Below are 69,525 nucleotides of genomic sequence, written 5' to 3' on the forward strand. Positions count from 1 at the left end.
TCATTTTTTTTAAAAAAGCAGCATAATTGTCTTTTTCACCAAGGAAAAGAGTTCCTTAATTTTGTAAGTTAGAATTAATCATTTGTTTCTGAGTAAATGGCACACAGCTGCTAACATATTCTTTAATGCCCTTAAATGTATGTGACAAAAGACTCCACTTTTCAATGGGAAGATACTAAGGAAATTATGAATTCAAAAAACAATATGCCATTTCATATTATGTATAAAAACAAGGAAACTAAATGAAGTGTTGTGACAAATGACAAATGCCATTGCAGAAAATTACACTTCTAATTATAATCATTCATGCTCTTGGTTTCAATAATCATGTTAGGTGCAGCTCTATATATTTATAGACAGAAGGCAAAAACATTTAGGGCCTTCTAAATATTATAGGTTTTTCCATCAATTAGAACTTCATGGCAACTTCCAGAAGTCAAAGAGAAGCAGAGAAAGCTGGAGGACCTCAGTGACTGGCACCGAAGTTCACAGGATTTTGAATGTATGGGTAGTATTATAATGCATGTAGAAAAGAAGTGGATCATACAGGTAGCCCTTGAATTAGAACTCCAATTAGAACATTAACTCCATTGCTAAGCAAGACGGTTGTTAAGTGAGTAGCACTCAATTTTATGGCTTTTGCCAGTTATAATTAGCAAATCATTGTAGTTATTAAGTGAATCATGCAATTATTAAGTGAATCCAACTGTAACATTGCTGGTTGGACAGCAAGCTGGGAAAGTTGCAAATGGCAATCACATGATCCTGGGACACTGCAAGAGCATAAACAGACACCAATTGCCAAGCGCCCAAATTTGGATCATATGACATGGGGATGCCGCAGTGAGGACCAGTCGTAAGTCACTCTTTCACTGCCACTGTAACTTTGAACAGATGCTGAACGAATAGTTGTAAGTTGAGAACTTTACGTTGATTGCATTGCAGCACTATAATGCTTCTTTAGTCAGTCTGATCCCCTTGTGGTCACTCTTGTGGATGATGCTGGAGATAGAACAGCAATCTAGCCCCGTTCCCTAGAAATAAGAACATCAAATGTGCCCCTTTGTTTCAGGACAAAGATCAATATAATTGCATACTTTACAGTTTGTTCCAGAAAGGTACTTTCATACAGTGTTCCCCAACCTCAACACTTTTAAGATGTGTGGACTTCAATTCCCAGAGCTCCCCAGCTAAAAGTTGCTGAGGTTGAGAAATGCTGCTTTATATTATATTTATATTTATTATATTTTTATACCACCCTTCTCCCGAAGGACTCAGGGCGGTGTACAGGGCAATAAATATAAAAATGGAATGCAAAAGTTAAAAAATGATTAAATATTATGCCCAAGTTTAAAACAGTAATTAAAAACATATTAAAACCCCAACCCTAACCCATCAAACCAGGTCAGATTGCTCGAATAAATAAGTTTTTAGATCGCGCCGGAAGGAGCGAAGGTCGGGGGCCATCCGGAGCTCAACCGGCAAGTGGTTCTACAGGTCTGGCGCGCCCACAGAGAACGCCCTCCCCCTAGGGGCCACCAATCGACATTCTTTGATCGGAGGCACCCTGAGGAGGCCCTCTCTGTGGGAGCGCACTGGACGGAGGGAAGTTGACGCCGGCCGCAGGTGTTGCCGTAGGTAATCCGGACCCATGCCATGTAGGGCTTTGTAAGTCATTACCAACACCTTGAATCTCACCCGGAGGACAACCGGCAGCCAATGCAGCTCGCGGAGCAAAGGTATAACATGGGAGTATCGGGAGACTCCCAGCACAACTCGTGCGGCTGCATTCTGCACCAGTTGGAGCCTCCGAGTGGACTTCAAGGGCAGCCCCATGTAGAGAGCATTACAGTAGTCTAGACGAGAGGTCACGAGCGCATGAGTGACTGAACGCAAGGCATCCCGGTCCAGATAGGGTCGCAACTGGCGCACCAGGCGAACCTGGGCAAAGGCTTTAGTGCGTGCAAAATGTGCAAACACCTGGCACCAGTTCTAAGCAGCCATGTCCTTTTCCAAGATCATACGGCAGCTACTGGGTATCCTGCCAGCTGAACCCAAGAAATGATACTTTAAAGATGAAATTGCTTTAAAGGGGTTAAAGGTACATGCTACATTTACATCCCCGTGGAATCAAAGCTTTCCCCCCCCCCGAATTAATTCCAAAGCACTTTACAGCCTTGCCATTTAAGCCAATGTCTTATGTTACATAGCAGCTGACCAAATGAAATGTAGAATTTTAAAACAGGAAGAGTGTTTTCTTCCTTGCGTTATTTTATATACTTCTATCACATCCATCTTGTTACTTCTTTGAAAAAGCCATAAACAAAGGACCTTTTCCTCTTATGGGAACTCCTCCAGTCTCCCAAGAATTATAGCTATTGTTCCATACATTTCCATATATTGGACATGTCATCATCAATTATTTTGCCTAACGATTTCTAGCATGAAAATTGCCCCTTTCCCCCCACCCCTTGTGCTACAATTGGTTGTTTTTAATGAGTTTTCAGAATCCCTTTCCTAGTCTGTGAATGACGATTAGCGTGTGTGGATTTCACATGTTGCTTTGTTATCTTCTGAATTCAACCTAAACCCAGCAGAGGGAAATGCTTTGCAGACAAAGCAGGCAGCTGATGCAGCCTTCAGTCAGATACAGCTTTTGAATCTGATGAGCTGTGCATTCAGACTGGGACGATTAGTTGCCTTTGAAAAGAGAAGGACAGGGACAATTTACACCTAGGTGCTGTTCTCAGATTATGTCACTTCATTATGAATTATTTGGTAACTTCATTATATCTCGGTATCTTCCCCTTTGATCACCAAAGGTGGCCTCCATTTGATCCCTCGAGGGAAGGGGCTTTATTATGCCATCCCTTCCTGTACCAGAAACTACAGTGAATATATTTTCTGCCTTAAGTCAAGCAGTGCCCCTCTTGCCACCTACTGTACTGTCTTGCAAGTCCTCTGGTCCGAAGGGAGACAAGCAGCATATACATTTAGCAAAGTAAATAATAAAATAAAATAAAATGTAAATTGTTTACATTTTTTAATCCCTTTATTACTTTTACTCAAGGCAGCGAACATATCTAATACTGCTTACTGCTCCAATTTTCCCCACAACCACCACCCGCAATATTTAATTTTCTGATCCTGTTGCCTTTCTCCAGGCCTTTGGCAGTTTTACTGCTGCTAAGACCTTACATATTGGGGTCCTGGGAATGAGTAAGCTGTTGAATGCTGGCTAGAAAAGTAAATGATGATGGGACGAAGTGTTAGAAGAGGAACCGGACGCTCTCCATATTATGCTGCCTCTACAAACTGCACCCTAAACCTTCTATCTCAATCCTTCGTCATGTAAACGAAAGTGCTTTGCTAAATCATTTCTTTCAGAGCAAAGCAACATAGAGAGCCTCAGTACTTCAGAAAACTTAACGTAAAACATTTCCTGAACCTGTAAAATAAGATAAAGCAAGAAGTTTATTAAAATATAATACTCATATCTATTTTTCTATCAAAACATAACTGAATGCTGCAATTTAGAGTATGCATCCGGGTGTGTCTGGATGTACTTTATACTATTCATAAAATTAGCTAAGAACAATGGACATTTGCATAGCATATACATTATCATTTTTGTAAACATACCTGAGATGAAATATTGTGTAAAGTGGTTTATATTTATTACTACATGATTACTCAAGCCAATAGCAAGTTGCAAGTCCCAGTCACTACAAGCTTTTCTGTAGGCAGTTTGCAAGCAGGCCAGCCAGGTGATTGCTATAGAGTGCAGTGGGTGGGGGATGGGTAGTATGGCTAGGTACAAATGTAGGAAGGTGGGTGCTACGGTGCAGTATAAATAGGGGTTGTTGCAACACAGTACAAATGCAGGCAGCATGGTGTGGGTACAGGGGTTGCTGTAGCACAAGTGTAGACTGCGGGCGAATGTTGCAACATGGCACCAGTGCTGCATGGCATAAGTGGGGACGGACCATGGATGGGATCTCATCTGCTGCCCAAAGGTTCCTTGGGAGAAAAAGCAATAGTGGGAGCATCTTACTGGAGCAAGTTTTGGCCTCCTACTGGCTTCCCCATTGATTTCACTCATGGGAGCCATCAGGGCAGAGAAGGTTGCAAATGACGATCCCCTGACCACGGGACACTGCAACCATTGTTAAGTGTGAGGCAGTTACCTAGCACCTGGATCACAATCACGTCATTGTGGGGATACTGCAGTGACTGCAAGTTCAAGACTCCCTGATTTAGACCACTGCAACTTTTAACAGGGTTTTTTGCACCTTGGCATATAGTCATGCCAGCCACACGATCATGGAAGCGTCTTTGGACAATGCTTGCTCCCTCGGCTAAGAAATGGAAATGAGCACCTCCCTAGAGTCAGACACAACTAACTGGTCAGGGGAAACCTTTACCTTTAAAAAAAAAACACCTTTCAACAGTCGCTGAACAAGTGGTCGTAACCCAAGGACTACCTATAAAATACTTAATCATGCCTGTCAATTTTGTCTACCATATCAAATGATTTCTGACTACTTTACAGTGGATATTATACAGATTTGTAAATAAAGCATGGTTTGTTTATGACTGTGATCATTTTGAAGGATAAATTCGTGGGACCTTCATTACATAAGCCACTTTACTACAGTTAATAATTTAGATTTTAAACGTTTTAAATATCATTTTTAGTTGTATGTACACTGAGAGCTTATGGACCAGAGACAAATTTCTTCTGTGTCCAATCACACTTGACCAATATTCTATTCTATTCTATTCTATTCTGTTGTTGTTCTGTTCTACTCTCTACTCTACTCTACTCTACTCTACTCTACTCTACTCTACTCTACTTCTATTCTGTTCTATTCTATTCTAGTCCACTAAACTCCGCTCTCCACTGCACTGCACTGAACTCCCTCTCCCATTCCCATTCTATTCTGTTTCCCTTTTTTGATGGCAGATAGTATATTTCAAAGCAAAATCAAATTTATATTTAATTGTAGTTTTAGGGCACTGATATCATAGCAATAGTAACAACTGATCCAAATAAATATCTTAATATATGAGGAACCTAAAAAGTTGATACAAACAGAAAACTAACACTATGATTTTTAAATAACAATGTGTTTAAAATAATTCATTTTTCCATCATCCCCACTTTGAGCATGGATACACGCTATCAGTAGAAGCATTGGTAACATAAACTTTATTAAAATTTACTAGATTGAAGTAATATAGTCCTGTTCACACCATGTAAAATCAATTATGAAGTCCAACGCCACCAAGCCACCTTCATCCTATCCCACACAGCAGTCAAGGAATCAAAAGCAGGACGAACATCCAAAATGGTAAACTGATAGTTGTTATCTACTTTTCCTCCATCGTAATAATCAATGACATATCGGACTTGTGTTCCACAGCGGTCAACAATCCAATCGTGTCTGTCAAAAGGCAGTTCATAACTGGAAGGAAAAACAATTTGTAATTATGCGCTCTCTGATAGGCAGACAGACAGACAGAGACAGACACACAGACATAGACAGACAGGAGATATATAGATATAGATAGATATAGATATAGATATATAGATATAATATGTAAGTCACATTTGCAATTCTAATTGTAGAAAGTACCATATTACCAATACTCAGTCTTCTGCTGAAAACAAAAAAAATTAATTTTAAGATTTCTCTCCTTTTAAATAGAAAACAAAAATCAACATACCCCATCCAGGATCGTATTCTAGCTCTCGGAGAATATTCCTTAGCTTTACCTCCAAATTGAACAAGGGTTGGTCCACATGGACAGTCCCTGAAAAATAATTTTAGAAATACATAATGAAAAGCAATGCAGAAAAACAAATTGAACATATCCAACTAGGGCACAAATTTCAGCCCTAAACAGCCATAACAAGGGCTTAAAAACATAAAAGCTCCAAGTTCAGAGAATAAAATATTGTGTCTTACAGAACATTCATAAGAAATATCAATTAAAAGCAATTCTCTAGAGTTAATATGGGGATGAGACAGCATACAGGGCAGAGGTACAAAAACTATCCATATGGCGTTGTAACAACAACTGCACCTGAACATCGACAAAAGAGATGGTGCTAGACTTCCGGAGGAAAAAGGAGGAACCTGCCCCACTTTACATCAGGGAGGACTGTGTGGAGAGAGTTTCCTCCTTTAAATTTCTGGGAGTCTACCTCTGCAAAGATCTGACCTGGAAAGTTAATACAACCCAGGTGGCCAGAAAGGCCCAACAGAGACTTCACTTTCTCAGGGTCTTGCGGAAGAACAGGGTAGAACAACGGCTTATGACCCTCTTTTACCGGTCTACTATAGAGAGCGTCCTCTCGTATGGTATTGTGTTTTGGTATGCTGGTCTGAAAGCCACGGATAGGAAAGCATTACAGAGGGTGGTGTTCTGTACCAGCCTGCTACCGGCCCTGCAGAAAAGGCAGGGACAACCCCTTTTACAAGAAGGCAAGAGGCTGGAACTAAGCCTGCCAAATTTATGGATACAAAAGCAAACAGAACAAGACACGAACCATGAAACAGGAGCTATTCAAGCGGTTGCCTTCAGCAAACCAGCCCTCCCACACATTCCCCTTTTATACAGTTCAGGGCGTGGCTTCTCTCTGCCTCCTTCCGAGGTGCCCCATTGCCTTCCTCTGTTTACTCCTGATTGACTGCCTCCTGCGTCGGGCGTCCTTGAACAGGGCCAGCTGTGGGTCATCTTCATCCACGCTGTCAGGCTCACACAGCTGGGTCTGCGTCGTGACCAGGTGGGAGGGGCCTGGCTGAGGGCTCTCATCAGCAAGCTCTCCAACCCCCTCAGCAAGCTCTTCAACACCCCCCTCCTCCTCTGAGTCGTCCGACCCAACTGCCGAACCCACAGGCTGACCCTGAATCACAACAGGTTGTGAGCACAGCACAAGACATTGTGGGCTGTCCCCTGACACCACGGGATGACATCGCCAGGGCTCGCTGCCTTGGAAGAGTGAGGAAAATTGTCAGGGAGGACTCACACCCTGGACGGTATCTCTTTACTCTCCTACCATTGGGTAGGAGATATAAGAGTATAGCCAGCTGCACCAACAGGCTGAAAAACAGCTTTTATCCATGGGCTGTTAGGCTTTTGAACGGGAAATAATTTTTATAAACTTTATGCATAATTGACTTGCGAGGCCGGTGTGTTGTGCAATTAGTTCACATGGTGTAATAAGATGGAGGGTTTGTGACACTAAGTTGGAGGGTGGGGGCACGAAGGGAGGCTCAGCCAATCTCAATGTATACATGGTTGTACTTTGACAATAAAGGTTCATTCATTCATAATATGCAGTACATTCAGAAAGTATTCAGACCCCCTTTACTTTTGTCAGTTTTGTTATGCTGCAGCCTGATTCTACAGTTGTTGAAATACATTTCCCCCCCATTAATCTACACTCAGTACCCCATAATGACAAAGTGAAAACAGAATTTTAGAAACGTCTAAAATGAACAGTGCCTGGTTTTCTCCAGACAGAACGTTTAGAATTGAGGCCAAATAGTTCAATCTTGTTCCTCATAGTTTGAGTGTCCTTCAGGTGCTTTTCTGCAAACTCCAAGCGGACTTTCATGTGTTTTGCACTGAGGAGAGGCTTCCGTTAGCCACTCTGCCATAAAGCCCAGATGAGTAAAAGGCTGCAGTGATGGTTGACCTTCTGAAACTGTGTCCCATCTGAACACCGGATCTCTGGAGCTCAGTCAAGAGTGACCATTGGGTTCTTGGTCACCTCTTACTCAGGGCCTTCTCCCCCAATTGCTCAGTTTGACCTGCCAACCAGCTGTTGGAAGAGTCCTGGTTGTGCCAAACTTTTTCCATTTGAGAATTATGGAGGCCACTGTGCTTTTAGGAACCTTCAGTGCAACAGAAATTTTATTGTAGCCTTCCCCAGATGTGTGCCTTGCAATAATCCTGTCTCTGAACTCCGCAGGCAATTACTTTGATCTTATGGCTTTTGCTCGGCTACAGTATCCGTTGTCAGCTGTGGGGCCTTCTATTGAGAGGCGTGTGCTTTTCCAAATTATGACCAATCAATTTAGTCTACCACAGGTGGACTCCAATCAAGATGTAGAAACATGTTAGCGGGGATCAAGAGAAATGGGAAGCACCAGAGCTAAATTTCAAGTGTTGTTGCAAAGGGTCTGAATAATTATGTCAAAGTGATATTTCTTTTTAATAAATTTACAGACTTTCTAAAATTCTGTTTTCACTTTGTCATTATGGGGTCCTGAGTGTAAATCACTGAGAGTAAAATGAATTTCAACAATTGTAGAATCAGTAACACAAGGGAGATTATTAAATCTTGAGGGTTATGATTTGTTATTTGGTTGGCATGCATATTTATTGTATGATAAGAAGGTGGATAATGTTTTTAAGATACATATATTAAGGTATGCTCTGTTGCGAGTATGGAAAAAATATAGACATAAGTTAAATTATAAAATACCAATCTGGGCAATACCTAAACATGCAATAGAAAATATAAATGTGGGATTTAAACATGATGTGATTACATACAAAGAAATTATAAGGATAGAAAGGAATGTATGGCAATTAAAGCCATATAATATTTTAAAAGAAGAAAAGATAGTACAAACTTGGTTCCAGTGTGGGCAGTTACAAGCAAGATGGAAAGAAGATCAGAAAGTTGGCATTTCGATAACTGATGGAAATTTGGTAAAACAAATTAGAGATCAAGGTCAAGCACATATAAGAAGGATATATAATGCACTGATAGAAATTGACTCAGAAACGGAACGGAATTTAAGAGAGAATTTTTATAAAATGTTTTATAGGTGGCACTTAGACCCTAAAAAGCTAGCAAGTATGTATCCGAACTGCCAGCCTAAATGTCGGAGGTGTGGTTGTGAGGATGCAACGTATTATCATATATGGTGGACTTGTAAAAAAGTCAAAGCTTTTTGGATTAAAATTTGGTGGAGCATGCAGAAGATATTTAAGAAAAAGATAAGGTTTTCTCCACAGTTGTTTTTGTTGGGTATTATTACAGATTTTACTGTCATAGATACTAAATTATGTTGAATCTAATTACGGTAGCAAGACTTTTAGTAGCGCAATATTGGAAGGAGGAGGAACTGCCTACTATAGAAGAGTAGACTTTGAAAGTTTCTAACTTGGCGGAAATGGCAAAGATTTCAGCATATTTGAAAGAACAATCGCAACAGAGATACATTGTGGAATGGAGAAGATGGATCGAATATATTCAGAATAAATATGGGACTAAAGAGTTTCATTTAGCATTTGAATAAGTATTGGTTTTATATGATGTATCATTAGTTATGTTATTTGTTAGTAATATAGTTATGTTTAAGGGGAGTTAAAGTGCGATAGAATTTAATGTTTTATTTTAGCTTGTTAGCATATTTTAGCTTAAGTTTGTAAAGTTTATACCCTGTACTCAGCTCTGGGAAGTCAGGGGGGGGGGGCAGGGGAGGGTAAGGGAGGGTAAGGGGGAGGGGAGGGGGAGGGAGGGAGTTTTTCTTTTTAAAAAAATGTACTGTAAAACTTTTCAATAAAAAAAACAATTGTAGAATCAGGCTGCAGCATAACAAAATTGACAAAAGGGGGTCTGAACACTTTCTGAATGCACTGTATATTACATTAATTCTGGGGACTAATATATTAATTCTGTGTAGCTGTGTATGTTAATTTTTTTCACCTTGAGCAAAAAGTTAAAAGCTATTCTGAAGCCAACTAAAAAGTAGCAAAATGTTTAAACAGAATTCACCTAAATCTGGGCTCAAAAACAAAACTTTCCAATAGAGATAAGCTTCCTCTTTCCTAAAAAAGATTTTTCATTTCCCCTTGAAGAGATAAACATAAGACAATTTAGGAATATATTCAGCTTTAAAACAATTGGGAAAGAAAATTTCAGGTTTGGCGGGGATATTTTAATATAAATCTGATGGAAAATTAATTTTTTGTCATTTTTGTTAATATGAAGTTTCTGATTTCCAAAGAGAGTTCTGTTCATTTTTGTTTGTTTAGGAGACAGCAGTCTATGTAATCAATCTCATTTTCTAGTTTTTATATTATTGTATTATGTAATATAATTTTATTTATAATTATGTTATAGTAAGGGAAATACTTATCCATTTTGCAGGAAAAAACAGAAAGCAAAAAAATATTTTATTACATTTGTTTAAATATTCTGCAGGTTTTTATAGCTCTTGTTAGAATATAAGGACACTGCAGTGAAGAACTAAATAATGTATATTGTGCACCTCTCAACTTACATATGTAGTTTGGCAAGAAATGATGAAAGCCACTCTCCACATATCTTTTGAGGAAAAGTATGCTAAATGAAGGGACGCGGTGGCTCAGTGGGTTAGGACGCTGAGCTTGTCGATCAGATGGTCGGCAGTTTGGCGGGTCAAATCCCTAGTGCCGCGTAACAGAGTGAGCGCCTGTTACTCGTCCCAGCTTCTGCCAACCTAGCAGTTCGAAAGCACGTAAAAAAAATGCAAGTAGAAAAATAGGGACCACTATGGTGGGAAGGTAACAGCGTTCCGTGCGCCTTTGGCGTCTAGTCATGCCGGCCACATGACCCCGGAGACGTCCTTGGACAAGCGCTGGCTCTTCGGCTTTGAAACGGAGATGAGCACCGGCCCCTAGCGTCAGAAATGACTAGCACGCATGTGCGGGGGAACCTTTACCTTTACCTTTATGCTAAATGATCTAGTGACAGAGTGTAAGAGACATTCAAACAGTCTCTTAAGAATACTGGTAGTCTTCGACTTACAACTCAGTTACTCGTAAGTTGCCAAGCATCTGAATTTTTATCGCGTGACTATAATGGTCGTAAGTGTGAAAAAAGGTTATGTCACTTTTTTCAGGGCTGTTGAACAGTTGTAAGTTGAGGACTACCTGTACTTAAAGACAAATTGGGTTCTAGAAAGTTAAACAGAGTCAGTTTGGTGTAGTGATTAAGGCATCAAGTTAGAAATCAGGACAAGTTCTGCCTTAGGCACAAGGCTAACAATGTAACCCTAGGCAGACATTCTCTCAGTCCTAAGAAACAACCCTAAGTGGCAAACTGCTTCTGAAATTCTGCAAATAAAATTGCAAGAACTAGTCCAGACAGTCACCAAGAGTCAACACTGACTCAAAGGCACAAAATAAAAAATAATAATAAAGGATAGCTATTGACAATTGAAAGGTGAAAAAAAAATAGCATTACTAGAATGTTCCAGAAAGGATTTCTATCAGTTTCCCACTTCTACTATACCAGGCATGTCAAACTGCCGGCTCGCTGGCCGGATGCATCGTACTAAAACCGCACCCACCCCATTGCCAGCAATGGGGAAAAAGTCACGATATGTCACGTGACGTCACATGACATCACGAGTTTGACATGCCTGTATACTTTCAGAACACATTCAGACATGCATATCAGAAAGCATTATAATTTAAAATTGTATATATACTTGCCTAACATGAAGTAATTCCCATTTTAAAATTTCCTTCCAAGTCTGTTCGTTGTTCCGATTATGAATTTTGATAATATTAGACATATCTTCTGGGGACATGTCATCATCTTTCCACCTCCAGCTAAAAAAAAGGCAATACTGAAAAAGTTAGCAAGATGAAGAGGTGAGCTGTTTATGTGGTATTTGCTAGCATAATGTAACATTTAAGAGGTTGAGGTACACTAGAAAGATCCAGGTTCATGTCTTCATTTGACCACTGAGTTTGATGAGTGACTTTGAGCCTGTTCACTGCTTCTTAGTCCAATTATTTCCTAGAACTGCGGTTGTATAGAGGTGGCATTACATAACCTTCCACTCCCTAAAGAGAGGAAGTAAATACAATGTAATAAGTATCTCAGTCTCCTCCTTCTCCTCTTCCTCCTCCTCCTTTCACTCTAATTGGAAAAAAAATGTGCTGACCTTAAACATTGAATCAAGATTAACTTCTTCCTAGCCTACTTTTACTAAACAAACAATAAGTGATTGTGAATTTACAAAGTACAAAGTTCATAAATTACATAACATAAAGAAACTACTAAAGTTGATTTTGAGCCAGTTTGGTATGTCAGTTAAGGCATCAGGCTAGAAATTGGAAGACTATGAGTTCTAGTCCTTGCTCAGGCACGAAGCCAGTTGGGTGACCTTAAGTAAATTCATCTCTCTTAGCCCTAGGAAAGGCAATGGCAGATCACTTCAGAAATCTTGCGGAGAAAACTGCAAGGGCCCATCCAGACACCAAGAGTCAACACTGGTTTGAAGGCGTGAACATATGCACGCACCCACACTCACATTTTAAAAAATATTTGGTTTTTTTAACTCTTAATAAATGTAAACAACAAAGCCAATTAACATTTACCTTGCAAATCTGCCCCAAATTCCAGATAGGTTGGGGCATGAATAGGGAGAAAAAGAAAAAAAAATCCAAGGCTGCTACATTATTACAACGCTAATACTAATATAACAATTATTATCTGTATAAAATTACTATAACTCAATTTTTAAACAGGTTAAATCTTGATCACTTAGAATAAAATTGTCAGCAATAAAGAGCCAGTTCAAAAGCTAAGATTTGATGAATTTTGTTGGTAAAACTTTAGTTTTTGGTACTCAAGCTTGCTTTCAATTAATATTTTTGGTAACTGTTCAAGTATAAATTCATAAATGGAGATGCTCAAGATTTTCGGAATTTAACAACACATTAACAACATAATCTTATAATCTCAATTCCCTGGTGCTACATAATAACATTCAACCAATAAATAGCTACAAATGAACATTAATGAAGCAGATGTACTAGTGTACTTTCAAAACTACTGCATCTCCAACTTAAGATAAACGACAACCAATTTTTCTGATCAACTTCTGGAAAGTCCAATTAACCTGAAAAAATCTTATGTATTCCAAAAATCCTGTATATTGTCCAAATTATATTTTTATATAATTTTTAATTGATAATAAAGAATTCTTCTCTAATCTTCTCTAATCTAATCTCTAATCTTCTCTAATAATGAAATCTTCTCTAATAATCTGCAGAAATTTGGAAGCAACCAAGGAATCTGGACCAAGCAAGGAATGCTGAATATATTTCAAAAAATGTTAATGTATAAATAATAGACTGATAGTAATTATGTCATTTCTACTCAGATTTTACCAAAAAAATGCCTTTCTTACCATTTTTAGATAAAGGTCTTTCAAAAAAAATCATTTTTTGTGAGAACTTAAATCAAATGTTACAATAGGAAGGTATGAGAAACATGTTCTTTGGTTCTATACATATCATTATTCTGTAAAACTAATATAAAACTACATTTATAATTTTCTTACCCTTTCCTAAGCATTGCATTCCAAAACATCTGTTCTGAGGGATAAACCCAATTTTTTTCTGAATAAGCTCTAGGAATAGTTGACTCTTCTCTTACTGTAGATAATGAAAAAGGTTGCCCAACGGATGGTTGTTGATTAGGAGGTGGCATCTAAATAAAATATTAAAAACAAAGTTAGAGAAGCAAATATATTCCATTTATCAACTTGCTTCATTGTATTTGAATTCAAGACAAATAAGTTTAATTCTGATATAGTGCTTTGACTACAGGCCAAATACACTGAATGGACTAACATGTTAGTCCTTTAGTACTCCCGGTGCTTTTTTTCTAAAAAAAAAGGTGCCGGAACTCTCATCTTGGTGGGCGCAGGAGGCGGAGGGGTGGGGGGGCGGTGCTGCTGCAGTCAAAGGTGAGAAGGGTGTTGGCGGCGGGCTCCCCTCCCTGGGGCTGGAGCCGGCGCGGCTGGTGCTGTGGGAGCAGCAGAGCCCACTCTATATGGCAGGGCTGCGCAATGCGGGCAGCAGAGGCGGTGCGGGCCAGGCGATGTTTTAATCTTATGATTTTAAAAATATATTTTTTCTATTGTAAGTTTCCCCAAAACTCGCCATGTGGATTGCATACAAATATTACATAATTGGTAAATAAAGGTAGAACATATGTTAAGTATACATCAAATGATAATATGCTTCCCTACAAAGTCAATTCTTGCTCAATGACAGACCAAGGAGTTAACTCGGAAAGGCAAGAGGGAAATCTAGAAGAGGTCTGTGCAGCTCTTCAACATCTTCATCAACGATTTGGATGAGGGGATAGATGGGGAACTCATCAAATTTGCAGATGACACCAAGCTGGCAGGAATAGCCAATACTCCAGAAGATAGGCTTAAGATACAAGAGGATCTGGACAGACTCGAACACTGGGCACTATCTAACAAAATGAAATTCAATTGTGAAAAAAGTAAGGTTCTACATTTAGGCAGGAAAAACCAAATGCACATGTATAGTATAGGTGGTACCTTGTTCAATAGTAGTAACTGTGAGAGAGATCTCGGAGTCCTAGTGGACAATCACTTCAATATGAGCCAGCAGTGTGCTGCAGCTGCCAAAAAAGCCAACACAGTGCTAGGCTGCATTAACAGAGGGATAGAATCAAGATCATGTGAAGTACTAATACCACTTTACAATGCCTTGGTAAGGCCACACCTGGAATATTGCATCCAGTTTTGGTCACCACGATGTAAAAAAGATGTCGAGACTCTAGAAAGAGTACAGAGAAGAGCATCAAAGATGATTGGGGGACTGGAGGCTAAAACATATAGGGAACGGTTGCTGGAATTGGGTATGTGTAGTTTAATGAAGAGAAGGGTGAGGGGTGACATGGTAGCAGTGTTCCAATATCTCAGGGGCTGCCACAAAGAAGAGGGAGTCAAGCTATTCTCCAAAGCACCTGAAAGCAGGACAAGAAGCAACGGATAGAAACTAGTCAAGGAGAGAAGCAACCTAGAACTAAGGAGAAACTTCCTGACAGTTAGAACAATTAACTAGTGGAACAACCTTCCTCCAGAAGTGGTGAATGCTCCAACACTGGAAGTTTTTAAGAAGAGACTGGACAGCCATTTGTCTGAAATGGTATAGGGTTTCCTGCCTGAGCAGGGAGTTGGACTAGATGACCTCCAAGGTCCCTTCCAACTACTACTACTATTACTACTACTACTAATTATTATTATTATTATTATTATTATTATTATTATTATTATTATTATTATTATTATTATTATTATTATTATTATTATTATTATTATTATTATTATTATCTTGTAGAAAGGAAAGGCCCAAACTGATAAATTAAAAATCTTTGTGGTCTGCAAAGGAATGCTGGTGGGCTAATCAATGATTTGGTGACTAGAGGAGCATCTACAGTGTTGGAGCTTGTGGTCATGGTAAGCCATGGAGGCACTAGGCAACATGACTTTCAGGGCAGTGGTGGTGATTTTATTACTTTAAAAAAAAGTCTGTGCTCTGTCCAAGGGTGCTTGGTAGGCTGCATGTACAGGCCTGGTCTAGAATTTATTTTGGAGCATTCAACTATCTAGAGCAGGCATGTCAAACTCATTTTGTTTGAGGCAACTTTTTATAAAAGAATTGCCATTAATTTGTTTTAATAAAATAATTTAAATCAATTTTTCACTTGATTTCAAATTAAATGAATGAGATTTTTTTTAGTACAATTGCCAAATGCAATAAACTGGTTTTAGGTATATGTTACTGGAAGGAAAAAACAATCCCTGTTGCGTTACTGATCCCAGAGAAACATAGTGCCATAGTTATGGATGAGAAATATTGGTTGCAAAGTTGGCATTTCTGGATGTAATACAGATATTTTGGACTTATTTTTGTTTCTTTGCATGTTTGGTATTTTTAAAAAGGCATATGCTACTGACTACGCTTATGCACATATGTAACATGATCACTGCTTGTCCAAAATTTTACTATACAGATAATACTCCCAGAAATTATTTTAGCCTTTTTAATAAATGTTATTGATGTTAAGCTCACCAGGGAAAACATCATATATTGTTATGTATGTACTAGGTTAATTATTTAAAGACTGAAGTGCAACATAACTAGATTCTAAATACCGTATATACTTGAGTATAAGCCGAATTTTTCAGCCCACTTTTTGGGCTGAAAAATTCCACTTCGGCTTATACTCCAGTCAACAAAAAAAACTTACCGAGGACTTGTGCGCGGCCGAGGCTTTGGTGCTTCCGGGATCGCGCGCACCTCTCCCAAGCCACCGCCGTCCGGAGACCTGCCGAAGTTTGAGGAGGTTTGGGGAGGTGCGCGCGCACCTCCCCAAACCTCCCCAAACATCGGCAGGTCTCCGTTCCTCCGCGCCCTGCCTGCCTGCTTCTTTCTGCAGCGGAAAGAAGCAGGCAGGCAGGGCGCGGAGGAACGGAGACCTGCCGACGTTTGGGGAGGTTTGGGGAGGTGTGCGCGCACCTCCCCAAACCTCCTCAAACTTCGGCAGGTCTCCGGACGGCGGTGGCTTGGGAGAGGTGCGCGCGATCCCGGAAGCACCAAAGCCTCGGCCGCGCACAAGTCCTCGGTAAGTTTTTTTTGTTGACTGGAGTATAAGCCGAAGTGGAATTTTTCAGCCCAAAAAGTGGGCTGAAAAATTCGGCTTATACTCAAGTATATACGGTATTTAGAATCTAGTTATGTTGCACTTCAGTCTTTAAATAATTAACCTAGTACATACATAACAATATATGATGTTTTCCCTGGTGAGCTTAACATCAATAACATTTATTAAAAAGGCTAAAATAATTTCTGGGAGTATTATCTGTATAGTAAAATTTTGGACAAGCAGTGATCATGTTACATATGTGCATAAGCGTAGTCAGTAGCATATGCCTTTTTAAAAATACCAAACATGCAAAGAAACAAAAATAAGTCCAAAATATCTGTATTACATCCAGAAATGGCGACGTTTGGGGAGGTTTGGGGAGGCACCCACAGCGGAAAGCAGGCAGGCAGGGCGCAGAGGAACGGAGACCCGGCGACGTTTGGGGAGGTTTGGGGAGGCGCCCAAACCTCCCCAAACGTCGGCAGGTCTCCGTTCCTCCGCGCCCTGCCTGCCTGCTTCTTTCCGCTGTGGAAAGAAGCAGGCAGGCAGGGCGCAGAGGAACGGAGACCCGGCGACGTTTGGGGAGGTTTGGGGAGGCGCCCAAACCTCCCCAAACGTCGGCAGGTCTCCGTTCCTCCGCGCCCTGCCTGCCTGCTTCTTTCCGCTGTGGGCGCCTCCCCAAACCTCCCCAAACGTCGCCGGGTCTCCGTTCCTCCGCGCCCTGCCTGCCTGCTTCTTTCCGCTGTGGAAATTAGACATATTACATTGAGAAAAATGTTTCTCATTTCTTTCCTGTTACCTTTGATTTCATTGCAGAGATGTTAACATAAGAAATAGATTATTTTGTTATCTAATTTTACCTTCCAAAAGACAGAAGCAGATGAAAAATGTGAGGTTCTTTCCTGTTGGCTTTTCTGAATTAGCTGTTTTAGATTCTAAAAGTTTAGTTCCTAAAGAAGTAATCCTGTAAATAATTTTAATGTCCTCCTCTAGTGCAGGCTCTTTTATGACTCAAGGACTTCCAGAATTCCTGAGGCAGCATGGCTCAGCTTGGAAACCTCTCCCTTTCCCCTCAGCATGGCTGGCTCAGGATTTCTGGGAGTTGAAGTCCACGAGTCATAAAAAAGAGCCAAGATTGCTAGCCCTGCAATAGGCTTAGGAAAACCAATAAAGGAGCTGGGTTGTTTTTTGTTTTTGCAAAAAAAAAAAAGGTTCCAGAACGCCGTTCTGAGCGTTCTATGAGAAAAAAAGCCGAGTACTCCATTCAGATTTTACTTAACTCTGACATTGCCTAATTTATGCAGCAGCAGTTTTTCAACTACTTCCTTTGTAGATATTTGTAGATAAGAGTTTCTGAAAATCAAATACCAATTCTAAACAATTCTATGTACGCCCTTCTTTTTAACTGAGAATCAAGAACAATGGGGATGAAAACTGAAATTAAACATAACTAAAATTTAATTGGGAATAGAAAAAATGGTGTAATGAACTGGTTAAAAGCTTAAATATATGGAAGCTACATTCCTATATATTTATTTTATTTATTTATTTTAATTTTAATTCCATATATATCCCACCCTTCTCCGAAGACTCAGGGCGGCTTACAAGCTTAGCAGTAGCCTTCATTCTATGTATATGCCTGCTTATTAGGGCTTTCACACACACCCCAAGCGGCATTATTACAAAGTCAGCTTAATTGCCCCCAACAATCTGGGTCCTCATTTTACCTACCTCGGAAGGATGGAAGGCTGAGTCAACCTTGAGCCTGGTGGGATGCGAACCTGCACTAATTGCAGGCAGCTGGTGTTACTTAAGGAGTTATGTGTTATTAAATATGAGAGTACCTCAGATGCCAAAATGTTAAAACAGCTATGACTTAGTTTAAAAGACGTGTTGAAAACTGCCCTTTCACATTGAGAGGAATAATTTCCCATATTAAAAATTATAATTTGAAGGGATGATAAAGCTGCATTTCAGGTTTTTGCAGGTTTGCAACACTAGAATTTCATGTTATAAGCCTCAAGTGAAACTAATAACATTTCATTAATCTCTGAGTTCACCTAGCCAAATCATTAAAATACTAGCCAAATTCTTATTCAAAAATGAATACAGGCCTGTCACAAATGTTTATTTGCAGAATCATAATAAACTGAAAAATAGTTTTTCCAAAATTATGCTAGTTGAGTTCTGGAAAAGGCAGCTATAAAGAAAGGAATATATCAAGATCATTTCTAAGGGCAGCCAGGTGCAATAATGTTTTCAACAGGAAAATTTAGTGTTCATCTTCACTATTGATTAGTTTAATATATTCTCAGTTCAACTGTGACAAATGAAACAATTAAGAACTTATTTTGAAAGCAGAAACAGAGGAATAGCAAAATAACACCTAATCTTTCAAAAGTGTAAAACATCCCTTTTGTAATAACAGTGCACTCAGGGAACAAAAATGAAATTACCATATTCCTAGGATCAATCTTTTCTTCTGTATTAGATTTGACAGGGCATTGTACATATTCATATGCTCTTTCTTGATGTGCAGGAACAGGTGGGTTCTGCTTCTCACTGGAACTGTCATCAGATTTTATTGGACAGGCTGTAATAGAAAAAAAGTATTAAAATGCCAACTTGCATACTAGGAGTAAAAACTAAATTCTGTCATGCAACTTCTAGCCTCTATTTCAGAAGGATTTTAAAGGTAAAAAAGATTAACAAGACCTATAGTACCCATTTTACTCTTTAATGTTCTTCCAAACCTTTAGAAACAAGCCAGAAATTTTTACCTCTGAGCCATATGACTTCAATGGCCAAGTTTAGCTTTCCTCTAACTAGGGGTGTCAAACTGCCGGCCCACGGGCTGGATGCGTCACGCCAAAACTGCACCCACCCCATTGCTAGCAATGGGAAAAAAGTCGCAATACGTCGCGACACGTCATGTGACGCCAAGAGTTTGACACCCGTGCTCTAAATGAAGGAGAGATAAAAACATACCATGCAGCAATTCCAACTCATTTCTACAACTAAATGGATAGAAAATGTAGTTTTTCATGTTTATCAGCCAGTAGCTAAATACTTTTAATGAAAATGTGGATACTATTCCTGTTCTTTAAAAAGATATTTATTCCTGGAAAAATGCCTGGTTATTTTAATAAGAGTGAACACTCACCTTCCATGTTCTTCTGATGCATGGGACATTGTGAGACTTCACTTTGAGGCGGCTCTGATACAGTTGTCTGAACTGTAGTTAATGGAGAGGATGCAGATAAACCCATGACAACCTTGACTTTCTGCTTTACTTTTAAATTACTGGATAGATCATCTGAAATTCAAATCAATACAATTTACAGACAACAACAAAAGACTTACAAATAATATGCCTAACAGAAGAAATATAAAAACATTGTATGAACTGTAAAACAGTTACTAAAATACTAGAATATTTTAGATTCTAAACTATTTACATCATAATAAAATATATTAATGATCCCCAATATTTTCATTTGTTCTTTAAATTTCCCATTTCTTTCTTTTTCAGGATCCAATCCATTCCATTTAACCACTTTTTTGATCTTCCTCTTCTGCTGAGTCCATTCATCCTTCCTCCACACATTTTTTTGACAATCTTCAATCATTCTCTCTGTATGACTGAACAACTTCAATGCATTTATTTTGTTCTTGTCACTCTTTTTTATACAGTTGGTACTCAGTTATCATCCATTTAATATTTTACCACATACATTTAAGGTATCTGTTTTCACTACCTTAAATTTACTTTTATATTCTCCTTACACAGTCAATTCTCATTTTCAAACAATGAAATAAAAGCACACTCATTTATTTAAAGGATCTCACACGATTTAAGTAAACAGGTTTGCAAAAGACATAAACAGCTGGGCAGAACTCTAAAAGGGCAGTTGGCTGTTTTAACTTCTTTCAACAAACTTTCAATCCTTAGAACAGATACATCTTTCTACAGACATCAAATTTATCAAAATAAATGCCCTTTAAAAGGCAGTTAGGTTAATGGTCATCCCTACATGTTGTAATTAGTTTCATAATTCTATTCTACAGCTATACACTAAATGAAGAATAGCTTCTTTTTACGCATTGTGTAGGTTCCAAAACTTAATTTCATTGGATGATCACAGATGCAGTCCAGTTTCTTCACACAGTGCACATTAATATTAGCCATCTTAAACATATTTCTCTAAATTAATTTAAAAATCCCAAATGCTACAATATTTCCTAAGCACTACTTTATCCTATATTCACAATTATTTGCATGAGGACTTTTAAAAATGTATTAACGGCTACATATGGGCAAAGAAGGGGGAAAGAGGTTGTAAACAAAACAGAAAATAGATATGACCAGAATAAAAACTGTTTGCATAATTTCATTGACTTTTTTTTTACCTAAATTGATTTAAGTTACATCACTTCACACTTTATCAAGTTCTAAAAACACTAAGTTTAATTGTTGACTATTGGTTGCAATTGGGAATGCAGCAGTGGTGGGATTCAAATATGGGAACCACCGTTTCTTTGTGTGGATGCCGCTTCGGGAAGTCCATTCTGGACGTGGACAACAAAACATTAGCTACCAGTTCTACCGAACTGGTGTGAACTGGCTGAATCCCACCACTGGAATGCAGGCTAGATTGAGTTCCCTCTTCTAACTACTCATTTTTGGTACTTCTTCCAATTCTATAATCTGTACATTGTGTACAAAATGGGCCACATTCAGAACTTTATGACAAACTTATGATAGTACTTTTTAAATCCTTTAATTCTTTTTCCTAACCAAACTATGCCAATGCATTAATCAAGCTATGACGTAAGATCCCTTTTCTAGTCAATGTTTAGCTCAGACCCCACTGATCACACTTTACATATTTTGTTTTCAGATACTATTCTTAGAATGTACTCCTGGGAAAGGGAAATTATTCGTTACTTTACTGAATAATTATTTTTATTAATTTTCACATACAGGACAGATGTATTTTTTATCAAGGCATTTATCTTCATTTTAGGAAGGCTCTCAGATCATTAGCGATTGCCTTTTTGATGAATTGGTACTCTGGTTAAAAGCTTTTTTAATAAGCTGAGTTAATGGCTATACAATTTAGTCAGTTTCTACTATTTTTCTGGAATCTCATAATTGTTTTAATGTATTATACTTAACCAGAAAATATATACAAAATGTTCCATGCATGAACCACACCATCCATTAAGTAGATAGGCTTGGTGGTCTATGTACAAACAGAAACATGCACGTTTTGGTTGTTTTAATCCATATACAGTATTAAAGTGTTATAAGGATCAAAATACAGTTATTCCAGGCAGAAATGGGGAGGGTGTAGTGAAAAAGGCAAGACTATGGATTTCTTTGGAAATGTGTGTGGGTGGAAAAGGAGAGAGAAAAAGAAGATACTGTGAAGTTCAGGGAGCTCTGCATCCCGGTAGGATCTCATGCTAGAACATTGGCAGCAATAACTGACAGAATGCAAGGGAAGAAAGAAAGGTGTTGGAAGATCAGAGAATAGGTGGGCCTGTGAAATATGCCACCCATGAATATTGGCAAGAGTGGAGGGGAGGGAGCAGCAGAACCCTGGAAAAATTGGACAGGGCTGTGTGCAGGCCATGAAGAAATGGGGAGACACGTAACACTACTAGCCTTCCATACTCTCTGTATAAAACCTCTTTGAGATCCCTCTGAATGCTTCAGCCAAGGTTTTGTTTCTGCCAACCATGGGCAATGTAACTCTCCAGTTTGACATAAGGCACATTTCCCATTTCATGACTATCCCATTAGCTACCATGGATTTTCCCAAGGGGCAAAAAATGGAAAACAAAAGTATTTTAAATCAATTAAAACAGTAGAACTTGTTAGATGTAACTACACATGTTTTCAACTAGTACGGTATCAGAAACACAAGGAACACTAGAAAAGTATCAGGAACACTAAGATGTTACTAGAATTGTAACATGAAGCTTCAAGGATTGAACAAATCAGATTTGGTCACTTGTTAAATAATTTCCCCAACACAGAATAATGCTTCCATTCCAATTAGGCCACCATCAAAGCTGACATGAGCCAGAGCATAAAACAACTCAAAGAAGTAGTGCAAGATCAGAAGATGTGGAGACACCTGGCCCATAGAATCGCCAAGAGATGGACACAACTAAATGGATATCATCATTATTATCCAATTAGGCATTTTGATACATGTGAAAGATGAGGTCCAAATCTGGACAATCCTAGGCAAGTCATGACAACTATTCACCAGGATAGTGTGAATCTGGTGATAGTATTCACAAAATGAAGGCAGTAGATGCACTTACGAGAAATAAAATGTGGAAATTAAAACGAGGAAGAAACCAGATTTTGGGGGGTGGGGGTGGGGAATGGGTCTACATCTGCATCAAAAAAATAGTTACATCAAGACTGTAACAGAATTTTTTAACTAATCCCGTTATAAACATTTTAACCCACTTTAACTAATCCCGTTATAAACATTTTAACCCATTTTAACCCACACATAAAACCCTCACCCTCTCATTTCACAACATCACTGCCATAAGCAGCACCTTCAAAGGCTTGGATATCCGCCTTATACTTGTGTAGCGAGAAGGGAAATTATCTGATTTCTTGCCTGAGCTGGGTCGACCCAAGGTCACCTTGTTAAACAGGCCGATTTTCTAGCCTGACGTGAACCTTTACTAGTTTACATGACACGTTATCAAATTCGACACAGGAACCCACCCGGCCACCAGCTTCCGCCTCAAAACCACGTTTTTCTAGCAAGTTAGATAACTGAGTCCATTTTATTCCCCTCCCTCCTATCAAGAGTTTTCGGCTCCCTTCCCCCTCAGTCGCCATGGCGGAGGGGCGTCCACCAGCTCCAGTTCCTGGCCCCGGGGTTGCGGGGCGGGAGGGAGAATTGAAGCCAAGGTCTACCCCAGGGGTAGGCAACCTCGGCTCTTTTATGACTCATGGACTTCAATTCCCAGAATTCCTGAGCCAGCCATGGCTGGCTCAGGAATTCGGGGAGTTGAAGTCCATGAGTCATAAAAGAGCCGAGGTTGCCTACCCCTGGTCTACCCCGAATGACAGCTGTCGCGTCGTTTTCTCTCTCGCGCTTTCCTTGACATCACCGCCCTCCCATCTATTAGAGGGAAACCTGAACACACACACACACACCAACTTGGCTAAAGAAACCACTAAAGAGGCGACTGCACGCGCTTTCTCACGCGCTCGCTCTCCGCTACACGCGGGGAAAGTGGCCGGGGGGGGGGGGAAAGGGGAGCCGAAGAGGCGCATTAATTACCTCAGTTCTAATCTCCGGAGCCCGATTTCCCCGAGAAACTCACCTCGCGCCTCTCGCGAGAAGGGCCGTTCTGCGGTCAGGCGGAGCTTTAAACAACAAACGGGGGAATTAGACAAAAGGGGGCGGGGGCGGAGAAGGCCGCCGTTTGGGCGGGTTTTGGAAGAGCGCCAGTCGGCGGAGAGAGCGAGTTGGGAGGGAGGGGAGGTAGAGAACCTCTCGTTTGTTACCACGGTAACCGTAGAACGTGCTCGCTGAGGCCGGTAAGTCGCGCCTGCGCAATGGAGTTGCTTCGGCTGTAAGATGTTTTCGTGTCAGTTTCCACTTAACTCTGGAGAGGGGAAGAGGCTTAATTTATGCTCAGCTACATACATGAAGTTCTGAAGGGAAAAAATAACAGCCTTTCGCTTTGTCTGCTTTTGGGGGGCTTCCCACATGTCTTTCCCTTGGGCTGAAAATCCTGCTTGGATTTCAGCAGGATTTTCAGCTCCTGAGCAGACCCTCCCAAGGTCTTCCCCCCCCTCACCAACCAAAGCAGGGGTCTTCAAACTTGGCCCTTTTACGGCTCATGGACTTCAACTCCCAGAATTCCTCAGCCAGCGTGGCTGGCTGAGGAATTCTGGGAGTTGAAGTCCATGAGTCGTAAAAGGGCTGAGTTTGAAGACCCCTGAACCAAAGCATCCATTGCTCCTTACCATCTGCTAAAACGAACTGCATGATCGCTTAATGAGCACAAGCTGGAGTCCGTTGATTGCAGTCATTGCAGTCGCGTGAGCAATCATGACATCTCGCTTAACTACTGCTTTGCTCAACGACCAAGATTCTAGTCCCAATTGTGATAGTTAAGCAAGGACTATCTATAATAGAGCCTTGGTGGAGCAGTGGGCTAATGCCTCCTTAAGTAACACCAGCTGCCTGCAATTAGTGCAGGTTCGCATCCCACCAGGCTCAAGGTTGACTCAGCCTTCCATCCTTCCGAGGTAGGTAAAATGAGGACCCAGATTGTTGGGGGCAATTAAGCTGACTTTGTAATAATGCCGCTTGGGTGTGTGTGTGAAAGCCCTAACAAGCAGGCATATACATAGAATGAAGGCTACTGCTAAGCTTGTAAGCCGCCCTGAGTCTTCAGAGAAGGGCGGGATATAAATGGAATTAAAAATAAAAAAAATAAATAATTGGAACTGCTTACATCCTGGAACAATATCTTTAATATTATTAAACGACACCATCTGTTTATCCCAGGTCTTTGGGAAGGACCCAATAAGTAGATAAACATGACAAATCCAATCTAAACATCTGGCTGACTGTAAAAGTCGTTTCCAACTCTAGGGGCCGGTGCTTGTCGATCAGATGGTCGGCAGTTTGGCGGGTCAAATCCCTAGTGCCGCGTAACAGAGTGAGCGCCTGTTACTCGTCCCAGCTTCTGCCAACCTAGCAGTTCGAAAGCACGTAAAAAAAATGCAAGTAGAAAAATAGGGACCACTGCGGTGGGAAGGTAACAGCGTTCCGTGCGCCTTTGGCGTCTAGTCATGCCGGCCACATGACCACAGAGATGTCCTCGGACAAGCGTTGGCTCTTCGGCTTTGAAACGGAGATGAGCACCAGCCCCTAGAGTTGGAAACGACTAGCACGCATGCGCGGGGGAACCTTTACCTTTACCTTTATATTTGCTGTAGACTGAACCTTTCAGTTTGAGGGTAGAATGAAAAGGTTTCAATTAATTAAAATGTAAAAAAAAGTACAGCTGCTACAGAGGTAATGGCTTTTCCAGGTACAATTTGAATATAGAATTTCATCATCAAAATTAAGTTAGAAAGTTACCAAAACTTGAAAAGTACCATGTAGTTATGAATTCAATTTTCAGCACAATAGATAAAATGCCACATTTTTAATGGAGGAGTTAGCGTCCACATTTTCTTCATTTTTTTATTTCCAAGAGCATTCTAGTATCATGCACAAATTATTTCCCACTTTACTCCAAAACTAGTCTTGATCCAAAGCCAAACTTCCTGGGATTAGAGAGGACTGTGCTGTAAACACACCTGAAAGCTAAACACACCTGAAAGGTGCAAAGTTCAAGAAAACTGCCTTATGTTTGATGTTGAAAAATACCCCAAAACATGTTACCTATATATTATTTAAACTATAAATATAAGGCCTTCAAATAGATTTCAAGTTTACGATATTTTTTACCTTCTGGGTAGATTTCCCTGTTATCTTACTGATGACACCATTTCCAAAGCAATGTTTAATTTTATTATCTCTAGATATGTTTAGATATTTTTGAAATATATATTACAAACATTTGTCCTTAAGAATTTTTTCAATTGGAGAGAATACATAAACATACATGAGGTGACTGATTTATTTAATCTGAAACTTATCTTATTCTGTATAGTTTTATTTTAAATCAAAAGGGCATACCAGTAACATACCTTAACTTTCAAACATAACAAGTTACAGTTAGTATATCAACTTAAAACATAACATGGTTTATTTTCAGTTCAGCATTTTGCATGAATCAATCATGGTTTATGGCTTAAAATATTGTTTAAATCAAGCCAGCTAAGGCTTGCCCCACAAACATTTATTAAGCAAATTTCATTTAAGTGTCCTATGCAAACCAATTCACACAATACTATAGATTACTTTCATTTTCCATAATAAAAGTGCCAGTTCAGATGAACCAGATAGTAGAGGAAAATCTGGTGGCAAGGAAACATCTGGTTCCCATTGTCCATATGTTCCTGTTACTTTCAAAATGCCTTTAGTCCAGCAGTTTCATAGGTGATTAGACCAGGCCAGGGTTGAGTTTATATAAGCATACATAATGTCATATAGTTTGACCTTAAGGCACTATTAAAATATTCCCCAATTTCCACTGCAAACCATCTGGTTCTTAGTTCAACTAGTATATAGAACACGGGTGTCAAACTTGTGATGTGATGTATCGTGACTTTTTTTGCGTTGCCAGAGCTGGGGTGGGCACGGCCTCCACATGATGCAATAGGCCCGCAGGCTGGCAGTTTGACACCCCTGATATGAATATGTTGCTGTCAATGTGGCAACACAAGATTTAATTTGTTAAAATTACAATGTTTTAGTTGCATTATAATTCTAGGTATTTCAGAAGTTTTGCAAAATATTTTAGAAATGATGGGAAAGAGTTTTCTCTCCTGCAAATCTTTTTATCCATAATTAGAAGTATTTGTTATAGGAGCTGGGATACAAGATTGCATTTTGTCCTTGGTCCTCTTTGGGTTAGATTCTCACTCTTATCAAGTCAACCAGGAAATATTCAAAACCAATGTTTTCCTTTTATTTGAAATCTCAGTAGGTACATTATCAAAGTTCAATTGTAAATTCAATATTTAAAAAAGCCTAATGTAAATTCAGGTTAATTTACATACGGGATCTATGGAAGGTTGTATATGTTGTTGTTAGTTGCGAAGTCGTATCCGACCCATCGCGACCCCATGCACAATGTTCCTCCAGGCCTTCCTGTCCTCTACCATCTTCTTTGTTGTATATAGCCACTGGGAAAAACAATTTTCCTAAAATATTGGTAACTTTATGCACACTGGAGAAGAGATGAAAATATTAGCCTGGCAATATAAGTGGATCTCAACTTTGAAGAAGTGGGAAATGAAAGTTCTTAATGACAGAAATGGTTTCTTAAATATTTTAAGCCGAGGTCATATTTTGGTCTTTAAAATCCAAATATGAAAAAATGGCCAAGTTTTTTCTACCCAGTCATAGCTTTGGGGACAGCTCTCTTTGCAATCCAGCTCTACAGAAATTTATAGCATCTTCTGTACATTACTGAAAAATGGCAACTGTTTACATGAGATCTTCAGTACAGAAATAAGAGACCTATTAGAAATGAATGTTTAATGTGCACTTTCTAAGATATTTTCCTTGAAATGCTTAAATGTGGAAATGGCTGCTTTCTAATCAAACATGCTTTTAATCATACTCCACTTATCAATATAATATTTCAGTATAAAAACTTTAACCTTCAACTGATGTCTTTTAATTACATTCAATTTTAATTGCAACAGAACTGGAATCTGTGGCATCTTAATTTATTTCACTGTAACATTTAATACTGGAAGTAGAATATTTTTAAAATTATGTCCTCAGAAGAAAAAAATTGGGTTATCCTGTTCCAGTGCCAATAAACAACTTATTTATTCCAAAGATGCTAAGGAGCACCAAATTCTCTTTATCTATCGTACTTGCATTTAGCTGATTAAATATGGTAATTATAGAAGACACCATTTTAATAGAGGAAAAAATACAAGAAACAGCTACATTCTTTTCCTTTATTCTAATTAACCAATGCCTTATGTCCACATGCAACTTATTGCTTTAGATATTATTGAATATACTTCTACACAAACATATACAAACAGCAAGACTTTAAAAGCCAGTGAAGTGCAAACTCAGTTATACACATTTATCATAAACATAAAAATATACTCAAACTGGTAGGTAAACCATGTTAATGTTCACCAAGGACTTCATCAGAATTGCCCAATCTCATATGCCATTGTCATTGTGGTGGGTGGCAATCCAATCAGTGTAGCTGCGGTTATTTCAGTTTAACCCAGGAAAATAAGTATCCACTTCATTCCTGTAATTCTTTTTCAGTAGTATGTTTATTACACTTTGTGCTGTGATTCAATAAAGCTTCCCTATTTGGCTGTTATTGCACTCTACGTCTCCTGGAATTTGTAAATAACCATTACATCTCATAATGCTTTTTTTTAAAAAAAAATTGCTTTATAAATGAAAATATGTAAGCACCAATGCAGAAAGTACAATATAGATATTTCACTTAGTGATTTTGTCACTAAGTTCCTGAATACAATCAGTTACAAATGTCATCTAAAAGAGCAGCAATTATTTTTTATAAAGAGGCAAAACCTACTCCATTATTCATGTGTATTCTATGTTTGTAATTTAAAAAAAATCTAATTTTAAACTGTTACAACTCCATGCTTATTTAGGAATCCACTCAAACTAGTTAGAAGGCCAGAGCCCTTCAGCTGCATCTTCTAGTATGTATTTCTAATTAAACTCTCTCTTTGGGAGGCCCTGATGCCTCTCAAGACTGCTTTCTTGTTGAGAAACTGCTATTTTGAAAGCAATTTGTAAGCACAAGTAAGTCTGTGTTTTTCCTGCTCCGATGGGGCTATGTGTGATTTCATTGGGAGAGTAGCTAAAGGAAGACGTGCACTCTTCAAATATGGATCTGGTCTCAGATTTTTCTCAAAGATAACTAAAAAAGTCAAGACATGGAAGCCACAAGGGGGGTCTAATCTAAGGAGATCTGTTGAATAAGAGAAAGGAGAATACAATATTGGATGATCAACAGCACATATTGCTAAAGTTTACAAACTTTTGTATTTCAATTTCAGCAATGTAAGGCCACATCAAAAGCAATTATAAGATCACAGGTTGGATTTGTACTCTTCATTACTAGAGTAACCCCCCCCCCATCCATTTGTACAATGAGATCAGTCCTGCATCATTCATTAGATAAGTCAGCATGATTGTTAAACAGAAAAAAAACACCAATATTAGTACAGTGTTTTGAAATAAATGCTTCATCAATCACAACTTATATTGATGGCAGCATATTTTGCTGATGCTGTATATTCTGGGACTCTAAAGGGAGCATCAGTGGGATTAACTTTACCAGGGATTTCATTTCAACAAATCAATGAGATTCCATACATTAGCAATAAGTATGATTTTGACATTCCATCTCAAGGTTTTCAAAATAGCATGAGATTAATACTTCAACTTCCCATGAGGTGGGGTAGGGGAACCAAGCTAGTACTCGAATACATAGCATGGTACTATGTCTAGATATTAAGATAGAGTATAGGAAGAGGAGGAGGTGGTGGTGGTAGTGGTGGTGGAGATATTTAATCAATTTATATGGGTATCAACTTGCCAAGGAACAGCTAAAAAGATATGGTTAACTGTGGTCAGTGATAACAATGAAACATACAATCTGGCTGTTAAAACGATATCATACTATCTCCCAAGGTGACACATCTAATATCCCAGCCTGAAAACCACTTTTTTAATGCCTTGTGAAAAACTAGCAAAATCAGGGCCCACTGAATCTCAGGGAAGTTCATTTGAGACCCAGGTATTGCCATGGAAGTGGTATTTCTCCTAGGTCCAGTCAAAAGATAGGACTTTGGCAGAGGGCATGGGATGGAACAATACAACTAGAGACAGGCAGTCCTGCAAATAATCGGTTCTGTGCCGTGCAGGAATCAATAGATAACCATTGCCTTCAACAGCACTTCTGTTGATGCAAATCCTTTCTGGCAATATGGACAGAGAAATTCTAGCCATAATTGACATTTCACTTTTGAAATAGAATACGTTCTAGTTATTTTTGCATGTTTATTAGGTAGCACATTTTCTTTATATTGCACAGAAATGTTGCAGAATAGCATCAGAGTGAATACAGAAAATATCCTGTTTCTTTCTTTTCCCAGAAACCCATTTTGTTCTCTGTAGAGTTTCAGGGTCTCTTCTGAACCTGACAAGAAACTTTCCTTCGCTTACCTTCCTCAAGTTAATGTCTGAGAACCAAATATAATTTTGGACAAATCCTCCCATCCAATCCCACATAGTTCATGGAAACCTCATGGTTCTCCAAAGCAGCTTTTTAGGATACATGAATGGTTTCAGAGGAAAAAAAGGTATTAGAAATCTTCCCTTTCATAAATTTCCTTAAGTTATGCTAAATTTCAGGTGTCTTACTTAAAATAGTCTATGACGGGTCCACAAGTCTTAAAGTTGCCAAGGTTGAGGGCCCCTGGTCTATGAACTCCATGACAGCTTACAAGGAAGAAACTAACCAAGACAAACTACCCAGTCATGTTGCCTTTTTTAGTTTTCCATAACAAAATTATCCTTGCTAAAATAATAAATGAGTATATTCATGTTTAATCTTTACTTAAAAATAAAGGATTGAGAGATCGATTTATAAAACCTGTGTTATGTACTATACTTAATCATGGTTAATTTTGTAAAATAGTAGATTAGTTCTGATATTAATCCTATTAGTAATACTCTGATATTATCAATGTTTCCAGTGCTAAAAGTCTTCTGAAATGAGTGGGAGTTGTTGAAAAGGCTGCACTGTACATGCTACAACTTGTAATATGCGTGCTAAGCAGTAAATTATATTGGGCTCTCTGAGATTTATTTTAGAGTAAAGATAATTATATTGCCTATCTCATTCAGCAGTCCAATGGAGCACAAATTTTTAATACTACCTTCTAATGCATTCTTAGCAGATTAAAAAACGTTTAACAATAAGATTTTCTATATAATCAAATAGTATTATCCTGAATCTTTACATAAGTAATTGATTTCCCTTTGTAATTAGTCTCTCAAAATAGCTGAGGGATTATGCTCCTGCTAATGTAAGTCCCTTTTCATATTTCACCACAAATAAACACATTTGTTTTTCCTCCCTAAAAAAAGTACAAGTTACCATATCAATTTGTAAGATAATGATGGCACATTACAAACAAATTATTTCAAAAAGCCAACAACATCAGCTTTTAATGCCTTTTATGACATACATTTTCTCTAGATAAGAGCTATGATGTAGTCTAGGGGAGACACAGGAACAGTCATTAAAACTTTAATTCAATTCAAACTTTAAATCGCTTGATAATTTTTTTAACATTTGATTTATAGTTATTAGCATACTAATATTTTACGTTTAAAATCTCACAGTTGAATATGTGAACTGCCACTATTCATACATAACACATAGAATTTCAACTGGATACTGCTGAAAGTTAAGTACTATAACTTTTGCTGATAAAATATGGAGAGATTTCCCTTCTCACCAGCCACCTAATTGACATCAAAATATGGTTCCTGAGTGTAAACCTGGTATGTCACATTTCATTTATTGTGTTTGACATGTTTGAAATATCTGAGGAGTTTAAAATGGGATATGCAAATCAACATTTGCTATTACAGTCATCAACCTATGAATAAGCTTTTGCTGAACAGTTCCCTGTGCTTATATAATATTCTAGAATATCAAGAACATAATTAAGTTGCATTGATGGGAATAAGCAGTTCTCTGCAATCTCCCAATATGCAAATAAACAAATCAACAGTAAATTAAGATATGCTATTCAAAACATAGTGTTAGATGAGTTAAGTGTTGAATATCATTAAAAATACATTGGATGATGATTTGGTAAATTCAATTTACGTAATATATTACAATATAAAATAAATATGAGTCCATAATAGTAGAGAGCATATGTGAAGTTACTGTAATGTAAACAATAGATTTTCAATTATTTTGTTTTTCTTACAAATTTTCCCTTCTCACTTTGTATCTGCAACTATGATTCATAGTTGTTACCTCACAGCTAGACTACTGCAATGTTTTATGTGGGACTCATCTTGAAAATGACCAGGAAGTTGCAACCTATCCAAACTGCATCAACCTAGCTATTAAAAAGGGAGAAGTGGATTTAGTAACATAACGCCCGTACTCTAGTCACTTTGTTGGTTGTCAGTAGGCTTCTGGGCCCAGTTCAAGATACAAGCTTTAACCTATATAATGTCTTACACAGTTCAGCACCTGTGCACCTCTTTTGAATAGAATCGGTCATCCTGTAAATACCATTCGTAGAAAGGTGGCAAAGGATCCCCCAACTGCATGAAGTGAAAGGAGTAGGTACCAGAAGTGTGTATTCTCCCACTCTGTGGAATATCTTGATCCCTGAGATGCAGAGACTATTTGTTGTTGTTTTTTCTTTCCAAAAAATTTAAGACCAATCTGGTCCAAACATTTTTCGGCAAAGATGGTGAATCTGAACTATTACTGTAATATCCTTTTTAATTAATTTGTGATTGTCTTTTATTTTGACGATACCCAGGTTACTATAAAGCATCTTGAGTTGCTAGAACTAAAACAGCATAGCTGTGACTAAATAAATAAATATTAGGGATGTTCCTGCAAGTAGCCATTGTCAAGAACTGAAGGATGATTTTTCTCATTGGAGAAGCACATCTTCCTAAATTACATTAAAGAAAAAAATGAGAAAAGTTAAAATGAACTGATTAGTAACTTTTCTTACTTATAGAGGCTCTTGTGACAATCCACATATCCAAAATTCATTAATGCTTTACCCCTCAGGAGTTTTATAGCATAAAATTTATCTGTTACACGATAAAATGCTGAAAACAGATCAAAGTCCCAATACCTGTGTCAGGGAAAGAGAATACTGGCACATTTTTAAAAATCTCCCTACTGTTTACCATGCAAAGTTGCTGAAATTTGGATATTTAAAAAGTTCAAAACATGTATACCATTTTATATACAGTAAGAAGCAATAAAAATAACTCATTTAAGAAAAAAGATCTTCAAGGCTCAAATTTGTATTTGTATGTAAAACTAGTCAGTGAATTCCAAAGATCCTGTTCATGCATGTAAGGCAGTAGAAAATGGAGTAAAATGTATAGATCTGAAATGAGGAATTTGCAAAGCAGATGAGTCTTCAGATATGAACACCAAATATTAGGAAAGCCAAGAAACATGCCAGAAATGTTGCCATATTAGCAGAACGTAAACAACCTGACATTCACAAGCATTAAAAATTTATCATTTTAAGAAACCTGAGTGAAAATTCACAGGAATACAGTGCTAAAAAGGGTTGATCCTTCAGAGATTCAGCTGACTGCTCAATGCTTAGGACACCATGCCAAGGTGAACATATGCAGCAGGTTGTTGTTGTTTCTGACACCACACAATCCAAGTCTTCAGAAGAAAATGTTTTGGAGACACAGGCAGCGTGTTGTTGGAAATGCTAAACTTAAGAAAGGTAACATATTTCCTTAAGAGGAACTTTTTATGGCAAAAGTCTGCATTGTTCTTTTAACGTACCCCCAAACTGCTATTAAATGTTCTTCTTCGTGTTGCCATTTTTATGAGCTTTGGCTTCTTCTTGTCCGATGAGACAAATAACCTTGTAACATCCTTGTGTAATTTTGACCATCCACATTAAATTAATAATATCCAGTACGATACTGGAGATAAACCAGGCGCTTTGAGCTGCAAATCCTAATCTGTAGTAGGCTTCTGTTCCAAACTCAGAAGCAACACTGTTGTAATAAATTGGAATGACTATGATCCTCCCTAGGAAGAACATGATGGTCATTAGCAGTCCATTGATGATGTTGGCTTTTGAAGCTTTAGAATACCCCAATGCTTCAAAGAACCACCTATAAGAGGAAAAGGATTAACAGAAATCAAAATGAGAAAAGTAGTATTTATGTTATCTAGGCAAAGTCTGAGACTACATCTGCATATCTGCTTTGCCAGAATGATCAATAAATTTTGTTGCCCTAAAATATGGCTGCCACCACAGTGCCACCCTTACCACTTATTTGGAAGCTACAAAGCTGTCTCCACAGATTGCGCAACTTGCTAAGAGGCATAACTGGTGGTTTTTTGGCTGAAATTCCAACACCATTCAACATCCTGTGAAAAGCCCTTTCCAAGTTGTATACATAATGCTTTGATTATTCCAGAATTGCAATCATTTCTTTCTTCTCTCCTGTCATATCATCAACTAATTCAACTATTTTTGTTCTGTTTTATTTTGTTTTAAATCAATGAAACTGTGAATTGTCTAATTATAATGAAAGACTTTGTATCTATTTGCTGCCATCTAATGATTTTTGTAGTGTACCGATCATCTGGATTTGGACAGCAGTTGGATAGGTGGCAATCAAGACTTGATGTTTGAGAAATGGGTTTAGTTGTGGGGAGCTGTAAGCTTCCTAAGAATATTACATGAAGAGAGGTAGTAAGGAGCAAAGCTCTTATGAATTGTAGTAAATGAGAAGAAAATTCTCTGTCGGGTGAGCTACATAAGTATAAAAGATGAGTTCTTTCTATTACATTTCCAATTACCTGTGAGAATCAAGAACAGGTTTGTCAATTTCAGGACTTGGAACTCCATTAACCAATTGACTAATCCAAAGGAGGAAGTTTGTGTGTAGAGTGGCTAGAAGCCCAGGGTTCCAATTTACCTAACAGCCTGTAAGGTTCCTAGCCCTTACTTAAATTTAAGATACCACTAATCAGGCAACTCAAACGGAGGCTTCTTGAGAAAACATTGCTTTAATTGATCAAATAAAACAGCTGGGTAGCAAACAATCTGGAACACTGCAGAGTTACATCCAGAAGTGCCACACCTTAGAAAGTTAGTAGTATTGCTTTATAAACTTTGTTAGCCAATAAGAATCAGACAACAGAGCCATTACATCATAAGGAAGACATCAATCATTCCTGTACTCTTCCTTATTCCCTCCTTCAGTACATCCCATCCATGTACAAGTTTTCCCTTGCTTGCATGAAATTTGTCCCTGACACAAACGCTGATTACAAAAGCGAGATAGCAAGTTAGGCTAAACAATTTCTTTTTGTTGCAGTTACTGAACCCTTAAAGCCCAAAGACAACTGAGGGGTAGGAGACAAATCTGAGACTGGATAAAAGAGGCTCATCCAACAGAAAACTAGCAGCATCAAATGGAACCACAAGATTATCAGTGCAGGACATGTTCCCCACATGTATCAATGTACTAGGCACTGCCCACATATGTCTCAAGGATAAGAGAGAAAATAGTAAAATCTAGTAGAATGAAGATTCTATATCTGCATTAGGACCGTGTCAGCTGCAGAGGAGCTATGCCCTAAAACAGATCCCCAACCCTTGGGCAGCAGCCCATTACAGGCTGTGGCTTATTCAGAATTGGCCGTGCGAGTGGTTGGCCAGAGCATGTACCTGTGCATGCATAGCTCAACTTAACGGTGGGCCAATGGGCAATCATACACGTGAGTACCGGCCCACCACTTCCACAAAGACTGCATGCACGCATGCCGGCCAGCCACTCATGCGGCCCAGTTCTCCTCTCCCCCCCCCCCGGGCCGCCAAACTACAAAGGTTGGGGATCACTGTCCTCAAAGCATATTTTTTTAGCGGATGATATATTCTATACTTGTTCTTTGTGATAAATAAGAATAAACAAGCACAGAAATGAGCAATTAGTTCTAATCAATAGATGGTATATATAAATCAAAAAAAGAACAAAAATATTTTATATGCTATTTGACTTAGCCGGCCTGGACTGAGGGGTTTTAAGGTTTTAAATTTTAAATTTTAAACTGTTTTGGGGCTATTAATTTTATTTTATTTTAATTTGTACATTGCATTGTTTTAACTTGCCTTGTAAACAGCCCTGAGTCCTTCGGGAAAAGGGCGGTATATAAATCGAAACAAATAAATAAATAAATAAATTCATAGATGTAAAATTGGGGTCCTGTCTCATTACTCTCATCTTCCTTTTTGTAAACAGACAAAGGCCAAACTCAGAGAATATATTCTTAAGTTATGGAAATGTGCACAATAGCTGTTCTCCTCAAGCTAAAGGAAATTTTGAAGAGACATGAGGCAAAAATCAATGGTCTGTTCAATCTTGTTAAATTTATCTCTCCTCAAAACTCATCTATTCTAATAAAGTGAGAAATATTCCTTTCCCTGTGTGATTTTTTTTATATTGTCCCTACTCGAGTAGTTTCTGCATTCTACAATTGCATGGATAGAAGTAAAGAAAGGGGTAGTATAGTTCCTTTTCTCCCTTTTGATCTAGAAATAGGAAGTGAAATAAAGCAAGATCTAACAGAACATTGAATTTTGCCTCTTCAAAACTTTCCTTACACATTAAAGATCATTATATAAAAGCAAATGCATTAGGCCTCTGACAAATTTTAGGGGGTTTTATGTATACAGCATATCATTTATTTTATTTTTTCAAAACAAACAGTGAAGCTTCTCTGATCTTCTAGTTTAAACTATCCAGATGATTCAAAAAGGAAGGAAAAGAACTTATGTTTTGTTAAGATTGTTGTACCTTGCTTTTTATAATTCTTGTTGTCTAGCTCAGCAGAGTAATTGAATTGCTTACAGATGTCAGGGAATTTAGCTGAAGAGAACATCTTGACTATTTTCCTTTTGTTAACGATATAGGCAAGGAATACAAGCTGTTATATAAAGATCTATATTCACAAACTATATTTGTGTGTTAGTAAAGAGATTCTCTTCACTTCAAAGCAGCAAAAACAAATAGCAATAACACAGCTCCTGAAAACAGCTGTAGAAAGAAATTTGAAACCAATCTGAAGTCAAACAGCACATACTACTTTTGTACCTTATGCCATGCTGCAAAAGTAGCATCACAAAGGATTCATTCTTTGCAATGGGCTAAGACCTTCCAACAGCAATAATGAAATGACCTAAGAATCACTTTTTGCATGACAGATGAAGCAAACAAAATAAAAAATAACATTTTAATATAGTAACGAGACAAAGAGGCTAAGCTTACTTTCTCTTCATTCTAATTCTCTTCATTCTAATGCAAACATGTCAAACTCGCGACGTCATGTGACGTCACGAGACGTATCAGGACTGTTTTGCCATTGCCGGCAATGGGGTGGGCACTGCTTCCAGATGACGTGTCTGGCCCGTGGGCCGGCAGTTTGACACCCCTGTTCTAATGCTAAAAAACTTTTACCCTACATATGTCTTGGCCAAAATAAGGAAAATGACAACATAAAGCAATACTAAAAAAATTAGACTGTTGAAACTTAAAAGAAAACACTACGTTAAACATATTCAAAGTCTGAAATGAGAGTAAATGAAAGTAATTATTCAAAATCAGTAAAAAAAAAGAAGGCAATGAGTAGCAATGGAAGAAAAAGAAGAGGAGAGGAGAGGAGAGGAGAGGAGAGAAAAGAAGGAAGGAGGCTGATATCTTAAGATATAAAATACCGTTTATAAATATTGTCGTGCAGTGGTCTAATATATACTTTTGTTTTGTGAAACTTACAGAAATTAACAAACAGTATGATAATAATGTGATTCTTTAGAAAAAAAATCAAAAATTAATTTCTAGATCTCACTATTAGGCATTCTTGGTACTCAGATGGATCATGCTTTGACATATCTCAGAAGTGGATTATATAACACAGTAGCAGATATGAACAAATAAAAACAGAACAAGAATGAAATAAGCTTGCAAGAGACAGTACCATACAATCCTTGAAAATACATGCAACTTAAAAGTTGACCCTTTTATTAAGGGACCTATTCCAAGAATCATTGCACAAAGAAAAAAAATCTTAACATTTTTATTTAGATAAAAGTCTCTTTCTTCTTTAAAGAGCCTTGAATGATATTAAATAAATAACAAAATGGTTATTGGTTTTAGTTTGAATAGTTATCTTTTTAGAAACTAGGAATGTCATCTGCTAATAGAAATTAAATTATTTCATAATTAAATGCAATTTTATTAAGTCCTCTAGCAATCCTACATTTTGAAAAAAATCCTCAATATCATTAGGTCATTTTCATTAACCCTTTGTTAAAACACCAGTGACCACAAGGTTTTAACTTTCAAAAACAGTGATATTGTATCATAGCATATAGAGACAGTGCACATTTGTTAGGTTAGTAGCGACTGAGTTACACATAGCAAGCTAAATGATAAGGTAAGAATAATAGGAAATATTACCTACCGCTGATTCACAAAAGGGGTAGAGAATTCTGCAAGCAGACGAAAATTAGCAAAATATCCCAATAATCCTCTATCCTAGAAAAAGGAAGAAGAAAAACAAACCAGCGATCACCAGTTCTAAGACTTATAAAAAATAACAATATAAAACTTTTAGATATCAACATCAATATTTTCCTGTATTATTTTATTCCTTTCCTTTCCTGTATATCATAAGTCTCATAGAGCAGTTACTTTCTTCTTGAGAAGAGCCATGAATCTTAATGGTAAGCCTATTAAAATCTATTTTTACTAAAATACATGTATACTTTGTTATGTGATAAAATTAACATGGAACTTACCAGTACAAAGTAATATGCATATAGAGCTAGTATGTGGTGAATTACAAAAAATACATCCCCAATTGCCTTCCAGTACAAAATAATAAGCAACAAATCTGAAAAGAAATAAAGAACGTGAGTAAAATTCTATAATTATTATATTTTATTTTAAAACTTCTAATGCTGCAAGGCAAAGATGCAAAATTACTTCTCTTTTTCTGTTATCAGGATAAAAATTACCAAGTGGCCCTTGCCAGAACATCATTAAAAATAGAATCCCAAGCTTTGGCTTATGATCCCTTACCATGTAACACTGATTGTTCCTATTAATATAAATCTCAGATTTGCCTCATCATAGGAAGTTATTATCAAATTGAGTCCTTAAGTTGCCTAATATTTCAACAATCTCCTCCCACCTTATGTTTAGAAATATTTATTTAAGACATGCAGGAGGAGATGCATACTATATTCATGTACGCCTTTTAAAACTGAGGACCAGTGGTGAAGTAGTTGATTTTTCAAAACAAAACAATATGTTTTCACACTGATTAAACAATTTCCATCTCAAGGAAAACTCAGGGGAAGGCATTTAATTAGGAAACTAAGTTTCTCTCCTTGAACAGCTGTCATTTATTCCCCCTTAGTTATTTTTCTATGGTTATTAAATTATTGATACCAGATTAGTGCCATGGAAGCAGGAAGCAAAGTGGAAAGAAAGAAAGAAATTCTTACTCAGGCTTGAGAATGAGAAATTGACAGAAGAAAATATTTTAATACTTAACACAATACTGTCATGTTATAAAATAAAATAATCACATTTTATAGCACAATTTTTGGTGTGAGGGAAAATATGGTCTGCTTCCTACAGACAGACTTTTGTAAAGAGGGCCATGTTTTGGTAAACTTCTGTTAAAAGGTTCTTTCAAAACAGATGACTTACAATAAATTATATACGTAATATTTTACACATTACCTGAAATGAGGTAGCCTATAGTGATAGCAAGATTTAGTTGCACTGTAGAAGCATCGCCCCTATAAACAAGACATCCAAGGAATTACATTAAAATAACACACATTTTGCATTTTGCTTATATTTATTCTCCCCCCCCCCAATATGCTGATTACTTTTTTTGATGTTGGAAGAGAGACCCTACATCTGGTAAGATGATCCTACAAAACTCTGGTAAATGGCAAACAGGCAAGAGAAAAGATTCTGAACATAGTTAAAAAAATTAATGTATAATATTATGAAGACAAAAAACTGAGGGGATTAGCCATTATTCAGACAATTAGTTGCTAACTTCCTCCACCTTTGCTCTATCCTGGTAATGACCTACAAAGCCCTTCATGGCATGGGTCCGGAATACCTCAGGGAGCACCTGCGGCCGGCATCAACTTCCCTCCGCCCAGTGCGCTCCCACAGAGAGGGCCTCCTCAGGGTGCCACCGGTCAAAGAATGTCGACTGGTGGCCCCCAGGGGGAGGGCGTTCTCTGTGGGCGCGCCGGATTTATGGAACCATCTTCCGGTTAAGCTCCGGATGGCGCCCGACCTTCGCTCCTTCCGGCGCGATCTAAAGACTTACCTGTTCGAACAAGCCGGCCTGGCCTGATGGGTGATGGGTCTGGGTTTTATTGTTTTTTATGTATTTTAACTTAACTTATTGTTATAGTTTTTGGGCATCTTGTTTAATCTTTTTTAACTTTTGTATTCTTGTTTTTTAACATGTATTGCCCTGTTCACCGCCCTGAGTCCTTCGGGAGAAGGGCGGTATACAAATATAATAAAATAAATAAATAAATAAATAAATTTCAGTTTCAATGAAGGAGCGAAAACATCTCCATTCCAGCATAGGAAATAATCAAAAGGAGGTGAGGAAAGGTAATCCTCAATTTACAACATTCAAAGTTACAACGGATCCCCCCAAAAGGTACTAATGATCTGGTTGAAAAATTCCAACAACTGCCGCCTCTGTGGTCACATGACAATATTTTAGGTACTCAGCAACTGCCCCACATTTAAGGCTATTTGAATCAGCTCACAGTCACTTGACCTTGATTTACGATGATTTTACTGAAAATGATTGCTTCTGGTTTTCAGCAAGAATGGCCCATAGCAAACAATGAGTTTGCTTAACAATCGTGAATTCACTTAATGGTCCTTGGTGATTCACTTAATAACTGCCACAAAAAAGTGGTAAAATCAGATAGGTCATGTGATGACCTTGTTTTTTTATCATGACCTACTATTATAATGGGCAGGCTCCATTATGGTCGTAAGTCGAGACTACCTGCATATACTAATAGCTAGGGTCAGGCTGCCTCAGTTTTTTTGTGTTAATGAAGCAAAGGCCCCAAGTATTCTCCACATTATAGTTAAATATAACTGTAATTTTAGAAAGCTTTGGGTAGCAAATAGACATATCTCTTATGTTTTTAAATTAAACATAGAGATAATTTGACCAGCAAACGAAATAACGAAGGACAGAGAAAATGAGATATTTCTTACCAAACACGGTCAGCATTAACAGCTTCATCATACAATAAAATATACACACAAAATATTCCAACCACCAAGGCATGGAACGTAGATACCGTCCTAAAAAGACAAAAGCAATCCCATTAAGTATGTGCTACCTTTAAATTGGTGGCATGGTAATGAAAAAAATAAACAACTTCCCATGACCTTAAAATGAGATTTGTGCAATTTAAATGTTTCTTATGTACTGTATACCTCATAAAAATAATGTGGGTGGATATCAGTTATACTATAGTTGTATAATTCATTGTAATTGATTTCAATTGTAATTGAAACTTTGCTCCATATAGTTTTTGCCTTGCCAAATTTATTGTTACATTTATTTATTGTTACATAATAACTGATTGTTATTATGATTCTGGATCAACTGCTTTATGATGTATATGTTTTTCTTGGTTTTATCTGGAATCTACAAAGATCAAGATTACGATGATGTTATCCGTTCAGTTGAGTTCAATTCTTGGTGATTCAATGGGCCCGGTCTCTCCACAACTTCCAATCTTTCACTATTTTTTAGAGTTTTTCTATGCTCTGGCTGGTATCAGCTTTGATAGTGTCCAGCCACCATGGTTTTTGACAGCCCATTTTCCTTTTACTGCTAACTCTTCCAAACATAATTGCTTTCTCCAGTGAATTCCCCTGCATGACATGGTCAAAATAAGTGAGATGCACTTTTGTAATTTTGCCTTCTGGTGACATAAACTTCAAACAATTTGAAATTTATCTGTACACCCTATATATTATACATTGTTAACAACTTATTAAATAACATTTTCTGCATCTATTCAAGAAGATAACTGCTGTCACGGGGAAAAAGAAGAGAAAGGAGTATTATTAAGTTCACCACTTGAGTTACTTATAAAATAATAATAATAATAATAATAATAATAATAATAATAATAATAATAATAATAATAATAATAATAATAATAATGATGATGATGATATAATAAAGTTGGAAGGGCCCTTGGAGGTCATCTAGTCCAACCCCCTGCTCAGGCAGGAAACCCTATACCATTTCAGACAAATGGCTGTCCAGTCTCTTCTTAAAAACTTCCAGTGTTGGAGCATTCACCACTTCTGGAGGCAGGTTGTTCCACTGGTTAATTGTTCTAACTGTCAGGAAGTTTCTCCTTAGTTCTAGGTTGCTTCTCTCCTTGACTAGTTTCCATCCATTGCTTCTTGTCCTGCTTTCAGGTGCTTTGGAGAATAGCTTAACTCCCTCTTCTTTGTGGCAGCCCCTGAAATATTGGAACACTGCTATCATGTCACCCCTTGCCCTTCTCTTCATTAAACTACACGTACCCAGTTCCAGCAACCGTTCCTTATATGTTTTAGCCTCCAGACTCCTAATCGTCTTTGTTGCTCTTCTCTGTACTTTTTCTAGAGTCTCAATATCTTTTTTACATCGTGGTGACCAAAACTGGATGCACTATTCCAAGTGTGGCCCTACCAAGGCATTGTAAAGTGGTATTAATACTTCACGTGATCTTGATTCTATGCCTCTGTTAATGCAGCCTAGCACTATGTTGGCTTTTTTGGCAGCTGCAGCACACTACTGGCTCATATTTAAGTGATTGTCCACTAGGACTCCGAGATCCCTCTCACAGTTACTACTATTGAGCAAGGTACCACCTACACTATACCTGTGCATTTGGTTTTTCCTGCCTAAATGTAGAACCTTACTTTTTTTACCACTGAATTTCATTTTGTTAGATAGCATCCTGTGTTCAAGTCTGTCCAGATTCTCCTGTATCTTAAGCCTATCTTCTGGAGTATTGACTATTCCAGCCAGCTTGGTGTCATCTGCAAATTTGATGAATTCCCCCTCTATCCCCTCGTCCAAATTGTTGATGATGTTGAAGAGCACTGGGCCCAGAACAGAGCCCTGGGGCACCCCACTACACACTTCCTTCCATGTAGATGCAGTTCCATTGAGGACCACATGCTGAGTACGGCCGGTCAGCCAGTTATGAATCCATCTGGTGGTGATGCTGTCTAACCCACATTTTTCTATCTTATCAAGTAGTAGGTTGTGATCTACTTTATCAAATCCCTTACTGAAGTCCAAGTAAATTATATCCACAGCATTCCTCTGGTCCACTAATTTTGTCACTTGGTCAAAGAATGCAATAAGATTTGTCTGGCATGATCTGTTTTTGACAAACCCATGTTGGCTTTTAGTGATAACTTTGTTTGCATCAAGGTGTTCGCTGATTTGTTGTTTGATTATCTTTTCCGGAATCTTTCCAGGTATTGAGGTCAGGCTGATAGGTCTGTAATTTCCTGGATCTATTCTTTCCTTTTTTGAATATGGGAACTACATCAGCTCTCTTCTAGTCCTCTGGTATTTCCCCAGTGCTCCAGGATCTTTGAAAAATATAGTTCAGTGGTTCTGAGATCACATCTGCCAGTACCTTGAGAACTTTGGGGTGTAATCCATCTGGTCCTGGTGATTTGAACTTGTCTAGGCTGGACAGGTGCTCACTTACCATTTTCATGCCTATCTTAACTTGTGTTTCTATTCTGTTTTTTTACGGCACTGTTTTTGATAGGTTGGACTGTTTTTTTCCCTTTGTGTAAAGACAGATGCAAAAAATGAGTTAAATAGTTCTGCTTTATCCCTGTTGCTTGTCACCTTCTTGCCACTTTCCCCCACCAATGAATCAATCATTTCCTTAACTTTTTTCTTGTTTTTAACATGTTGAAAGAAGCCTTTTTTGTTATTTTTGACTTTGGTTGCAAGCCTTAGTTCAGCCTTAAAGGTAAAGGTAAAGGTTCCCCCGCACGTGTGTGCTAGTCGTTTCCGACTCTAGGGGCCAGTGCTCATCTCCGTTTCAAAGCCGAAGAGCCAGCGCTTGTCCGAGGACGTCTCCATGGTCATGTGGCCGGCATGACTAGACGCCAAAGGCGCACGGAACGCTGTTACCTTCCCACCGTAGTGGTCCCTATTTTTCTACTTGCATTTTTACGTGCTTTCGAACTGCTAGGTTGGCAGAAGCTGGGACGAGTAACAGGCGCTCACTCTGTTACGCGGCACTCGGGATTCGACTCGCCAAACTGCCGACCTTCTGATCGACAAGCTCAGCATCCTAACCCACTGAGCCACCGCGTCCCTTGCTAGTTCAGCCTTAGCTTTCCTCAATTCATCTTTGCAGGCACAGGCTATTTGCTCATATTCTGCCTTCATTATGTGCCCCTCTTTCCACTTTTTATACTTGTCCTTTTTATCTTTCAATTTATCACAGAGTTCTTTATGCAGCCATGCTGGTTTCTTTTGAGAGCTGTTATTTTTCTTCTTTGTTGGTATTGTGCTAGACTGGCCTTTTACTATCTCACTTTTCAAAATTTCCCAAGCTTCTTGAGTTGTTTTCCCCTTTAGGATTCTCATCCATGGAATTCTTCCCAAGCTCTCTCTAAGTTTATTGAAATTAGCTCTTTTAAAGTCCAAGACTCTAGTTCCGTGGTGGCGAACCTATGGCAAGCGTGCCACAAGTAGCACGCAGAGCCCTCTCTGTGAGCACATGCACTGTCGCCCCTGTCCTAGGCCTTCAGCTGGGTTTTATAAAACCTTTTCAGTTTAGGCCTCCACTGCCGTGTGCAAAAAGAAAAAAAGGTTCAATCAATCAATCAATTTCAACTTCTCGCGGGGGGAAAAAAAAGATCTCGCAAAGTTGGAATTGATTGAACTTTTTAGTCCCACCGTCTGCCGTTATCACCACAGCCACGCCCACCCAATGGACCACACCCACCCAATGGGCCATGCCCACCCAGCACCCGACGATACATAAGTGGGCTTTGGGTTGCAGTTTGGGCACTTGGTCGCCATCACTGCTTGACTGCCATCACAGTTTGACTGTGTTCTACTGCTTGTGCTTCCAGAATGTTGAATTCCAATATTGCATTATCACTTCCCCCCAAGGTTCCTGTGGCTTCAACACCTTCTATCATTTCATCTCTGTTAGTGAGGATTAGATCCAATATGGCTAATCCTCTAGTTCCCTTCTCTACTTTTTGGGGGACAAAGTTGTCTGCTAGGTTTGTCAGGAATCTGTTTGATCTTCCACTTGGTGCAGAGTTTGTCTCCCAGTAGATGTCAGGGTAATTAAAGTCCCCCATTACTATTGTAATACACTTCCTACATACCTTACTTAGCTAACTAGCAAAAAGTTCATTTATCTCCTCTGTTTAGTTAGGTGGCCTATAGTATACACCTATGGCAATGTCATTTTCCCCCCTTTTATATTGACCCAAATGATAAAGACAGGAGAAAAATCAATCAATCAAACCAATAAATAAATAAATATTTGTAAGATACCATGTAATCAGCATGTTTTCTTGAATTTAGAAACCAGGTGGTATATTATGTTAAAAAAATAATCAGCATACTGTGACCAGTTCACAAAGTTAAACAGGATATCATATTTTGTTCAACTGTAAATATCCTAGATAGAATGTACTTTGAACTTAGATTAAGGCATAATTTATATTGATTGAATTTTTTGACAATAAAATGTACTCTGAATATTATACATTACTATTAACTAATTTTTTTAAAGTCAGTAAAAATAACCAAGGATTAAAAGTTATTTATTCAATTTAATTTTGATAAAGTGATAACTTATAAATAAATTACTCAAGGCCAATTTTGTATTAAACATTATTTTTAACATAAATCCTCACTACATTTTTCTAAAGGAAGTCCCCTAAACAATCCCGATATTGTTTGAACAAGTACTCTACAGCTAACAGCCTAAACATTTCAAACTTTAAAAATATATATAATCGTGTAATATTATTTTAGAACTGTACCTTGTATTCCATTCAATTTTCTTCTTTTGGTCAAGATTATTAAAACCAGATGTTAGACGTGAAGATAGCCAAGAACTTAGCACATGAAAGCTAAGTTGAAATATAGCAAAACTGCTGACAGCTATGCCCACATTGAGTTTATTAAAGATAGTCATCTTTCTTCTGCCTGTTAAAAACACAATTTCAAACAGAATTCCTCAATTCAGGCATTTGTCAAATAATGCTACTACTGTAAAATCAACAATAATTTACATTAATACTGCAATTCTTGACAAAGGGCACAGAAGAAGTGTATTTGCTGCTGGCATAGTCCGCCTAGATGATAAATTGTGGTAGGATTATCTCTGGCTACACTCATTGTTGTATGTATTCTGTAGATTGCAAAAGAAATACTTTACATATTCCAACCCCTTTATAAAAAAATAGTCTAAATTTACAGTATCAGAAGAAAATTAATGAAATGTCCACTAAATCTAAGCCAGGACAGACATGATCCAATATGACAATGATTCTACCATATACCTGCATACAAATTATAACTCTATATGAATCGATGGTGTACGAAAAGGAAATCAATCATTATAAATACATACCAGTTGCCAAACACCCAAATTTTAGACATGTGACCATGGGGATGCTATGACAGTCATAAGTGCAAGGACCAGTCAGTCATAAGTCACTTTTTTCAGTGCTATTGTTTGAGTGGTCACTAAACAAATGGTTATAAGTCAAGGACTACCTGTATACTCTTTGTAAGGACACTAGACCCTCACTTATCATTGCAAGATGTAATGCAAATAATTAATAAAAATGAGATGCTGCAATTTCCTGTTCTGGATGATGAGTTAATGTAACTGTCACAGAACTATGAACAGTCATTAGGAGAGATAAATGAATTGACAAAAAAAGACTGAATGCTTGCTTTTAGATATGTGCTATCTATCTCATTAATCCATAATAATTATCTAGTCCACCTAGTTGGTTATGCTTTAATCACTACCTGTATGTTTCCCATAGGCTAGAAAAGTGACTCGTATTAAATAAAACTCTGATTCTTAAAATGGATGCAACTGAAATATTTAAAATTACTCCTTCTAAACTTTTTACTCAGTATCTTTATGCCAAGGCTTTATTGACCCATTAACCATGTAGTTTTGTTTGAAATATTAGCAAGATATAAGTAGATGAGAGAATATAACAGTTCATAATGCCCCCCACCCACCCAGATTTCACTGGTTCGTGAATTCAATGTCATATCATACAGTAAAAAGGAAAGAAAACAACAAGGTTTGTAGAACTTCTCTGGTAGCAAAATACTTGCAGACATATTAGAAGAAATACAAATTGAATTTTATAATAAGTATCACCCGCTTCATGATTAATATCGCATTGTAACACACATAAACTTCACACACAGAAAAGGAAATCAATATTGTGTAATCTCTAACACCCATGTGAATTAAGCTATTTTGAACATTCCAGTTCCCAGCTTCCAGGATTGAATGAAATAGTAAAAAAATAGTAAAAAAAATTAGATTCTCCCAACTGCATGAAGGTCTTTTTTTATAATATTTTATTAATTTTCCAATTTTATATTTAAATATTTAAAAAGCAACATGGTGGCTGGGTTAATCAGTAGTTTGATAACAAAATCTTTAGTACAAAACTCAAGTTACAACATCAAATATTTCCTCTCTTTTTCCCTTAACATTTACTGTCTCGTATTTCAGCTAATACAGTTCTTATTATATTAACTCAATAAAAACATCATTATTACGTTTATCAATAAAGTTTTAGCTTACACGTATCTTTATTATTTTTTACATTCAATCTTCATAAACAAGCCATATCCTGTTATTAATTTTTTCTCAATATTTAGTTTCCCATCAATATTCCAATTTAACCTTTTGATATTTATAATTTTCAGGTTTTAGGTAACCAAGATTTCCCTTATCTCAATTCATAACAGAATCTAATATCCAAAATACACATTTTATCTATTTGAATATAATCTAGTTCTATTTCCTAAAAGTTATCTATTTCCCACCATATTAAATAATCTACTTAATAATACAATATCACCTTTAATAAATCAAAATCATTGTATATATTACTTGGGTCAATCAATACATCAAACATATTCATAATAATTATTTTTTTTTCTTTTAGGGCTAATTTTTAAATATTAAACAGATAAAATCCTTATTTTCAACTAATTTCCAAATATTTTAAATCTAATGACCAAAATTTCCCTTATCTCAATTTCTCCTTTTAACCCTCTAATTAATAATATTAATTTTGTTCATCCTTATTCTGGCTTTCTTCCTTTACCAGCTAGGCTTCCATATCAGTGCTTTTAGATCGTCAAATAGATCTCCCTCTATTATATGTTATAAGAAATAAAGGAAACCATTTAATTGCCATTTTTTTTGGAAGGACTAGCCCATTTGTATTCATAGTCTCCCTGTTATTCCAACTCCCCATGATTGCCCTGATATGTTTGTCTTCCTTGCAATCTGTTCTTCTTCTCAAATTTCTTCTGATTTATATAGAAAGTCTTTTCCATTTTCAGTGCTGTCACTCCCTTTTCCAGATTTTCCATTAACTGTATTTGCTGTTCAGTTGAGTCCTATGGCTTAATATTTGATTGTACCACTTCTTCTGTTATCTTCTGCATTGTTAGTTCTTTGATTGTAGTCAAAGTTTGGGTTTGTGTATCTAAGCTGGTGTCTTGATCTTTTATGTTAGGTCTTATTTTATCACAAGCTGAAAGAATGGTTTCATGTATTGCTTTCAACATGGAAAGAATCTTTTCCTGGTCTTCATCCATCTCTTTCACATATTTATAAATAGTCTTTATAGTAGAAGTCGTTTGTCAAGCAAGATTTTATAGTCCAAGGTATTTCATCATCTCATATAGTAACCAATATTCCTCAAATAAAGAGATAGGAAAGCAATTCCTCACATATAAATCTGAAAGTTAGTAAGGGTTTACATTCACAGTTCAAGGCCAGGCCAGTTTTGCCACCCAGCTGTTCTCTTACAACTGAGTTTCTCACAGGTGATGCCAAGGTCAAAAGTGTCTTATCTAAGGACTGTGCTTCGAACCAAGTCTCTGTTAGAAAATAACAAGTTGTAATACCAAACTTCGCCACAAGATGTCAGCGATGCTGTTTAAGGTTTTTTAAGTCCAAATTTTTTATAATCCTTTTTCCAATTTTATTTCTTTTTTGTAGAAAAAAGCAAAAATCTACAATAAAAATAGGGAAATTTTTGGTCCCCAAGTTTCAGGAACATATAAATCCAATTAAAGTTGTTCTTTTAATGCTTTAATTCCCCTGGGTAGTCAATCGCCGCTATTCTTAGAGTGGGGGATAGAAATTCCATTCCCTCTCTCTTCACAGGGGGAAAGATATTTCAGGCAGCTTTTACAGGAAAAGAAAGTACTTAAGGTAAAGAAAAGATCGGATCTCACCCAGTTTCATCCTCGTTGCTTTCAAAGTACTTGGTGGTAAGTTTGACTTCGGCTGTCTGCAGCCAAGTGACGGGCCATATTACTATGGCCGGACTTTCCTCCACCAGTTTGGAGGGCTGCCCTGGATCGAGCGGAAGGGCTGCTGCCCTCCCACAATCAAGCACGGTCCCCTCTTTGCTCATTGCCCCTACAGGGCGACTTTTGACCCTTTCCAGGGTCCCCCAGCAGAGCAAAACTGAACGCGGAAGCCGGAGCTCGCCTCCCAGTGGTTGTGGTGGCTGCGGCAGCCGCAATGGCAAACCGGAGGACTGCATGAAGGTCTTTCTGATAGTACTATCAACATATGAATGTTGCAACCAGACATAAAAGATATACAATCCTGAGAAATTTAATTCTCTTGCATCCTTAACATATGAATAATATATATTAATATATCTTTAATATATTATAGTATATATTCTTAATATATATATCCTTAACATACTGTCTCATCCCAATGGGATTAACCCACCCCACTTGTGCCAGCACACCAGGCCTGATGTGTACTCCGTCAGGAATTCCAGCTAGCCAAGTGCAGGAGAAAAGCCTTTTCTGCTGCAGCTACCATCCTCTGGACCATTATACCAACCCTTTTGGCCTTTCATAAGAGCCCCAAGACTTAGCTCCAGTTGGCCTGGAGGCCAGATGGCATTGTATCCTGGAGGCGGTTACTGGTTTAAATATCCATTGTATGCCCTCCCCATCTTAGCTACTCTTTGTTAATTTTAATGTTATATTTATTGTTCTACTATTTTTAATTTTTATAATATTTTTATCAGCTTGTAAGCCACCCAAAGTTGCGTGACTGCATATACATGCAATAAATAAATATTTATGAACAATCCAATCATGAGTAAAGATACCATGACTAAAGATGGTATGGGAAAGAAAGACTCTTATTGCTGCATTTTTTCTATAAGAAGGCATCAGAAAAGTAATTAGAATGTCTGGTGCCTACGTCACATTTGTTCAGATTTAAAATTAATTATTTAATTATGTCTATTGGATATTTATGACTGTATTAGGAAGAAATTAGTGGGCTCACTAATGTTAGAAATTTGTCTTTAAAACACAATATTGGTTTTCTGTTGATCCTATTGAGGCATGACTAAATTTATTTATCATTTTGAAAAGTTCATTATTTTAAATACTTATCAATACACTCTTTTTATTGTTACTATATATACACACACCATTGTCTGTCAATTATAAAATCTTCTGAAGAAGTATTTTTTTTCTCTGAATAAGTTTTTTATTTAAAAATATTTAAAAGGGAATATCTAGAGAAGACACATGAAATGACAACATCTCCAAAGGAATAAAATTCCTTTCTCAATAAAATTCATGAGTAAAGAAGAAAATAACACAATACCCTTTCTGGATATCCTCATCAGCAGAGGAAATGGTGGCAAATTAGAAACACAAGTCTATCAAAAAAATCACTCACCTTAACCAAGTTATTATTACTGGAATATAGATCAAAATCTCTCAGTAAATATAGAGTTCTTCACCTGCTATCTAATGCTTAGTCACCTTGCTCCTTCCTTCTTTCTATAGTGCTTACATCTTTAGTTAGGATAAATTATATAAAAGAACTTTCTTAGGTGACTTTATGTCTCAATTCTGGCACAATTGTAAAAAGTAATCTAGAAACAGTCCTCCAATAATAAATTGCTCCAATGAAATGAATAAAAGTACCAACATTAGCCTCATTTCCAGATGAGCAAGGTCTGAATGAAATGCTCCTAAATAAAAGGGGTTCTAAATTCATCTTGATGAAGCTGTATGAGTATTTTCTTGTTCTCTTATGGAAATGCTAAAATAATATTTTACAGGAAACATATTTAACAGATTCAAAAGTTTAATCAGACTCATCAACACTTCCAAGTCAACCTCCCCTTGTGGAAACAAAAGCTGAATCTGATTACCTGTATTAATTAGCTAAAGGTAGTAACAAACTTGTCAAAATTGCAGTATATGCTAACTCTGCATGAGCATTTAATCTCATATGGCTTGTATCAGCAGGATCTGTAAGCCCGGAAGACTGTGTTCAAAGTTGTATTGATTTGAGCAAAGTGCTGCTGGTAAGATTCCTTAGGCCTATTTTCCTCTAAGAACAAAAAGTGCATTCTAGGATACCATGTAGAGCATTATAGGTCATCACCAGCCTCTTAAATCAAAACCTGTTAGCCAAAGCAGCTCACAGAACAAAGGTGTAAGGTGCATTGGTCTAGGTATACACATAACTGCCTGCGCTGCAACATTTTGCACCAGCTAGCCCCATATGGAGCACATTATAGTAATCCATACACAAGTGACTGAGTGTGAGCCTACTGATTCAGGAATGGGAGTAACCAGTGCACAACCTGGAATTGTGCTCTTTTAATCACAACATCCATCCATCCATCCATTCTTTCATTCATTCATTCATCAGGGGTGTCAAACTCAATTCATTGAGCTCAATGCTGCTCACTCAGCGCAGCTTACTCGAAATGCCTGGGTCAGGAGAGAACAAGTTGCACCAGCTAATTTGATGTGGGGACATCTCATTGCCCCACAAGCTCTTCACCTCCCCAAACATCTGCAGCCAAGCATGTGCTGCAGCCAAGCCCAGGCATGATTGGTAGTTTGTTAGCTCAGATGTAGCCTCCTAGTCTCCAAGCTTGGGGAGAGAGAGAGAGAAAGAACGTGTGTGTGTGTGTGTGTGTGTGTGTGTGTGTGTGTGTGTGTTCCTTCTTCTGCCTTGACAGATCTCTGGAGAGCAAGAGGAGGCAGGGAGCAGCACTTCCAAGCCCTGCATGAGGGAGGCTGGCCCTTCTTGAAAGGGAATTCCCATTTCTAATTATGCATGGTAAGGATGCTGGCTTGTTGGAGCAGCCTTCCCTCATGCAGCTTCCCTGCCACCTTCTGCTCCTCTCCAGAGATCTTTCAAGGCAGAAGAAGTTGGAGGAAACTGCTTCCTGGAAATTTTCACCACATCAGCATCATGGTTGCCTTCAAAGGGCCAGTTGCACGTAGGACTATTGTATCATATTTGTTCAGAAGTGTATTATGTCTAAGAGTGGGGCAAAAAGTAGTAAAACCACTTGCTCCATTTTTTGCCAACAACTCTCCTGTGTCCATGAAGCCCAGAAATAGAGTTCAAAATCCCTGAAATATCCATCCAAAATTTAGCTTTTGCAAGCAATGCTGGTTAGTTCTCTCAAGGTCTGTCAGTCTGTCCTTTGGGGGAGACCCAAAGCATCCCTCCATTGATTTCAACATATTTTCCACCAAGAATCAGACTGAGCATAATGTGGTTTGGGGACCCAGGGGGCAAGGGGATGGGGCTCATGGGGGCACTGGCAGGGATGGCCCCTGGAAAAGGAGGCCAGCGGCATGTGTTCCAGGCTGGGAACATGCGGGGGGGGGGGAAGGAGCAACTCCAGGACAGAGGGATGGAGCCAGTCTGGGTACTGCCCAAAATTGCAGGAGGGTGGATGCTGCCTCACTCTTGTGGCCCCAAAAGGCTGCCCAGCATTCTGCCTCACCCCCTCCCAACTCTCCGCAGCCCCAGGCCCGCTTGCACTGAAGGGCACAAGACTTTGAAATTGACAGAACGTTTTCTCCACCTTCACAGGACCTATGCCAATACCAATGTCTAACTGAGAAAGAATCTGAGCAATGAAAGATGCTCTGCAAAATCTTCTGTGAGACCCTCTGCCCAAAAGGACTCTAGTCACCTTAAACCAGGTAGTCCTTGATTTACAACAGTTCACTTAGTGATTGTTTGAAGTTACACTGGCACTGAAAAAAGTGTCCCCCAACCATAGCCAAGCAAGACACCTGCCTGCTGCCCAGTGGCGCTCTTCCTCCTGTCCAAGGTTTCCATTGTTGTAAGCATTTCTGTTGAGGATTGGCAGTGGGGGAGGGCTGTTTGGTTTTTATTCCGCCCCCCCCCCCCGTCTGCTGGGTGGTTGCAGCAGGTTTTGGTCACTTCACATGACCCTGGGACACTGTGACTGTCATTAATATGAATCAGTTGCCAAGCATCTGAATGTAAATCACAAGACCCTGGAGATGCTGCAACATTCCAGCTGATCGGCGCTTCTTCTGGACTTAAATCGCCAGGATCAGTGCCGAGCTCCAGCTGGAGCCTGGTGCTGATCCTGGTGCTTCCGCTGAGCCCTGACAGCCCTGCAGCTCCAGCCATCTCTCGCTCAGGCTTGTGCGGTGCTGCCACTGGTTCAGCTCATGCCCCTCCCCCGCTATCACTTTTCTAGGATGGCCGCATACCACCTGCCAGGTGTCAGTGTACCACAGGTGGTACCCGTACCACTGGTTGAAAAGCCCTGCCTTAAACAAGAGTGCTGGACAGCTATTCACGAACGCAATAAGGGCAGAGAAATATTGATGCTTCACTGTCCTTATTATCACAAGGTAGGCCTTAATAGCAGCTCTAACTATGTTTCATTGAGTTCATTCTTCACTGACCTCCAGCATTGCTCCAGCCGACTCTTAACCCAGTTCATCTCCCTCAATTTTTCTATAAACAATGGAAATTAACATGATCTGCAAGAAAAGACAGCTGCATGGGTGCAATCTTATCCAAGGTCTCTACCACCCTCTTATTCGGGGGATGACCAAGGCTTTGGTCAGACTTTGCAGCAAGCCAACAGGAACATCCTCCAGTTTTCTTTGAAACCTATCCAGCTCCATACCAACAAGATCAAATAGGCCCTGCCTTCCCATAGGGGGAGTAGTGCTAAAAAAATCCGCTATTTTCAGGCATGATCTGACCATACAGGGGGACCATAGGAAGCTCCTCCAATTCCAGATTGCATTGCTTCTATTCCAAGAAAACCAGATCAGATGTGTAATCACTGTAGTAGATGACCTGAGATAAACCCATGGCTGTCATGGGAGCCATGAACTCCTGAGCAGTCTCAGACCCTACTCTGAGAAGACTCCTGAAGTCTCCCAGGACCATAAGACTAGAACATTCCACTGCCATTCCAGAAATGGTGTCAAGGAGCTCAAGCAGCAATCTAACTATGCAGGGGGGAGGTCAGTATAGTAGCAACAACCTCAACTGATCTCTAGAATGCAACTTTATGAAAAAGGTCTCACATACGGCAAACTGTGGAACAGCAAGACCCGAAGCTCTTAGGGACTCCCAAATGGCAATCACCATTCCCCCACCCCTGTCCAACTGATGCCATGCCTGAAACCTGGCAAGGTACATTTCTAAAAGGGGCAGCCACCTCTCTTTATGGAGCCAGTCAAGTCTTGCCAATACATGTCAGGTCAGCCCTTTTATCTGTGGTCAAGTCGCAGATGAGGATCGTGTTATTGCAGACTGATCTGGTATTAAGCACCAGCAGTTGAAAGCCTGGGCTTCTGAACGTCTTAGGACTGGGGCATGAGAGAGAGAGCCCAGTGGCCTGGAACGTGGCATCAAATTAAGCACATTGCCTTTTCCTTGGTTCATATAGATACCAACTGAATCATTAACTTGAATCAACTTACCGGTAATAGTGGAGATAAGATAGCATCTCCCACTGAACTGGAGACAGCATTTAGTTAATAGGCCTCAGGGAAAAGGCCATATGACAATCACAACTCTGCCACTCAGTAAAAGAAAGCTTACATGCTGGTGTGGTTGCTTTCTCACTTGCATTACTTCACTCTGCCAATACTGGCTCTAACTTTGCTGACTTTGAATACAATTACCTCAGGTCCCTAATGATATCCCATAAAGAGTAAGCTGTTGTTAAAGAAAATGTGTTCATAATTTCTCAGTGATTTCACACTTATTTTATATTCTTTAAAACACAAAATACATAGGTTCCACTCTTATGCAGGCTCAACCTCAGCAGAGGCCCCTTTGCACTTTGCAAGGCTTAATCCCGAGTAAACACGAATGGGATTGCACCAACAAAGATACAAATTGCTTCTACTGCTGCTCTCTCTGGTCTGTGATATGTTGTAATAAAGTCTCAGAAAAACCTCTTGACTCAAACAAAATGTAAACCTGGGGAAACGTAGCTTCAAAGACACATATCAAAACGGAATGCAAACCAACCATAAAGGCTCAGTTACAATAAAATAATCAAGTATTTCCCAACTCTGAACTTGAAAATAACTCAACCCCATCACATAATTAGATTATGAACAAAAGTAAAGCCATGGTATGTTAATTAGGAATTAGTCCATTGATTGTACGAGTAACATTCTAGAAAACATTTTCCATACTGTAAACAACTACATTGGCAATTATATCTTTTACGCCTTCCTAGCTATCAATACATGAATTATCAATATGTGAATTATAAAATATTCAGATCAAGTATGAAATGAATGCAGAACTTTCCTGACATGATAGGAACTGCAGCAAAGCAGGAATACTATTCAAAGTAGCTCATCCAGATGTAATGTTAACATTCTCCTTCAATTGAGACCCTGTCTTGCCCATTTTTTTTTAAAATTAAACTCAGCTGTATTCCTATTTCTTCTGTTCATTCATTCATCAGCCCTTTGGAAGATGCAGCACTTCACAGCCCCAGCCACCGGCCAATAAGTACCTCCCCTCCCCATTTTCAGTGACTAAAACAAGGCACGCCATTCCTGATAGGATAAATCTGGGGAATGAAAAGCATAAACCCTCTGGCATTAAGGTAGGTGGGAAAAGATAAAAAGGCCAAGAACTGGCGCGCAATGCCTACCACTGGAACCCAAGCCCCATTCAGAAGCCTAACTCCTATTTCCACTTGCACGCCTTTGTCCAAGTTAACCATTAAGCCATCAATAAGGAAACGTTAATTCCTTTTGCTTCCCCCCCCCACAACGCGTGGCTTCGAGGGGTCGTGGGGGTGGGGGGGAAAGGCTAGGCAGCCGGCAGGTTTTGTCTTTTCATTCCTTCCTTCCACCCATTCCCGGATTGAAAATCGAGGCGCCTTCCTTCCCTCCAGATCTTCACCTCCACGGAAACTCCGTCCAGCTCCTGACCCTATTTCACCCCCTTCCCCGCCTTGGGTCTGCCCGGTGTCCTCTGGCCCAACCTGGCTGAGCTCAGCCGAGCCCCCCTGAAGGGAGCGGGGGCATCCCCTGAGCCGCCGCCAGCGGGGCCTACGAGTCCTCCTTCTCCGCTTACAGCTCTCCCCGACCCGGTTCCTCTCCCCACCCCCACCCCCTTCGTTTGAAGGGTTGGCCGCTAACCTTCTCGCTCACCTGCGGGCTCAGCGCGATCGGCCGGCTTCCCCGCCCATCCTTGCCGGCGAGCTCCCGCAGCCGGGAGAATCCCGACGCCAGCCCGGCCGCCCACGCGTGGGCTTCGCTTCTATGGCAAGGCGGCTGTTACGGCGGCTCCTGCAGCGGCAGCCAGCCGAAGCCCGCGCTCACTGCGGGATCGCGTTTCGCCTGCCCAGCCTTAAAGGAGCCGAGGCGCTGATGGCCGCCGCTTGGCTTCCCGGAGGCGGCGGGCAGGCCGATCACTGCGGTGACCCCCTCCAGCTGCCGGGCCATATCTTCGCCCCCAAAGGCCAAGCCCCGCCGCCTGGTCGGCCCCCTGAACCGGGGAGTGGCACCGCGGAGTCGCGGCGGAAGAAGTAGGCGGCAGCCGCTCTCCTTGCAAAGGCGCGAAAGGGTGCCTTCGTGGACACCTGCCAGAAGCGAGGGGATGCCTTTCCTTCGGCAGGTCCCTCGTGGGAAGAGGAGGCTGGAGTTTTTACACAGGCCTTACAAATGCTTGTTGTTTTGTTTTGGTTGGTTTTTTCTTCTCTTGTCTCTTTCCTATCTCTAGGTTGGATTCAGGCGGATTGTGTGCAAAGTTAGGCGAAGCTCGTATTTCTTTTTCTTTTTCTTTAACCTTCCTTTTTTATTTAGCCCGATTTACATGGCTGCCCCTCTTACTAAAGCGCTCTGGGCAGCAGAGCGGGCATCCCTTCATTCACTCTTGTAGGGCTTTTTAAAGATATTTTTAATTTTTTCATGATTTGGGTTTATTTTATTTTTATTTTTTTGGTTATTTTGTTGTATGCATTTTATGTTCTCTTAACTTCGTACAGTCTGTAGGATGGGCAGCTGTATAAATGTGCCAAATAAATTAATCACAATCTGTATCATTACAAAATGGCACAAAAAAGAAACGGCAATAACCAGCAATAATGTCAGGACTGGAAAACAAATCGACTCGCCACTTTTATCTCTAAGCACTCTGGTCTCAGTGCTTGTGGGAGTAGGTCCTATTGTAATTATATTTCCCTCCCATCTTCCCTCCAAGAAGCTCAAGACACATATAATTATTCCCCAATGTCAGTTTATTTTCACTGGGACAGGATAGAATGAGAGTGTGACTTGTTTTCTTCATGTTAAGCCATGAACTGGTTTACAAGCCACAGTAGTTAAGCCCAAATCAAGCAGAGCACAATAGGCCTGAGCAGTTGGTGGATTTATAGATTGCAGTAGCAGTATTATTATCTATAAGAAATGAAGAACTAAGCCTCCAAATGTTTGTTTGCACTAATAGTAGATCCAAAACCTGAAAAGTTTCAACATCCCAGCTCAAAAGAGGATTTGTAGAATATACTGTTTGGAGCACCTTTCATTTTACCCATGATTTATTGAATAAGCCTTAATAGCCGAGCTCACGCAATACCCTAAGACCTGTATTGATACTTGACTTTGGATAGATAATAAAAATATACACTTGCTGCCATATTTGCCTCCTGCACTTCAAATCTCAATCATAGAGAGGTTTTTCTAAGGCTTAGTTTGTTGTCCAGCAGTCATTCTAGCAAATAATCTGCTTTATCTTCGAAAAGCCACAGATCATGTTTAGAAAATTATATCAGTTGATTGGTTTAGGATCTTGTACAAACTTGCTGTGTACCAAAACAAACTTACCAATTTTATGACTTATCATATATATGTACAGCTGAAGGACAGGTCCACATGTGGTTTGCAAGCCTTTCAGTGAAAAAGTTGTCACCAAATTATAATGTTAAAGTTGCAACTGATAGAAATTATTAAATGATTGACTTGAGAATAATCACATCAACTGTATTTAATGAATTACTAAATTTAAATGAAATGATTGTTTTCCTTCCTGTATCACCTACCTGTAACTTCCAGGATATCCTTAAAATATGAGATGGTTCCATCTGGAAAAATTATAAATTGCTGACTCAGCTCGATATAATGAATGGGGTCAATGACTGTTAACCTAGTGTCTTAATTTCTGGGTTTAAAACAGTAGAAAAAGTTGTTTGTCAAACTTCATGGAAAATTAATGGATTATGGATCTTTTCAAAACAAGGACTATAAAAAAATCAGCAAATGTTCTTTCTCATCTTAACTTTTTCTGATAAAAGAAGCAACAGTCATCGTGAAAATATATTGTAAGATTGCAATCATCTTTACAACTTTGGGGATGAGGCAGTATAATTCCATAATAAAATCTCATCTAAAAGCAGCTTTGTGACTATGTATTTAGGTGGTCAAAGTATAGCAACAAAGATCAGTTCCACCACTAATAGAATAGAATATCTTTATTGTCACTGTGTAACTCACAATGAAATTAAGTGCTGTCCACAGTGCACACTACACACAAGTAAAAAAACCACAAATAAGGACATACATTATATACACACATCCTTCATATTCACATGTAAATCTTATTTGTATCCAAAATGTTACGTGTGTATAAGAGAAAGAAAAATAATCTGCATGCCATTATGTAAAGCTCCCACAACTAATTAGATGCTAGACTTTGATTGGTAGGTATCTGTGGGATTACATTTAATGTTGGGAGTTACTAAGGTGAATTTAATTATGTAACAGTCCAACTGGATCTAGTATAGCATGTTTTCACAGTGGTCCACTGAATATGGAAAACTAGAGGATGTGATTACAAGAGGACATTTTTTTTCAACTGGGCTGAAAACACACATTAATTTTAATCATTATTAACAACTTATCTTCATGTTCAATTTGGTGTGGAAACAAATTGGTCTCTTTACTAATAAATCATCCTTGTGTTTCCTAACAGTAGTATGAAAATTCCCCATTAGGCCTTTTTAAAAGATACATCCTCATGACATTGTGTTTCTTTGATCCCTATCCTACCACGAAGGCAGCCTTCCACTGTTCCAACTCAAAGTATTAGTAAAGTTTTCCTCTTCTCCCTACACAGTGTTGGCCATGGATCTAGGATGTTTCAACAATGATGTAGTTGATAATCAGCTCAAGGACTGGAAAACTTCCCAGTTCTGTTGCTCCTTTCAGACTGCTTATGAGTGCACTCTCTGAAACCTATTCTCTGGCCTTTGTTTCTAGGACTATTCTATTTTTGTCTGAAGTAAAGAACAGTTATTTCAACCAGGTTCTCCTCCAGTACTCATCAGGTCTCCTACTGCATGGAGCTACTCATGGGATTGGAGACTTGTGTAGAAGAGTAGGTAGAGCCAGGGGCAGTCAAGAGAGTAATAAGCCTAGAATCATTAGGTTCCCACAATGGTCTAAGAAGTCCAACCCCTTCTGAATTCCATTGACTCTTATCTAGTACCAATTTAGTGATGAATGTTAGTTGACTAGATAATTGTCAATAAATCACCTTAACTGGAACTTAATGTGTGATCCCAATTCTTCATACCTGACAGCTGGGAGATAAAGGCCCATCTCCAATCACCAGATATCCCAGCCGCCAGAGCTCAAAGGGGTGGCAGCAGAAGCAGAAGGGAGAATCAACTTTTTCCCACCAGAGCACAAATATTGCAGACCTGCCTAATCACACAGCCAATTCAACACCATCATGCCCTTTGGGGCTATATTTTAATACAACTTTATTGCTCTAAAACAGCAGGAGACAGCACTAACAAGATGACGTGGGAAGAAACTTCATTTCACTTGCACCTGACTCTTGATGTCAGCTTTTTTTAGAATTATTTTTAAATGTGAGTTTAGCACTTTTATGAAAAAGCACCAAATCTGTGTTTACAAATAACCTGAAAAGCCAAAGTTCCTTTATTTTTTTAAAGCTTTTAAAATGAACTATAGCCATGTAGTACAATTAATATTTCTGCCTTTTTTAATTCTACTTTTTAGAATTTTTTTCCTCATATAGCTGTTTTCTTCTATGAGGATACATGCTTAAACAACTTCATATTCTCTTCAATTTTCTGCCATTACAGTTTTGTTTATATTTATCCAAGCAGTTGGAGTCTGATTGCATTTTGGCTAACTTAGTAATTGATATCTTAATGTGCTACACACACACAATATTGTAGGATAACAAAATAAGTTTTCTCTATTGTTTTTTTTGGTCAAAGGCAGATCAATTCCCTTTTGTACTCAGTAAGTGCACAGTCTTCAAACCATTAGTGGATTAAAAAAAAGCATGGTAGAATTATAAATATCAGGAAGTATTTTATACACTTGCTTATGAGTGAATTCTAATGTGAAAGTTGTTTAGATAGCATGCTAAAGAAGGTCGTGGTTTGTCATTACATGCATATTTATTTTACTGAATTAAAGTGTTGATTATTATTACTGAATCTTACCCCAGCTTCCTTGAAAATATTAAATTTCACCAGTGATGGCAAAGTAGCATTAAAAAAAAAGCTAAAGGAGTCTCTGTGGGTTTTTACTCTGCTAGTTGTTGCAGACTGTAGGGGGCGATGCTCATATCCATTTCAAGGCCATTAAGCCAGTGCTATTCAAAGACATTTCCACGGTCACGTGGCCAGGATTTCTGATTTCCAACTGTGTAACATTTAACAGAAACAGAGTTATTATTTTTTCCTGAATTATATTGTTGACATGAAGAATTGCAATGGCTCACAGTGTAAAAGGACTGAATGGCCCTCCACTTCTGGAACTAAAAGCATTTTTCTGTCATCCAAATTGTTTAATTAAAACAATTAATTGCCTCTGATTTCAGCCGGTAGATTCTAGGGAGCACTGTTACCTTCCCACCGTAGTGATACCTATTTATCTACTCACATTTGCATGCTTTCAAACTGCTAGGTAGGCAGGAGCTGGGGTGAGGACAGGGAGCTCACCACCCCTTCAGTTTAGCTTGGGGCTGGCTTTCCAGCCGACAAGCCCAGCATCATAACTGCTGAGCCACAGTATCACCTCCAGCAAAGTAGCGTAAGTTATATAATTATAACCAGCACATATCCTGCAGGCTTCATGCAACAGGTAGAACCTGAACCACTTAGACAAGCTTACAAGATACAGTAGTGGCCAAAATTGTGGAAAGCTTTTGGGAAAAGTGTATTTTTGAGGTTTGATGGCTAATAACACCGCTTTTTTTGGGAGGAGTAGTACCATAAAATTACATATCAATGGAAAGATAATTTAATCAAGAATGTAATGCAACAAAGTTTGTTCAATTATCTGTACTGTATTCTATGAAAGGTTATAGCCAAATAACCAGAAAAAGGAAGCACAACTTGCTTAGGTTGATATCAGGTAGCTTTCCTTCATCTGATTGTAGCCAATGAGCATGAGTGTTTGGAGAGCCAATCAGGTGTCATTGTGTTTTGGCAATGAGCCAATCAGATCACAGTAGGATTCAGTTATTGATGCCATGTATTGAAGCTGAGAGGAGGACATTTGTCAGTGGGTTATGTGATCGCTATCAAGTTGGTTGAGGTTTTTTTCCCCTTTCATTTAGTGAGCTTGTAAAACGTAATAAAATTAAAGTAATGTAAAGTAAAGAGTTGACTGGTTGCCCAGAAAGCAATGTAAAATAGTATTACTAAGTGAACAAGGCTACAGTTATAAAGAAATTAGAAGAAAAATGGGTGGAAACTTAACCAAAGGTGGCATTTCTACTATACACTTTTCCCAAAAGGTTTCTACAGTTTTGGCCACTACTGTATCTAAGAACTTATGATCAATAATATTTATTGAAACAAGTTAAGAAGCCATAGCCAAAATGATTTCAGTAAATGCTGTGATTCAAGAAGAGGCCTCTGTATAGAGATGGTGTTCAAATCCTCTTGAAATGTTTTCCTTCCCACGCTGTGTAAAATGGCTGCTTGGCATTCTCTTTTGCTTCTTTCCTTCTCCTTTTGCTATGGTCAAATTTGTTTTTACCTTATTTTTCACTCACTATGTGAGAACTACAGTAACATTTACACATAACATATGCTGGATCATCTTCCTGACAGGTGCATGTATATGGCTAGTTGTTCAGAATCACAATTAATACTCCACACATTGGAAAAATCCTGTGAATTTTACATTACCAATGCTGGGAAAGAGGAAGAAATACGAGCTAGTTCCTATTAGAGTCATATTTTTCAACATCAGTGGCATCTTTTCATCAGGAACAGGATATCCTCCAAGCTGGGAACATATCAATGGGAGATCTGAGCATTAACAAGGATTTCTGATTTCCAACTGTGTAACATTAACAGAAACAGAGTTATTATTTTTTCCTGAATTATATTGTTGACATGAAGAATTGCAATGGCTCACAGTGTAAAAGGACTGAATGGCCCTCCACTTCTGGAACTAAAAGCATTTTTCTGTCATCCAAATTGTTTAATTAAAACAATTAATTGCCTCTGATTTCAGCCGGTAGATTCTAGGGAACTTCTACAAATAGGGAAGCTTTCGGAAGCTTTTATACTATTATTATAATGAGTAGAATTTGTGCTGGATATCTTTGATGGAAAAAAAACAGAGGGACTCCATCAACCTGCTAGAGAAACCTAGGCTTTTATTTTGCACCTTGAAGTCAGGCCTCTTTTATATCAGTTAACAGAAATTACATTTTGTATTACTGTTCCATTAAATTGCACAAATATTACTATATGAAAGAATCTGATCCACCACCCATCTTCTAAAGTGAGTTCCTCTCAGCCCCTCAGGCAACACTTCATGCTTTTATAGAACTGAGAAGATTAAGATTTGTCTTTTTATTAGTGCGTTGGGCCATGATGGTAACTTTTCCTCTCCAGCTGAGAGAATGCAAATTTGTTATTCATAACTTCAGTTACGTTTTTGGGTCTGGATTTATTTGTTTGTGCCTTCAAGTCAGTTTTGATTCCTGGCAACTACCTGGACTAACTCCCTGCAGTTTTCTTGGCAACATATTTGAAAGTGGTTTATGTATGAGTACAGTTTGTTAATTTAGTTTTATATTATTTTTTATCAAATTGGATCGTTTTTGATTTTTACAGCTGTATGCCACCCCGAGTTCATAAATTATGAGTTGGGTGGCCTTATACATTTCTTGAATGAATGAATGAATGAATAAACAAATAAATAAACACTCTATTTTTATTTTTAGAACTGCAGTACTAGAACTGAGTAGAAATTCACAAGCTTTACTGGATCATTTTAACTCCAGTATTAGTATCCTGGATATTCCCTTCCTTGTTTCTCATACTTAACAGCTACATCTTTCTATCAGTGCTTGATGGCTTCAGTTCCTTCCTGAGTTCCTTCGCCTTATAATTGCATTGAATGTATTAATATGAGAATAATCATACCTGTTCAGATTGCTCTTGGCTGAGTTCTCCAGACCATCCACAAGGATCATGGCTCACATGCTTAGTAAGATTAAATATTACCACAATATTCCAGAAAACATCAGGGACACATTGTCTCAGCTTCAAGGTAGAAGCAAAATAAGGCACTAAAAAAATAAAGCAGTGATTCCATCCAACCTCCCAGGAAGGGAGAAAAAGAGAAATATCAAGGTCTTAAAAAGTTTTGTTCCAAATGTAAACCAAGGTCTCAAATTGCTTCATTCCCATTCCCCTGCCTGAATCCCTACATTGCATTTCCCTAAAATCATTTGATTAGGTAACATCATGAACTACACTATAAATTTGTCATTTGCCTAACTTTATTTTAGGAAGTTTCAGGCGCCATGGTGGTGCAGTGGTTAGAATGCAGTACTGCAGGCTAAATCTGCTGACTGCCAGGGGTTCGATTCTGAACAGCTCAAGACTGATTCAGATTTTATTCCTCTGAGGTCAGTAAAATGTGGACCCAGATTGTTGGGGGCAATATGCTGCTTCTTTAAATCTCTTAGAGTGGGCTGTAGAGCACTGTGAAGCGGTATATAAGTTTAAGTGCTATGCTAAGTGCTAGTGCTATTTAGGATAATTTACAACCTATCATCCAAATACCTGATTCTTTCTACCGAATATGTAGCTAATATTGGGTTTTATTTATTAAATTGCAAACTGAAAAGGAAATGTTTAATTAAACAAAAAAATCAAATCTATTCTGCAACCCCATTGTTTGGAAATATTTGGGGGGATACCTATCTTCTTTTGCTTCTTGGAGTTGACATGCTCTAGGTCCCATCAATTAAGTAATACCACTTTATGGAACCTCAGAAGCAGGATTTTCCTGTCATGGCACCTACACTCTGTAACACTCTTCTGCCCAAGATTTGTATGATCCCTATCTCTTTCTTTGCAGATTTTGTAGTCTGATTTTATTGTTTTTACAACAGTATCCTGTAAGCCTCCCAGAATCATACAAGTTGGGAGAGCCTATAAATCTATAAAAGAAAATAATGTTTCAGGTATACCCTAAAACCCTGAATTTCTGAACTTTTTTATGGAGTAGCAATCATTTCTCATCAGAAAACATTGTACATGAACCAGAAATTTATTTCTTCAGACATGGATATATAATTCATGGCTGTTTACATCACTTACTAAGGAGAGGCAGGAATTTTTTTATTTATATTTATCAATTACATCAGTTTAAACCTGCCCTTATTACTTTTATAAACACATATAATATTCCTTCCTCCTCCTATTTCCCCAGAACAACAACCCTGTAACATAGGTTGGTCCGAGAAAGAGTGACTGTGAGACTATAACCCACATTCTTCTGGCTTCCAGGCCAGCATCTTAACCACTACACGAAACTGGCTTTCATCGAGTTAATTAATATCTTTAAAAATAAAACCTTTGTTTGCTTTGTTTTGTTGGAAGTCAGCACCCACCCACTCTTCTAGGGAAGGAAATATTTTGGGGAATATTAAAAAAGGCAGAATATTATATTTCCCCAAAGGATCTCAAACGCAGAAAAGCAGGCCCAGTTTTTCTTAATAGCCCCAAACAGAAACTAAGCAGGCCAGCTCTGTAGAAATGGAGATTTGATAATCCCATTCAGAAAGACTGAGGAAATACTACTGGGCAGAAACCCATTCAAGACAAATATTTTGAAATCCCTTGCAGCAAAACTGATAGCTAACAATAGCAGAGTGATAGAATTAGAAAGCGCAACCTCTCATCCAAAAATCCAACACAGAACATAGCCATCAGCCCCAGCCCCAGAGAAGAAGGACATGACCTTTAGGACATAATAGGATTAACCCACCACCATTAGAATACCAGAAGAGCACACTCAGACTTGGGTCAAAGTTCATGCCATAGGAACAGGAACAACTCCAAACACAAAAGTCCAAGAAGGTATAAAAACCCACCACTCCCAGCTCCATTTTGTCAGCTACCCCAGAAACACATGCTGTGTCACTGAAGTTTCTGGCAATTCAATAAACAGAACCTTCTTTCTAAAGCAGTCTCCATTTTGTTTATTCCCAGCTTGGACTGGAACCTGATGATTTTTCTTTCAACAGTTTCATGAGACTTACATTTTTAAAGCCAGAATGTGAGAATTATAGCTTATGTGAGGAAGGACAATTGTTCTATTCTCCCTGTGCATGACCACGGATGGAATATAAATAAATTGTATGGCCTTTAGAATACAGAAGCAAAAAGGGCAGGAAATACAGACAACTTCCCATTAATCTTACAAGATTCAGATGACTGCTGTTTTGTTCTGTTTATAACCATATAATATCTCGATTATGCACATTAATTGCAGGTTTGACTCTTACGAAGGAAAATAAATCAGAATAGAGTTTCAACAGCTATTTATCAAACCTTAAGCAAGTAGGGCTAGTATCGAGAGTCTACATTATCTCAGATATTGGTCTATTTGTTTTTTTTAAAATATCTTGGTGCATTTCATATGGAATGAGAAGTACCAATAAGGTGATATGCAGGTTCTGAGGTTTTGCTGGTAAAAAATACAGGAAACCAGAAGTTGCCTTCAAGCTTTACGTTTTTATTCAGTTGAACAAAAAGACGGGCTCCTCTGAATGAGAGCAGCCCCGAAAGACAAGAAATCCTTGTGTTTATTCTTTCTGGTTACATAAGCAAGCCATCCAGCAAAGCTGAGACGCATATGATAAACATTTCACCCAGTAAGTCTGGCATACTGTAGATAAGAGAGAGAAGTAACAAACATGGTCCCATTTGGGTGTTTCCGTAAAGATATCGTACGTTCTTTGGTGGGTTAGGACATTGGGTATTTTCCTTGCTGGCCTTTCATGACCTTGCATCCAGGACTTTGCAAGAGCCCAAAGACAGTAGGGCCATCTGCACATTCACAATTGATATTTCTTATACCTGTGGTGGCGAACCTATGGTACAAGTGCCACAGGTGGTATGCAGAGCCCTCTCTGTGGGCACACATGCCATCGCCCCAATCCTAGGCCTTTAGCTGGGTTTTATAAAAACTTTTTGCTTTAGGCCTCTGCCGTGTGCAAAAAAAAAGGTTCAGTCAATCAATCATTTTCAACTTCTTGCGGGGGAAAAAAAAGATCTCGCAAAGTTTGAATTGATTGATTGAACTTTTTAGTCCCACCCAGTCTGCCATTACCACCGCAGCCATGCCCACCCAATGGGCCACACCCATCCGGCACACAACAATACATAAGTAGGTTTTGGGTTGCAGTTTGGGCACCCGGTCTCTAAAAGTTTCGCCATCACTGTCCTATACTGTCCCCTAATTCTGGGTCAACAAAGGGTCCCCAAGCCGCCCTGAGTCTTCGGAGAAGGGCGGGATATAAATGGAATTAAAATAAAATTAAAATAAAATAAAATAAATGATTTGTTTTGCTCAGAGTCTTAGCCAACAAAAACTTGTCCAGGCCTCAAATGAGATGCAACCCTGGTAGAACGTAAGCAGAGGGTCTGGGACTAGATAGTCAGATAGACAGAACCAATTTTCCTATCTTTCATACAGATGAAATATTTTCCCTCTTCCTACATATCTCCTAATTACTTCTCGAAAATCCTATGTGCCGTAGAAGGTTCTTCTTCTTAACATGTAAGGATAACTCTCCCTTCTAAGGTGATGCCTGGTTGATACACCAACCTTGTTGAAGACTGTGTATAAATTTGCTGAAACATGGAGGCTATGTCTGTTTCACACATTCTTTTCAAGTGTTCCTGTACTCTCACTGGCAATACACCTTGCTCTTAAATCTAATAAATTCCATTCACAATGAAGAGATTGAAATATTCTTACTGAATGAATAGTATCCAGGTGTTTCAAAGGCAGCAGGATTTTTTTTAATTTATAGCCTTGGTTTATAAGCTACCTGCTACCTTCATCAAATATTTTACTCCTCTAGATTTTAAAATCTACTATTTTCTTTTGTGGCTTGAATTTTCATGTTTCGTGCTGGCACTCATTTATTTATTTATTTATTGAGTTTATATACCGCCCTATTCCCGTAGGACTCAGGGCGGTTTACAAGGCAATTAAAACATAAAATACAAAAATTAAAATCAGATTAAAACAATTAATTAAATTTAAGCCCTAAAAATTAAAATCTAAAATCCAATTAAAAATTCAAAACCCCTCAGTCTGGGCCAGACAGCTCGAAGAGCCAGGTTTTCAGGTCCCGGCGAAATGAACGAGGGTCGGGGGCAATCCTAAGTTCCGTGGGTAGTTGGTTCCATAGGGCCGGCACAGCCACAGAGAATGCCCTCCCCCTGGGAATAACCCGCCGGAATTCCTTAACTGGCGGTACCCTGAGAAGGCCCTCCCTGTGGAAGCGCACAGGATGAAGTTGATGCCGGCAGCAGGTGTTCCCTTAGATAGTCTGGACCCAAGCCATTTAGGGCTTTATAGGTCATCACCAGCACCTTGAATATCACCCGGAGGGCAACTGGAAGCCAATGCAGCTCGCGGAGAAGAGGTGTTACACGGGAGTATTGGGAAGCTCCCATAACAACTCGCGCGGCTGCATTCTGCACCAGTTGAAGCCTCCGAGTGGTCCTCAAGGGCAGCCCCATGTAGAGAGTATGATGATACCTAGTTTGTATAATGAAATATCTGCAAGAAAACAATCAAGTTCAGAGACCACCAAGGAGTGCTCATTTCAACCTTAAACTACAAATATTCTCCTTTGTTGGAACCAGTTAAATATTTATCATTCAATCAATCATATTTATATAGCCATTCATTTCCCAGAATGTGACTCAGGTCAATATACCATAGAATTGTAAAATAATAGTATTAAAACACACTACCATTACAAACATTGATTTAATATTTTAAAAGGCTAGGTGAGACTATTTGATATTATAAATAGTGGAGCCATCTCTTCAGATCGCCATTCTCTTGAGAGTTTCAGACTTGTTGACATAGCCAAGTTTTGAGGAATTTCTGGAAGGATGTCAGATAAAATGACAATCTCATCTCAGGGAATGATGTTCCAAAGGGCAGTTGCCATGGAAAAAAAACCTTGTCTTCTGGGTTCTGCCAGATGCAACACCTTAATAGATGGGACTTGCAACATACTTCTTCTGCCAGATCTGATGGGATGGGCAAATGTAATCAGGAAGAGGCAGTCCCTCAAGTAACCTGGCCCCATGCCATTAAGTTTTAAAGGTGAAACTAGCACCTTGAATTGGACATGGAAGTAAATTTGTAATATAGCTTGCAGAGCAGAGATGTAAAGTGTGCAATTCTAGGGGCACGCATAATTCCACATACCACTGCATACTGCATCAGATGAAACTTTCAGATACTCTTCTAGGGTAGCCCCATGTAGACTGCAT

General features: G+C 38.6%; 2 protein-coding genes across 6 annotated transcripts; both read right to left on the reverse strand.

The window, feature by feature from the left end:
* Positions 1–5,195: 5,195 nt before the first annotated feature.
* HCCS (holocytochrome c synthase) lies at positions 5,196–38,485 on the reverse strand. 5 transcript variants are annotated; one of them, XM_081325111.1, is made up of 7 exons: positions 38,468–38,485; positions 19,659–19,811; positions 18,952–19,088; positions 13,368–13,516; positions 11,506–11,625; positions 5,731–5,817; positions 5,196–5,468 (listed from the first exon to the last, which is right to left on the reverse strand). In XM_081325111.1, the coding sequence occupies exons 2-7, from the start codon at positions 19,762–19,764 to the stop codon at positions 5,270–5,272; spliced, it is 798 nt and encodes a 265-aa protein (XP_081181237.1). In that variant the 5' UTR covers positions 19,765–19,811; positions 38,468–38,485; the 3' UTR covers positions 5,196–5,269. The 5 variants fall into 5 exon arrangements, with proteins under 5 accessions (XP_081181237.1, XP_081181234.1, XP_081181233.1 ...); XM_081325108.1 differs by lacking the exon at positions 38,468–38,485 and adding an exon at positions 27,228–27,737; XM_081325107.1 differs by lacking the exon at positions 38,468–38,485 and adding an exon at positions 23,821–23,895.
* LOC308666352 (TLC domain-containing protein 4-B-like) lies at positions 19,740–57,910 on the reverse strand. Its single transcript, XM_081325115.1, has 8 exons — positions 56,855–57,910; positions 46,132–46,297; positions 41,290–41,379; positions 39,757–39,815; positions 38,805–38,899; positions 38,468–38,541; positions 33,773–34,110; positions 19,740–19,811 (listed from the first exon to the last, which is right to left on the reverse strand). The coding sequence occupies exons 2-7, from the start codon at positions 46,284–46,286 to the stop codon at positions 33,786–33,788; spliced, it is 798 nt and encodes a 265-aa protein (XP_081181241.1). The 5' UTR covers positions 46,287–46,297; positions 56,855–57,910; the 3' UTR covers positions 19,740–19,811; positions 33,773–33,785.
* Between the last annotated feature and the right edge of the window lie 11,615 nt (positions 57,911–69,525).

Source organism: Vipera berus (assembly GCF_964194415.1).
Source record: "Vipera berus genome assembly, chromosome: 3".
Classification (NCBI taxonomy): domain Eukaryota; kingdom Metazoa; phylum Chordata; class Lepidosauria; order Squamata; family Viperidae; genus Vipera; species Vipera berus.

What these genes read in the sequence shown, in the direction of transcription:
- LOC308666352 (XM_081325115.1), bottom strand. Translation starts at nt 46,286, where the DNA reads ATGACTATCTTTAATAAACTCAATGTGGGCATAGCTGTCAGCAGTTTT. An exon ending in GTTAATGCTGACCGTGTTTG is followed by an intron (nt 39,816 to 41,289) that starts GTAAGAAATATC and finishes TCTTGTTTATAG; the next exon opens with GGGCGATGCTTCTACAGTGC. An exon ending in TATAGGCTACCTCATTTCAG is followed by an intron (nt 38,900 to 39,756) that starts GTAATGTGTAAA and finishes ATTTCTTTTCAG; the next exon opens with ATTTGTTGCTTATTATTTTG.
- HCCS (XM_081325111.1), bottom strand. Translation starts at nt 19,764, where the DNA reads ATGGGTTTATCTGCATCCTCTCCATTAACTACAGTTCAGACAACTGTA. An exon ending in GCATCAGAAGAACATGGAAG is followed by an intron (nt 19,089 to 19,658) that starts GTGAGTGTTCAC and finishes TTTCTATTACAG; the next exon opens with CCTGTCCAATAAAATCTGAT. An exon ending in TGGGAATTACTTCATGTTAG is followed by an intron (nt 5,818 to 11,505) that starts GCAAGTATATAT and finishes ATTATTTTTCAG; the next exon opens with GGACTGTCCATGTGGACCAA.